Genomic DNA, 72,089 nt, shown 5'->3' with positions numbered 1-72,089 from the left:
TACAGAAAGCACTGAGAATACAGTTAATGACACAATTCTATTAAAAGCTCTAAGTTCATGGATTGATTTTCACATCCAAACAAGAGGTCTTTATTCATGCAGGAATTTAGCACTCCCTCCAGAAGTGACCACTACATAAATCCTTCTACTACTGATTCTCTAAGTGCAGATACTAACTTGATTGAAAAAAAAAACTACACACACTCATGCCTAATGTAATACTGCAGTAAGACAACAGACATCTCTTCATATTACACTAAGCTCATCAACAGCTTTTCTACTCGTTCAGCAGAGTGCCTAACAGCTTCAGTATCATGTCAAACTACAACTAAAACTCCTAAAAAGCATGCCCTAGATGTGACAAATATCTAAATTGTGAGCGCTTGGCCAGTTATGTTGTAATACTTAATTACCACTGACATTTTTCACTAATTGTCACAACTAAACCAAGCATACTTGAAGCCTGGAAGCTTCACAAGTTAAACATACATGTGTAAAACTAGTTTAAAGTTCTGCTTCCTGCAGGCATAAAAAGAGGGCAGGCCAAGGACTCTGTGCTCCCAAAGAAGTCACCTTGTTGCAGGGCGATGAGGAGCACAAGAGCACCAGTTTGCAGATGGCGATCTCAGACGTAAGTACAACCATGCAACACAGCACAGGGTCTGCTGGCTCCCTCATCCCAGTGACCAACTTCCACGCCACAAACCCCAGCACATTTACAGCTCAGCCGGCTTTAGTTCTCCTCCCCAGACCCGTCTCATTCTGCACATGATTACATTTGTCACAGATTGGAAACCTCACCTTTCCTCTAGTGTACAAAGAGGAACGTGGTGCTTTCTGTAGAAAAATATTAGCAAAGCTAATCACATAAGACAAGAATTCCAACCACTTATTTTGCCACCTTACAACCTTCCTAGTCTCTCCAGCCGAGGGCTCACAAACCCAGGTGTTCGTCATAGAATCATTGAACAGTTTGGGTTGGGAGGGACCTTAAAGATCTTCTAGTTCCAACCATAGGCAGGGACACCTTCCACGAGACCAGGCTGCTCAAAGCCTCATTCAACCTGGCCTTGAACACTGCCAGGAATTGGGCAGCCACAGCTTCTCTGGGCAAACTGTGCCAGTGCCTCACCCCCCTCACAGTGAAGAATCTACCCTCTGCCAGTCCTGTCACTACATGCTCTTGCAAAAAGTCCCTCTCCAGATTTCTTGTAGGCCCCCTTTAAGTAAAGGCTGGCTGCAATAAGGTCTCCCCATAGCCTTCTCCAGGCTGAACAACCCCAGCCCTCTCAGCCAGTCTTCAGGGGAGACATGCTCCAGCCCTCCAATCATCTTCATGACCTGCTCTGGACTCCCTCTAAGAGCTCCATGTCCTTCTGATGTTGGGGATCCCAGAGCTGAATGAAGTACTCCAGGTGGGGTCTCATGAAGAACAACAGAGGGGGATAGTCACCTTCCTCAGCTTGCTACCAAGGAGCTGCTGGGCTAGATTCTCATCTTAATCTCACCAGTCACTGGTTTTGGTTTTCCCAACTAAATAACCAGAACAACTGTCACCACTGTAACTGCATCCAGTGATCTCATAATTTTTGCATAAGGTATTTTCAATTTCTTCACAGGCAGCTGTAACACAAATACCCCTCATTAGGTAATGCAAGACCCACAAAAAAAAAAAAAAGAACAAAAAAAAAAAACAAACAAACAAACAAACCACAACAGTATTTAGTTTGAAATTGCCACTGCCAGGGATGGTCAGTAACTGCAGGAAGAAATTGTCCATGACTTCTGTGCAACATTATTCACAGTATAAACAAAAGTTGCAGCAGGCATTCTAACGGCTTCAGAAACTTGGCAGTGGCTAGCACGAAACATGAGTCACTACAACCTCCTTTTCTTTACAAAATCTACACTGACATCAAAACAGTTTTCCTTGATCATTTCCATATCCCCACTTCTTGTGAGGAACACAAATGTTTAGGAAAGCAAAAGTGAAAGCCACAGGAATAGCATGGGGCAGGAGGAAGAGCCATAACCCAGCTGGTGAACTGCACAACCCAGCAGTAAAGACCTCTCCCCATCTCTCAGTGCCCTTGGCTCGAAAGTCTGACTGCCAGTGCCCATCACCACGTCCCACTAAGAAGATCCTGTTTGCTAAGGGGAAGTGCTGTGCTGCTGATCAGAGACCCATGGAAAGGCAGCACTCGTGATACTCTGAGGCTGCCAGCAGGAAGTCTTACGGGCAGGAGTGATCCCAAACTGCCCTCAGTGGCGTGGCTAGGAGGAGAGAGGCTTCCGAACAGGCTCTCCAGGTTGGAAAGCATGGAGCTGAACCCAGCACAGGATCCAACTGAACCCCAACTCTGACCAGCCCATAGCGATTACCGTCACCCAAAGTACCAGCAGCCAATACTGGGGGAGGGAAGAAAAAAAATCCCAAACCAAACAATGGCACCCACAAGTAATTTCTGCCTGTGCCCACAGAAAGATTACAGCAAGCCACAGATCCAGCCCTACGCTTAACCTTATAAACTTGTGAGCCCCCAAATTCATTTTTAGAGCAAATCTAGAACAAAACAAGCGGGAGGTCACACTGAGATATCAGGAACTGAACTGTTTTGCAAGACGAATTCTCCACTAACACCTCAGCGTTTCCCTTCTGAAACATTCCTAATTAGCCTCCGAGCAAGTGCTCTCATTACACACTCAGCTCTGAAATCTGCTGCCTCCATTTCAGACCTGAAGCAGGGCTCGCTTGCCCGAAAAGGCACATCGCATCATTTAGCAACACTTAACCCGTATCTTCAGAGACAGAAGTTGGTACAGACGTCCGAGCCTCCTTACGGGAACCGGCCGACAAGTACAGCCCTGACGCAATGACCGCGGAGCATGACCGACAGAGAGATCAGAAGACACCCGAAAGCTCACCGCCAAGACGGCGGGGGAATGCGGACACGGGCACACAGGCGCTTACTTCGGCTGTTCTCTCTGGCCGCCGACGGAGGAGCCCCCCACCCGGCAACGTACTCCCTCCAGCCCTAATTTTCTCCCGATCGGCTCCGGGGAGGGGTCGCGCCGCAGGAGCACGACGCGGCTCCCGGCGGGAGCTAGGACAACGCTGCCCCCGCAAGAAGCCGGCTCGATACCGGCCCACCCTACCTCACCTTCCCGCTCCGGCAAGCTCGGACGCCGTGCTCTCAGCCCTCCTCCCCGTCCCTTTCCCCTCCCGCCGCTGAGGACGGGCCGCGGGCTCGCAGGGGAGGAAACCCTCACAGTAGGCCCCGACCACTCCTTTACCTCCGGCCCAGGCAGCGATGGCTTTCCGTCGGGACGCTCAGCGAGCAGACTTGCGGCAGCGGCTCCGCTCCAGTCCCGGCAGCGCCGCTATGAGGGGAGCAGGGGTGGCGGCGGAACCGGCCCAGCCCCGCGCATGCTCCGGCGACGGTGGCGGGAGGGGCTAGCCGGGAGGGAAGGGGCTGGGGGTGTGAGGTGAAGGGTCGGGAAGTCGGGTGGCGTAGGCTCGGGTGCCTTAGAAACTGCTTGCGCTGTCGCCCGCGGCCGGCAACGTTTTCCTCTGGCTGCTTCTTTTATTTACCCGATGACTCCCCACTGGCGTTCTTCAGTTTTACCCTGTATGTCACTCATTTGCCTTTATGGGCTCACAGCCGTTATCTTCATGAAAGAAAAGTATATTTTTTAATTCATTTTCCAGTCTCTTTGTCACCCCTTCCCTCTCCTGTAATAAAGCATGCTTTGATAGATTGTGGCCACCCCATTCCTGTTCAAGGCCAGGCTGGAGGGGGCTTTGAGCAATCTGGTGTAGTGGCAGGTGTCCCTGCCTGTGGCAGAGGGGTTGGAACTGGATGAGCATTAAGGTCTCTTCCAACCCAAACCGTTCTGTGATTTATGATTCTGTGAACTGCCATGTATCAGCTTTGCTTCCTGTGTTTGCTGGCCGGGTATCGGTGAGTTGCGACACTCCAGAGCTGAAGTGACTATGTCAGCTGGCCCATGATCCAGTGCCTGGGTGGGCCTTCTGCCACTGGAATGCCTCTGAAGCTGAGCACATCTCCTGGAGAAGCTCCCCCAGAGAAACCATGATGCAAATACGCCAGTGACAGAAAATCCCACAATGAGCTTGGAAAGAAGCTTTCGTACTCAATTACCATAATTATTCCATTTGCCATTTGCCTTATAGCATGAAGTTCTCTAGCTTCAATTTTCAGTCTTTAAAATCCTTCTTCACTAGGATTCTTTGCTTGCTTCTTTGACTGTTATCAAATCTAGTCTGTAATATAGGTAATTAAATGTGTTGAGCACCGTGAAGCTTCTCTTCAATAAGAAACCAGTGTTCTGTGAAGGCCTTTTATCAGTTTGCCAGCACTGATAAGCACAGGCTAGAGGTCTGCTCCCACTTCTAGTCTCTTTCTCCTGTCCTCAGCCAGTCCCAGCAGTTGTCAGGCTCTTGTGTGGCACAGCTTAAGTCACTGCTCCAGCAGAAATCAAATCCACAAAAAAAACCCCATGAATGTTTGTCCGCTGGGTTAGAGAGCCAAACCAGCAACAAAAGGATCTTGCAAGCACCAGCACCACCCAGAGCAAGGGAAGGGAGGATGTGGCTGAAACAGGAGAAAGAAGGGAGGCACAGGAAAGAGTGGGAAGGCTAATTCCCCTCCTACCGCCACTAAGAAGCTGTTTCACCATTTGAACAGCTTGCACAGTCGTAATCTTGGTCAAGCTAAACAGGGATTTTGTTGGAATTTATATTTTCCAGTCCTTGTCTCTTGATCTCCAGTTACCAGCATCTTTAGTGACCACTATAGGGGTGCAGAGGATTGGTGTAGCAGCCAACAGCAGTGCTGAATACCAAAAGAACAGCCTCTATCTATCTGCTCAGATGGCTCCTGTTTCTATATCCAGCCATCAACTAAGCCTGAAACCTTCCTGCACGCCAGTACCTGAACCATCAGCTACTGAGTCATGCAATTAAAGATCATTAAATTTATATGACGGGCAATTTTGGGCTGAGGGCATGGGTTCGCAGAAATCCTGTATTAGGTGCCTTCTGGGTAAGGAGGGAGGGGGGGAATCTAGCTCTGGTTTAATAATGACAGATGGCTACTGCATTTGAAGTGCTAAATTTTCTGCATGGCCAACAGTGATTTTGATATAAGTGCAGGCAAAGGTTTAAAACTTTGTGTGCTCAGTAACTATTCATTCTGCAGTGAGGTCAGTGTGGTGAAGCCCTGTACCCACCCTAGAGAATCAAGGAAACTGAAGCTTGGAAGGGGGTGGCACATGCCTCAATCACTCTGTGATGTGAACTGAAGACCCAGGGTCAAGGGAGGTATTTCTGAGGCTCAGAGTTTGAAGGGGTATTGGAAGGGCCTGGCTGTATCTAAGAACTTCACCAAGAATGGGGATCTCCAGGGAGTCAGAGGTGAATTGCCTGAACAAGTGGCTCTTGTTTAGTTTCTGAGGTATTTGCAGAAAGATTATGTATTGTTTAAGAAGTGGAACAAATGGCCAAGTTGCCAGATTTTAATGTTGAAATTAGAACACCCATGGGAGATAGTGTGGTATTTTTCCATTGTCAATATACTGTTTGTGGGGGTTTTACTAGTCTTGTGCCAACTTTCAAACAATAATAGAAACCACCTACTGATAGGTATCAGCCTCAGCTGTTGCAAAAATCATCATAAAATAATACATGGTTGTTACCCAAAAATGCACATTTCTGCTTTGAAGCTGGAAACATATTATGCTTTTGTTTGTTAGGAAGCTCTCCACCCTTTCAACAATAAGACATTACCAATGGTCACTCAAAGGATGTACAAACTGTGCAAGATAGCACCCTGTCAGTACGGGAAATGGAATATTTGTATTAAAGCAGCTCTGCACCTGGAATAGTTATGAGGGAGTTAACAGGTCCTGCTCCAACCCAGGTACAAGGAGTGTCCTGATGTAGACCTACTGTTTGCATTTCTAGAACAAACCCGCCCCAAACCAATTTAAGTAACTGTGCTGCATTGCACTGAACTGTGTCAATAAACCTCTGGGCTTCCCAAATAAGACTTTTTTGAGTTTGCCTATAGAAACAAGAATTTCAGCATAAACCCCAGTTAAACAGAATCAGTTACAGTACAGGAGCTTTGCTCCAATAAGGCACTTAACATGAGAAACTGCTGGAATTAAAATTGCTTGGGTCACTTTGTTTCCAACTTGCTGTTCATATAGGTTTGACCCTGCCTTTTAAGGGCAATATGACATATTACTTTCATTGTCCCCTCCTCAGCCCACAGGGTGGATGGTGCTCAGTGAGTGTATAGTATAATTTTCCACTGTTCAGTTGGCAGTTTTATGCCCGATTTCCTGTCTGCTATTCAGACTTTGCTCTAAAGATGGAAATACTAATGTTGTCACCATCTTTTCTAAGTAACACTCTAGTGGCTGAGTGCTGTGCAAACAATCACTCATTTATTTTCTATCATGATTCCCAGGATACAGACAGGGAATTCAGGCACTTAAGCTGGATATGCTCATAATACATTATTCTGAGCTCTCAGTTCTACAAACTTGTGTCTCATGTTTGTGAGAAAACAGATTTTTTTTTCGTAAATCATCACCTTTCTGATTTCACTTATGGTTGCGTGCACACAACACTTCTATAAATTAGACTCTAGGGCCTCTGTGGTCAACTGGAAAATGAAGAAAAGACAGAGACCGCTTGTGGAGAGCCTGGCGAGAGAACTTGTTTGTCACTGCAGGAGGACTCTACAGCAGAGGTGGGAACAGTACCTGCTTTTCAGCCTGCCCATCCAGGGCGTGAGCACAAAGATGTTCCTCTCTCCTCATTCATTAGATACCTTCCAACCATTAGGGCAGATGAAGCAAAGGTCCTGCAGACAGCAGGCTCCTTCATGCACAACCTTGGGTGAGTTCTAGGAGAGAGGAGGCAAGAAAGAGAGCCAACAAAGGGGTGGATTTGAGCAGGCAGGTGGGAGGGGTGACTGTGCTCTTCCTGCGCCTAATCCACAACTGGGACTTCAGTGGAAAGGACTTAAATAGCCAAACAGCCTTTTTTCCGATCTTTGATATACACGTTTCTGTATTTTAAAATCTGTATTCTTTGGTTTTATGTAGTAAAGCCTAGGTAGGCATAGTAGAAATGAGGCCTGTATTTCACAGTTACAGTATTTTTTACTGTTTAACTGCTTCCCCAGGGATTCAATGTTTTTTTCTTTCTCCCATTGTCTCTAAATCAACATTTTATTCATTCATGTTAGATACGGTCTGGGTCAAGCCAAGGTTATGGTGTCTGATTTAGGTGACATTCTGTGGTGCAGATGAAGCATGAAGCCAGGCTAGAAGACTACAGACAGATCCCTCTGCCCTCAAAATGAGTAAATAAAATAGCCTGTCTGAGCATTTTTCTGTGTTCTGCTTTAACTGAGTTACAGTCATACACTGGAGTCAGCTGAACGTGAAATGCAGCAGGAATTTAGATGGGCTTGAATATCACTGCCCAAGAAGCTACATTGAGACCACTCAAGAAAACATGGTGGCTGCTGGTGGGCCTGGGGAGGACACCCCAGCCACCTCTCCTCCACACTTTGCAAACGCAGGGCACAGGTGTTTGTGCCAAGCACAAGATGTGGAACATGAGAAAACATGAGCTCTGATGCCTCAGGGGAGCCTGGCACTTGGTCTTAAAATATCACTGAGGGTAAACTTGAGTAGATACTGGCCTCAGGGCTGAGGTGGTGGGATGGAGGTGGGCGCTTCTTTCACACTGCTCCGGCTGCCAGGGAGGTAGCCTCTGTCAGAAGAGAAGAGAGCTGGGGCAGATAGCAATGTCAACCACTTCAGCAGGGCTCACCAGCGGCATCTGCTGGAGAATTTTTATGGTACTATACACATGTGGAGCTTAAATATAAAAGGAAAAAAAAAAATGAACAATGCATTGGGTAGAATCTTACTGCAATATGCAGTTGTACATGGAATCTGCAAAGATGTGTCTCAAGCAGGCTCCTTATTTACAATTGCACCAGCACCAATCCCAAGAGTGGTGGCATGGAGCACCTCAGCCTGGCCATGGGTCCACCCCACAGCCCAGCTCTGCTGCCCAAAGGTGACCCATGGGCTTGAATCCCTGAGTGCTCCTATGCCAGTGTGGCTACAAGACAATGCTGAGGCTGTTTCTTATTACTGAGGGAAACCTCACTCCCTTGCAAGGAGTCTGTTCTGTCTCTGGCTTTCCTGCTTCCAACCAGTTTAACCTCTTCTTGCAGTTCAGTCTCCATGCCGTATCATTCCTTTGTCACAGATTACCACTGCAGTTATAATTAGAATTTCCCTTTTACATCTGTCACCACTGGAAGTCTTTGGACCAGCCCAAAAATTCTGGGGGAGACTGTTGTGGGAATTTGCATTGCCATGAGCTATCAAAAGGTGGCTCATCCAAAGGAATGTATTGGTGTTGGCAGAGTGCCCTCGCTCTTCTGGAGAGCTGTCTCCACACTGACTCAGCAAGTCAAATACTTTCTGTAGCTCAGGAGTGGTTTTTGGAAGGCTGCCACTACATTTCTGACCACACCAAACCTGTTTAACTTATGAGGTCAGTCTGGAGCTGTATGGCTACTGGAACACTGATTTTGTCAGTTTGTTAAGAAAAGCAGTAATTTGTTACCCTTTTAAAACTTTCCAGCTATTTCACTGCTTCTGTCTTTTACCTTGCTTTCCTTTATCTTCCTCAGCTCCTGTTCTCTGCAACACCCATCTGTCATCCTTTATTCATCAGGCTTTTCTTCCTATGTTGCCATGTTCTTTTTGTGTATTTCTTCTTTCATTTTTGTCTTTCTGCTTGTGGTTTAAGTCTTTTCATCTGAAAAGTAAAGCCATACGAGCTGAATCTCTTGTCTTTTCCTGTATTAAAAATAATATAAAAGCATATAGAAAGAAGTATGTAAAGCACAATATTACAGTAATTCTGGTAGTGGAAAATCAAGATTACTTGTTAAGAGTTGACACAGTTTTTCAATTAGCCATCTGCATTCAGTTGCAATTCCATTTTCTCAGGCCAGAAGGCCAATTCACATGTAAAGCTAGTGGGCTGTGCTTTGGGCAGCTTGTTTGTGTAGTCCCATATTCATCATTTTTTAATTTAATCTAGACAGTTGAGCAGCACTTTGAAGTTTCTTTCATACTTTCGTATTATGCCTGTTACAACACCAGGCCTTATTTTTGCTTCCTTCTGTACAGTGAGGACATTGTTCACTGACATAGTTCCCCTTGGCCAAAACAAAAAAAAAAAAGGAAAAAAGCTTTGGTGGCATAGAAATATGATCATGAAGAGGAATATATCACAGAAAAGGATATGACTTTGGATTGGGTATGGTTGTCTGCTATAAGTGGCAGATTTCTGCTGCAATATAGAGAGGAACTCACTCTTCAATTCTTTCACTCGTATTCTCCAATAAATGCTGTAATATAAAAAGTAGCACATAGCGTTGGGGAAAATACAGCAGTCAAGTTATTCTAGCAGTAGAAGGACACATGAGTTTTCCCTTGGAAGAATAAAATGTGTCTCAGTTGCATAGCTGTGTGTCCCACACTTCATCTAGCTCTTCACATTTTGCACAGTCCAGTGAAGCTTAGATCTACATTAAAAGACACATTTATGTACAGCTGTTCCAGGCAAAATTTCCGATACCTAGGCAACAGGTTAGGAGTGATCCACCAAGGATGTGCTCAGAGAACGATCCCTATATTCATAGATAGATCAAAGGGAAAAGTTATAGAGGATCATGAAACGAGGGAAATTCCCTAAATAAAACTGTGATGTAAGTTCTCTCTGCCCACCAGGCAGCCCGCAGTATTTCCAGGCTACAGATGTTTTCCAGCTGGCATCGTTAATCCCACTCCTCAATCTCCCTACTTCTGGATACTTCTTCAGTCCCAAAGTGGCCACAATAGCCACTGAAATCACCATCCGGGGGAACTTGCTGATGGTTTCCAGCTGATGGTTTCCATCTACTGGTTTCTTGTTGGCCTCTGTCTTCCCTTTAGATCTGCAGTGGCCATAGCCTGAAGGAAGTCTATTAAAGATAAAACCAGATTGATTTCATCTAGAATGGCTGCCTTGGAATGAAGAACAGCAAAACAACCCTTATCTCTTCCCGTTCTTTGGTCTCCATTTAAAGTGTCTGCTAAACCAAGAGCCAAGGTATCTGTGAAAGGATTTGGTACTTGCTTGGTGGTGGTGAAGCCGCTTTGCCACCTTGGAGCCTTTGTTTTGACTTCCTTGATCAGCTTTTCTGTTCTATTCAATTTCTGTACCCTGACAATTGTGAGGTTTAGATGTCATGCTATACTATCTTATTTGGAGATGTAAGTAAAAAGGGGAAAGGTCTTACATATGCTTGTAAAAATAAACTTGGGCATACATATTTTAGCATTTTAGTTTGGATCAGGAATGCAAAGCAAAACCTTTCAGATGTCCCCTCTTTCAATGCTTTGGTTTGCATTTTATGGGGCAGGCCTGGACTTTACAAAGCGCATTTTTTAATTTCAGATGAATGTAAACCTTTGCAATACAGGAGGACATCTAGTCTGTTCTGCTGGTGACCATTTAGCCCATTGAACCAGAGAGCTAGCGTGAAGAGAGAAGGAATAAACCTCCAAAATATGGATAGAGGGGACATCAGATCTTTGGCACCATTTCAGTCTACAGATCACTCTGGTTGTCTTACACCACTTGCTACTGCTGACATAAACTTGGAAGTATAGAGACCTTCCAACATCTCAGTCTATGTGGCTTCTAAATTGAGACGTGAGTTGTGAGTATGATGAAGTAGGACACATGAATTAAGAGGTACACTTAATGGACAGCTAACTCAGGCAGATGAATCATAGAATCATAGAATAGCTTAGGGTAGGAAAGGACCTCAAGATTATCTAGTTCCAACCCCCCTGCCATGGGTGGGGACACCTCACACTAAACCATATCACCCAAGGCCTCGTCCAACCTGGCTTTGAACACTGCCAGGGATGGAGCATTCACAACCTCCCTGGGCAACCCATTCCAGTGCCTCACCCCCCTAACAGGAAAGAATTTCCTCCTTATATCCAATCTAAACTTCCCCTGTTTAAGTTTTAACCCATTACCCCTTGTCCTATCACTACAGTCCCTAATGAAGAGTCCCTCCCCAGCATCCCTATAGGCCCCATTCAGATACTGGAAGGCTGCTGTGAGGTCTCCACGCAGCCTTCTCTTCTCCAGGCTGAACAGCCCCAACTTTCTCAGCCTGTCTTCATACAGGAGGTGCTCCAGTCACCTGATCACCCTCATGGCCTTCCTCTGGACTTGTTCCAACAGATCCATGTCCTTTTCATGTTGAGGACACCAGAAATGCACACAATACTCCAAGTGAGGTCTCACGAGAGCAGAATAAAGGGGCAGGATCACGTCTTTCGACCTGCTGGTCACGCTCATTTTGATGGAGCCCAGGATACGGTTGGCTTTCTGGGCTGCAAGCGCACACTGAAGCCGGCTCATGTTCATTTTCTCATAGATGAATGCATGCAACAAGGTGCAAAAGAGCAACTAGTATCCTACAGCGGTATGTGGGAAACAGCACGGTGCACTTCTTATTTAAAAAAAAAAAAAAAACGGCAAAAAAAAAAATAAATAAAAGGAGGCAGCATAAGCAAAGCGAAGAGAAGCAAAGGGAGGCAGAAGGTACCGTTACACTCCCTGCTCCATCTACTGGGGCAGCCCAGAATAGCTTGTCATTTTCATCCAGACAATTACACTGTAGTAATCTGCTACTGGCTCGTTACCTAACCACATTTCTCCAAATAATTATTTCGTAATAGTGAGCTGCATAATTTCTGTAATCACATCTAAGCTTTTATTTCTCCCAGTTCAATGTTTTGAGTACCTGCAATTAGGCTTTAGGTCTAATGGGATAATACAGAAACTGCTGTTTTGTTATCAAATCGTATGATTCAACTCCAGAGTAAAAAAAAAAAGAAACCAACAAAAGCTTTAAGAAGATGCCATTTGCTGCACTGAGTCTTAATGACTCCTGATGGTTCATTTTGCATCCAATTCCTTTCTTTGCTAGGGTTCCCATCTCAGTTCTCTTTCGTCTCTGCTTTCATAATTGCTCTCTTTCTTTACAGTTTCTTCTCTGCAATACCTAGAAAAAAGTAACTTAATTAAACCTTAATATTCTCAGTAGTTACTAGCTAGGTCGAACAGTTCTCTTTTCTACAGTTTTAAGGAAACCTGTCATGACAGAATGCCACATATTATTAAAATACTCTCGTTCTAATGAAGAGATGGTATTTGCTAACGATATTTAGTATATAATGCTTAAAGAAAAGATAGTGGCATTGTAAGCTCCAGGTTTTGAAAGAAAGGTTTTCAAGTGACATTGCAAAAGAACAAAGAAAATCCCAGAGAGAAAATGAACTGATACAGTGTAAACAAGCAATGTTCATTATTTGATACATGAGCACATTCAGAGGATACTGTAAGATATAGATGTAAATATTAACTTAGTCATTAAAGGAAATATCTGTACATATTATATAAATGCTCAGGAGCAATTGTCCTGAAACAGGATGCAAATAAACCCAGTTCCCAAACTTGTCCAACTTTATAACCCACCAATGTTGATTTAGTGTGAGGTGTCTTTGCCCATGGTAAGAGGGGGTGGAACTAGATAATCTTAAGGTCCTTTCCAACCCTAACTATTCTATGATTCTATGATTATCCTAATGCAGATACAAGTCATTGTATATATGCAGAGTGCGTCATGATGAAAAAACATGACAGGGTGAAAGATATCACAAAGATACCAGATTACAGAAAAGTTTTATTTCTACCGTACTACATTCAAACAATCTACTGAAAAGCAAGTAATAATTAAAACAAAAAAGAAATCTGAGCACACTATTTTCCTGGAGAGGGATGGCTCACAAATTTTGCAGAAGACTGAGTAAAAGGTAGATAAAATCTGCCCTTTGAACAACCACAACAGTTGCTAAAATAGAGCTGTAGAATGGTTAGCATGTATTTACTTCACATTTACATTAGCAGTATGAATTTACTGTCAACTGTGTAGGTCATTAAATAATTAAACTGATTGACATTATTCTCTGCAGCATCTTTAATACTGTTTTACTCATATTCTTTTAGATACTCCATTCTTCTTCAGGTATACAAGACTTCCACCTTTTCCAGTTACTCAAGAAAACCAGAGAAAAGGTGAATCCAGGTAGGGATCTGTTAGATTTTGTTTTGGGATTACAGTCTCTCTGACTGTAATCAAGGTGCTGGGTGGCAGCCAGCATGGCTTCACCAAGGGCAAATCCTGCCTGACCAATTTGGTGGTCTTCTATGATGGGGCTACAGAACTGACGGACAGCGGTAAAGCAGTTGATGTCATCTACCTGGATTTGTGTAAAGCATTCAACACTGTCCCACATGACATCCTTGCCTCTAAATTGGAGAGACATCAATTTGATGAATGGACCACTCGGTGGATAAAGAACTGGCTGGATGGCCGCACACAAAGAGTTGTGGTCAATGGCTCAATATCCGACTGGAGACCAGTAACAAGTGGTGTCCCTCAGGGATCTTTGTTGGGACCACTCTTGTTTAACATCTTCGTCGCTGACATGGACAGTGGGATGGAGTGCGCCCTCAAAAGTTTGCCGATGACACCAAGCTGTGTGGTTCGGTTGATACGCTGGAGGGAAGGAATGCCATCCAGAGGGACCTTGACACGCTTGTGAGGTGGGCTGATGGCAACCTCATGGAGTTTAATCATTCCAAGTGCAAGGTCCTACACCTGGGTCGCAGCAATCCCAAGTACAGCTACAGGCTGGGCAGAGAAGAGATTCAGAGCAGGCCTGCAGAGAAGGACTTGGGGGTGATAGTCAATGAGAAAATGAACATGAGACAGCTTCAGTGTGTGCTTGCAGCCCAGAAAGCCAACCGTATCCTGGGCTGCATCAAAAGGAGTGTGACCAGCAGGTCAAAGGAGGTGATCCTGCCCCTTTATTCTGCTCTTGTGAGACCTCACTTGGAGTATTGTGTACAGTTCTGGTGTCCTCAACATAAAAAGGACATGGAACTGTTGGAACAAGTCCAGAGGAGGGCCATGAGAATGATCAGGGGACTGGAGCACCTCCCATATGAAGATTGGCTGAGAAAGTTGGGACTGTTCAGCCTGGAGAAGAGAAGGCTGCGTGGAGACCTCATAGCAGCCTTCCAGTATCTGAAGGGGGCCTATAGGGATGCTGAGGATGGACTTTTCATTAGGGACTATAGTGATAGGACAAGGGGTAATGGGTTAAAACTTAAACAGGGGAAGTTCAGATTGGATATAAGGAGGAAATTCTTTCCTGTTAGGGTGGTGAGGCACTGGAATGGGTTGCCCAAGGGAGGTTGTGAATGCTCCATCCCTGGCAGTGTTCAAAGCCAGGTTGGACGAGGCCTTGGGTGATATGGTTTAGAGTGAGGTGCCCCTGCCCATGGCAGAGGGGTTGGAACTAGATAATCTTGAGGTCCTTTCCAACCCTAACTATTCTATGATTCTATTCTATGATTCAAAAACCTTTACCAGTAGGTGGTGGCATGTAGTTAGTTATTACCGTTTTCTGGCTGCAAAAGGTTCTAAGCTACAAGCAGCTATGCTGTGCAATTTCTTGTTTAAACTTTCATATTGCTCCACCTTTCTGAGGTATCTTTTACATGTTCCATAGCTGCAGATATGATTCATAGCTGGAATTATGCCTCCTGGCTGTGGCACATAAGGCTGTTCCTGCTTCGTTAACTGAAGGGCTGCCTCCACATTGCCAAGCTGTTTTTTTTTTTTTTTTTTGGTGTGGTTTTTGTCTGTTGATGAAATATATTGATATTAACACAGTTCTTGTAACACATGCAAAAGAAAAGGGTCAATAATTTACTTCCAGTGAATAAATGTTTTTTATAGTTAGCTGTGTACAAATTTGTTATTTACTGTCAAATATAATCAGCAGCCTTGCCTAGCTCCATCACAGCCTTCTGTGCCCCAGTGCTCCCAAATTATGACGACTGGAAAAAAACTATTCACCTCAGCTTGGGCTATCTATTATTGTCTCTTTAAATACCATGTATGGGTCATGACTGAAGAAAGCCTTATAGCTACAACACAGGAGGTGGAAGCTGGGGTTTGGATGGTTAGTGAGTTGCTTCTGTACAAAGCAAGCCAGAAGGCTTCTCTGAGGCTTCAGGAATCCCATGGATGTGAGCTGAGCCTGTTTGCTTTATGGGAGCAGTTGGGGCTCCTCAGAGACCATAACCAAACATACTCCCTGGGCTGGAGCAGAGGTGACAGATAAGAGCGCTCCTGGAAGCCTCTGCCCATAGCTAGTGGGCATAGCTAGGTGAAATGTCGTGGGGAAAGTGGTGCAATGTAACCAAGCATCAGTCTCAACACAAGTCATAGCCCTGAAGACACAAACAGAGCTGTATCTCTCCTGACTTTGCAGCTGGTGTGAGCAGCCAGGCTGAAGTGGAAGCAGGTACTAAACACATGATACTGGGTAAAATACCAGCACACTACCTTGTGTGCACCCACAATCTCTTGAGTTGACCTTTTTTTGGACTGACTCTAGTTCAGTATGCACTAGGGCTTAACCAAAAGGTCAAATGACAGTTATTTAAAGGTTTTGTGTTTTCTAACTACCGTCCAGTGCATTGCCAAGCTTCTCTACTATTCTTGAGGGATGAACACACACATTCAAACCTTCAATGACAAATGATTATACATTCAAAGATACATGCTTCTTTATTTCTCCTGGTGTCTTTGGCCTGAGATGAGCCTTGATGCCAAGTCATGTCAGTTCTTTGCACTAATAGTCTTACCTTTTATGCCAGGATTCTGCTTCACAAAGCCAGGGCAAAACAAGTCATTATGTTGTTTCTGACTGCATCCATAACTCTTGTGAGTTGCCCTTTTGGGATGGGGCAAGAGAGTCAACCTCATACACAACACATAACATGCTGCAGAAAATGTAATACCTGTCAGTAAGTGCAACAATATGGTGCTTTCAAGCCCTGCTGTACAGATAGGTGGCAACTGCCTGAGTTTTGGGAGTGTGAAATGGGACCCAGTATCCAGGCCAGATACCATGTCTTTGTCTGAAACTGAAGAACAGTGAAATACCATATCCAGAACATCAGGGCACTCTACTGGTGCTACTAAAAATCAGGAAAGTCTAATGCCCACTTGTGTAAATGAAAGGGGATTCACACTTTTCACCTGCTGGATTTGTGTCAGTATCTGTGGCAAACACCCCTGCTTACATTTATCACAAGGACACAGGCTGCAGCCTACTATGGTACTGGCTGGCTCTGGGGTTGTAGATTGGCCTATTTAAGAAACCAGTTGGGAGATGATCTAGAACTCCGAAACAGCTTTAAACTATGCAAAAGCAACTCCACTGACAATAGTAATTTATTAAGGGTACTGCCACATAAGGGACTCAAGGCTGAGACTTACACATGCAATAAGAATTAGACACAAATGTAATAAAAGTAACATACTTGTTTAAGATGAGAAAGTGATAGCATGTAGTCAAAGATAACACCCAGAACTGAAATTTCCCATAATGGAAACAAGCAGGAAATTGCTTTTATAAAGCAATTCTGTCATAACAAGCTAAATTCAGCCGATGAAAAACAGTTTTCCTGACTCGTCTCCATTGCATTCCATTTTTTTCATGCTTCCCCTTGAGGAAAAATTACTACTAGGAATAGAATAGCAGCACCTCTTGATCACTGCCACTTCTGATCCCATCTTATTTTCTCTGTCATTTTAGAGCTTTGTTGAAAGAGCATAAACAAAAGAAACACCTGTGCTTAAGTGAAAATGGAGTGAGAAAATGGATTTTGAGCTGGCACATAAAAGAAGTTGCCATTCAGATCAAGTGAGGGCAAACCTCAGTGCAAAGAGTTCCTTTTTTTCAGTATAGGAACTTAAAAATTGCCTCAGATGTAATGGCATGCGCACAGAGTTACCCTGTGCCTCTCTGCCTTCATTGCTTTGAAGCCAGGACAATATTCCCATCTGCCAGATTTGCAGCTCGGAGCCTTCAATGTAGTGTTCAATTTGGACAGCAAACAGGACTAAGTCATTAGTTTCATCACACAGCTGTTGGGATACCAGCAAATACTGATACAAAAGTAAGCCTACAAAAGTGAGCCTGAAAAAGTGACTTTGGAAACATATTAGGCCTTGAATGACTAATGAGGAATCATTATCTGCTGCCTGTGCTAAAGGCAAGACAGTGTTTGAATTCTCACTAGTCAGAAACAGAGAGGGAAAAAGATTTAATGGGAAAATAAAAGGTGCTTCAAGGGCGATGAAAAAAAAAAAATCAACCAACCAACCAAACCCACAAACAAAACCAAACCAAGCAAGCAAAACAAAATAAAAGAAATAGGATTGTCTCGTCTTGCTTTCTTCTCTCTCATGCTGCATTATATAAAGCCCATTTTGCACATCCCTGAAGCCATTCCTTTGCCCACAGCTGAACCCCTGCCATTCCCTCTTGCTGTGGCATTCCAGAGCCAGGGTAGTCAGTCCACGAGAAGGAGAGGATGAGGGGAGGAGGCTGGCAGCTGAAGGACAACCTGAACCCATCCTTTTAGCCCAATCTGACTCCTCTGGACACCTGTCAGTAACCATTTCATATATTGCTAAACTTGAACTATAAACTGCAATTGGTAAATCTGCAGAGCAAATCAAAACACACCTGACAGACCTTCAGATTATCAACTATTACAGCTGTTTGATTACTTTGGAACTGCTACTGATATGTGACATTAGCTCAAGGCCATGTCTGCAACTGTCTCCATCAATCCAGTGGAGCTCTCTGCAGAAAAATGTCAGAACAGAGACTAAACAGTCTCTCTCCAGAAATGGTTAATTAATAGCTTGCTAGGTTGGTGGAATGCCATTAGATACAGCAGTGCACCTACAGTATATAAATCATGGCCTGTCTTCTGTATCATTCTCAGTCACCACTCCTGCCATACTGGTAGTTACCAGTTTTCCACCTGGAAGGTTTTCGGCATTACCAGAAATGTTCATAGCATCATGGATCTGGGGAACAGTGCTAATACTCTGCTGTGGGTTTTTGTTTCTTCTAGGGAGGAGGAGGAGGTAAGAAATATCTTTGTAAATGCATCTCAGTGTACCTGGCCTTTGTTTCTGTCAGATATTCTTTGTACATTTGTTTGGTCTTCTGAGAGATTTATGTTACAATAGGATTTTTGTGTATGGTCTTTTTAATAATAGTGAGTTAATGCCTAGACATATCTGTAAATACAAATCTATGCATAAATGAGGTAATTAAAATATGAATATGCATGTCCCAATTTCCTAAAGTATTGGCGTATAGTTTTGCATGCACTGTAATCATAGATAATATCCACTTATATCTAATTGTAGTGTAATACCTACTTACAAGCATTTTCATATCATCAGTCTATCATACCTAGTAACACAGTTTAATAAAGGTAATATTTATGTACCTTACTATGTCGAATATATATTGTCTTTTCATACTTTTCAGGAGTTATTTTCTTGTTTTACTTTAAAAAGTTTAATAAAAAATACGAAAATAGTTGAATGCAGATAATAAACAGTCAATTCAGATAATAAATATAAGGACTTTACTGGTAAAGCTAAAGTATTATCTGAAAGTTATTTTAGCAGCTAGGGCATCCTTATGCAGGAAAGTAGTTTTCTGACTATATAAAATATATCATAGGAGCATATGCTTCACTCTAAACATATATTTCACTTAATGAGACTTTGCCAGAAGGACTTACTCTTATGCTTACTGAAGATCATGGCAAAATTCCCACTGTTTTCAGCAAGATCTGGTCCAAATGGGATATGCCAATAACAACTTTTCTATACGACAAGGCTGTTATCTTTGGTATTCAAATTGAATTGTGGATGCTGTTGCCCAAAAATATGAGACAATATTAGTGGGGTGCATTGTTCATCTATGGAACAATTTCATAACTGTGCATGTTAGCTAATGGCAACAATTCTGCATTTAAACGTGAAAAATATATTCCTGATCTAGGGAAAAGAAAGATGACATGATCAAGCTGTGGTTTATTATGTTTATTATAATAAAGGCTGTTAAGGTTATTCTCCCATAAAGTTATTCTACCATAGACCTAACAAAAGGCTTAGTCCTTGAAGGGGAGAAAAATTGTCAGTATACTATTTGTTTGGGGAAAAGTGGGGTGTAACATTTTTTTCACATTCAAAATTACCTCAGTATTTTGCTTACCTGGTAGTCCTTTAGAAGAGCTCTTTATACATACTTAAGATTCAGCTTTGTTTGTGTTTTGTAGGCGACAAGGTGAGCCACCACTTGAAAATGGGCTCCTTCCATACCTGGGCTGTGCCTTGCAGTTTGGTGCCAATCCCCTTGAATTCCTCAGAGAAAAGCAGAAGAAGCATGGCCACATTTTCACTTGCCAAGTAGCGGGGAAATACATTCATTTCCTCACCGACCCATTTTCATACCATGCATTGATCCGCCAGGGAAAACACTTGGACTGGAAAAAGTTCCATTTTGCTACTTCTGCCAAGGTGCCCCTTTAAAAATATTTTTTATATCTAAAATGCAAAGTATCTGTTGGCAGGACAGACATACCCAGTCAATCCTGATAGCATAACTGTGCCTTTGAAATAGAATCATTTTCACATTACTCCACTATTATTGTTTTAAAACATCTTTTTTTCCCTCTCCTTAATGAAAATGAAATATGCAGTGATTTAGATTATCCAAGAATGACATTGTTTAAACATGAAGTATCCCAAATTGCTAAAGCAGAAATACAATTAACACCATCTTCAAAATGATAATGTAGCTTGCTGAAGCTGATACTTTCCTCAGGGGGTTCTCACTACTATGGAAGAGTCAGACCTAAGGCCTTAAAAAATGATGCAATACAATAGCAGCTCAGTCAAACTCTTCCTGAAGTAAGCAGAAAGGCTCCTGTTGATGTCACTGGAATCTATTTGTAAGCATCTGTTGAAATATGTTTTCATTTGCCTACTTCACTGCTTTCACTGAGAAAGTATCAGCTCTAGTATTAATAGCCCGTATTATGCTTCCCTCTAGTAAGCTATAATATGTTTTTCATTTCTGATAGACTTTATCATCAAGGTTATGACAGGCCTTATTTATCATGTATATAATTTCTTTTGTGACAGGCTTTTGGGCATGGTAGCATTGACCCAGCAGAAGGAAACACCACCGAGAATTTTCACCAGACTTTCATTAGAACCCTTCAAGGTAATGCCTTAGATGCCCTCATTGAAGCAATGATGGAAAACCTGCAATACGCAATGCTGCAGTCAAGAACGTCTAAGCTTCAGTCTAATACCTGGGTGACAGAAGGACTTTATGTATTCTGTTGCCAGGTAATGTTTGAGTCTGGCTTTTTAACACTTTTTGGTAAAGAATTTAATTTCAATAATGACAAAAATCTGTCATCAAAGCAAGAAAATGAGAGAGCACATATCCTAAATGCCCTCGAAAACTTCAAGGAATTTGATAGGATTTTTCCAGCCCTTGTGGCGGGGCTGCCTATCCACCTCTTCAAGAGTGCCCATAGTGCACGTGAGAAGCTGGGAGAGGCACTCCTCCATGAGAACCTCCTGAAGAGGGATAACCTCTCTGAGCTTGTCACCCTCCGCATGTTCCTGAATGACACTCTATCAACTTTCGATGACATGGAAAAAGCGAAGACCCATGTGGCAGTGCTCTGGGCCTCTCAAGCGAACACCATTCCTGCCACGTTTTGGAGCTTGTTCTATCTCCTTAAGTAAGTCTTCTGTAGAAGCGTTTAAAAAAAACCTACAAACACTCCAGGGCAATGCTACACTTTGCCAAGAAAGCTTTGGGGTAAATCTATATGATATGATATTAAAAGTGCTGGTTGCAGTCAGAACGTTAATTGTATGGAAGGCTCCCAGTGTAACTGGACAATTTTAGACCACCTCATTAGAGCTGGCAAAATGAGCTGTAACTTCATTATTGTTTTCAAAGATACTCAGTAGAAAATAGTTTTTACATTGATAGATCCTGTTGATGTTGCAGTGTAGACTTGTTGAGCTTGTTACTCATGAAAGGATGCACAGTTCAGATAATACTATTACATGTCCATTTTAGAGTGGGTGTCTGTGCAGTATAATCCACCTCAGCATAGCTAACTCTTAAGTATGTATCTAAATTGCTAATGTTGTTATTTAGCCAGTGGCTTGCACACTTGTAGTGACCTGCCAGAGCTAATATCTGAGGTTCTCTAGTATTTTGCACTCCAAGAATCCATTGGATTTAGGTCTATCTGGCCTTGGAGTCTTTTAAAAGCCTCTTTTATTGTGCATTCATCAGGATTGTTAGTTCACCATAGCTCATATATTCTGTGTCTGTAAGAAAATCTGGACAGTGAAGGATACTATGTGGACTTTTCTTATTAGGAAGATTCTTTTCAGCTAGACAGAATACTGCCATCATGTCCTGGACATCATCCAGGATAAGTGAAGTTATGAAACTGATCTATTATCCTGTTCCTAAACTACCTACCCACAGTGGGGCTATTTCCTAATCTACAACTGATTGCTTTATTTCTTATGCTTGGCATTGCTTTTTAGTAACATTACTGTTTATTACCTGTTGCACACATCAGTTCTGTCCCACTTATCATTGGCGACAGAATCAAATACTTGAGGTTCTTTTCCTTTTTCTGAAGCTATCATACCTTTGCCAAGACATGAAAAAGTGTAATTGCAGGATTTTGCTGCGATATTTTATTTTTAAAAGGTGTTTGTCATCTGGCAAACTAAAGTTTAGTCAGGAAAAAAGTTAATGGCAACAGCCCCTTTTTAAAGCATCCTTAAGTGTAAAATTATGCTATAGTTTTGCTGGTTTTGTCTTAGGAACCCAGAAGCAATGACAGCTGCTACCAAGGAAGTGCAAAGTGTTTTGGATAGTGACGGAGAGATCAGCTCCTGTGGCAAACACATTTCCTTAAACCGAAAACAGCTGGATAATATGCCAGTACTAGGTATGATTATTTTATGCAGGAGTATCAGAAATGGCACCACATTTTGCAGAGTCTTCTATTTATTACCATATAAATGCTTGCTATGGAATTACTATGGAATTAGCTAACAAACGCTAGGGAAAAACCCTGTACATACAAAATCATTCTTCCCAATGTCCCAGGTGGTACTGACAGTATCAAAATTCATGTCAATAGCACTTTTTCTTGGCAATGGCATGTCTAAATACTGCTATACTGCTGCATAATACAGTATTGAAGACCCCTGGGTAATTCAAAACCATGGGGTTTTTATAATGACTTTAGATCAAATAAAAGTGTGTTGCCAAAACTTTTATCCTTGTTCTTATGATATGAAGCAGAATCTTCCAATAACTTTTATTTCTTCTTAACTTATTTCAAATTATAGGCACATTTTTTAAAAGTGTCCAAGTTACAGAGAGTTTTGAAAATGACACCTTTTAACTACTGTTGCTTTAAAAAAATAATATTTTTTATTATATTAAAAATGAAACAAACCCCCTACAAGTTACTTTTTCTGAGCATTGGTTTCCATGCATCACCTCTTAAAGCTTCAGAAAATCCTGATCACTGCATTGTTTTTTTTCCTCATTACGTTTCCAGTCTTGAGTGGTTTGTTCTTTATCTCAAGTAAAAATGTGTCTCACTTTCAAGTATTCTGTTACATCAACTATAAGACCTTGGTGTTATCTGCAGGTGGAATAATAATGCTAAAAGAAATGAGAAAGATACCTTCTTGAGCATTAGAAAGTTATGGTTAAAGTATTTATTCTATTAAATGCAGGGTTTGATCATGACTCTGAAATATTTCAAAATGCAGGACCTCTGCCAGGGACATACTATGTCCATAATAATCATTCCTTTTCTTCTCCTCACAGACAGCATCATCAAAGAGGCAATGAGGCTATCGAGTGCCTCCATGACGTTCCGAGTTGCCAAGGAGGATTTCACTTTGCACTTAGAGAATGATTGTTACAACATTCGCAGGGATGATATTGTAGCTCTTTATCCTCAACTGTTGCATTTTGATCCAGAAATATATGCTGATCCCTTGGTAAGTACTTATCAAAGTGCATTAAGCTCTGAGCTCTAGCAGAAGCTAATACACCTCTTAAATAGAGCAATTGTCAGGGGTGCCCCATGGCTGGTTTGCTGTTGAACTCCAGTCTGTTCTTACACCTGGATATGTAATGATAGACAAGAAAGAGAATAAAGTTGGTGCAAGCACTATATGCAAAACATATTTTAGAGTAACCAGAATGTGTGCTGCCAACCCCAGATAGCCTTGTACTTACTGCCTTCCTTGGTGAGGAAAAATCACCATTGGGGGGGGGTTGGAGGACAAGGATAAGGATAAGATTTTCCCAGAGGCACAGAATGAGAAATCTTTCAGTTCTGCTGCATGAACAAGAATGGAGGTTACAACTTTAAGATTGTCATAAAAGAAGAGTTTCCAGCAAAAAACCTGGGATCATGTCCCACATACCAGAGCTTCTCAGGGACTGTCCTCTCCAAAACACCACCATGGGTCTGGGTGCTACTATAATATGCTTACTGCTAGAGGCTCTTCTTTCCCAGCCTGCATTTTGTGTCTTAATGGAATTATCTCTCTTTGAAAGTATTCAAATATCAATTGACTCTTTTGTGGGTTTAATTACAGACATTCAAATATGATCGTTTTCTGAATGAGAATGGAAAAGAAAAGACTGACTTCTACCACAGTGGTCGCAAACTGAAGTATTACTATATGCCATTTGGGACTGGCACAGCAAAATGCCCTGGAAGGTTATTCGCTGTCCATGAAATTAAACAGTTTCTGGCTTTGATTTTTTCACATCTTGAGATAGAACTTGCGGACAATGATGTGCAATGTCTTTCTTTAGATCAGTCCCGTGCAGGACTGGGTATTTTGCAACCAGTCAATGATGTTGACTTCAGGTATAGACTGAAATGCCTATGAATATATGTATTATATTATACATGTAAACTATGTACTGTATAAGTGCACTATATAACATATACTACATGTATCTTTTATGTATATATGCAAATAAAACATTGCAAGTCTTGGGGGAAAATCTGTATGAGGGTAATTCATCTAATGGAAAATGCATAATATATACCATTATGGTACCAGCACAAAAGGGGTTTAATGCACTGTGTTGATGCAAATGTCTCCCCTTTTACCGACCATTTTGAAATGCAAGTTAAGACTTGAATTGTGTGTGTGTGCAGTAGTTCTTTTTTCTTTTTTTCTGTCAGCAAATACTTTCCCAGAGGTGGTGAGAATTTCATCGGGTAATTCAAAATAATTACCAAAATTCAATTACAGTTAAAACTTACTCTTTCTTGTAAGTGACATGGTGGGGGTAGTGGTTCTCTCTGCAGGTGAAATAAAGTCTTTTGTTGTATACAAAGGCAGATTCATAGCAGGGAGGGGAGAGTTTCCTGGGGAAGTGCCCTTATGGTTTTATGAAAACCTAGAAAAAGACTTGAAGAAAACATACAAAATTGTTCACGTTCTAGTGAAACTGCAAACTTGTATTATAGTCATTGTAATATACTTCTTTTCAGAAAGTTGTAACTGTATTAAAATAAAAGATACTGGCTGAACCAAATGCTTCTCTAGACTGTTTGTCATTTTAATGTCGTAACATTATCAAAGATTTATGCACTCATCCAAAGCCTCCTAACTCAGCTTTAGACTAGCCAGCTCAAATGCCAATATGGGGATAAATAGTCACCATGGGTTTTGCACCATTATCTGACCTCCGTATTTCCATCAGCCTCCATTGGTCACACTTCTTATGTTTTCCTAGTCTAATTCCATTAGAGTTATCATGCCCACACATACCATTTTTAGTGGTGGCATCTCCGTAAAAGCAATTGCTCCAGGGATAATATAATTTGGTTCTCTATAACATCACTGTCCTTTTTTGCTCCAAATGAGGGATGGATGCCACAGAGGTACATTCCTTAATGAAACATCTTCAGGCTAAAAGAGAGAGTTTTCTTCTCATCTGCCAATGAAAAGATCAAATGGACTTGAAATATTGTTGTTACCCTGTTTTTGTTCCTAAGGACTTATGGTCCAACCTTTTGTCCTTGACTCACAAGTAAGCCTCATCACAGAAGATAAGACACAGGACTATTAGATACTTTGAAATTTCACATTCTGGCTAGACATCCAGTCTAGCTGATAGAGGTTTTCTTAAACATGGAATTTCGGATTGAGTCCTAGAACTGCTTTGAATTATGTATCTGTGTCTGTTCTCACTATCCACTGTGTGAAGTACTCAGGTGTAAATAAAAGGATTCCGTAGTGTGCAATTATTTATTGCCTGTGTTGTCTTTGTAATTTTATTTCATCTTTTTTCATTTTCAAAGGAGAACAGAGAACTCCAATTTGCTACTATTTGCAACATGTATAATATTAAACTATTACATATAATGCAGATGGGTTTGAATTATAATTGTGGTTCTCTTGGTGAGGCAAGTATCCACTCTTTAGGTACAGCTTGTTTTCACACCTCTGTCAACTATATTTTGGTATTATTTATATGCATTTATAAATAGCACATTCATTGCAAGCTAGCACTAACGTAGAGAACACCTGAAAACCATAATTACATGTCCCTTGGCACATAGAATCATCGAAAAGTTAGGGTTGGAAAGGACCTTAAGATCATCAAGTTCCAACCCCCCTGCCATGGGCAGGGACACCTCATACTAAACCATCTCACCCAAGACTTTGTCCAACCTGACCTTGAACACTGCCAGGGATGGAGCATTCACAACCTCCCTGGGCAACCCCTTCCAGTGCCTCACCACCCTAATAGGAAAGAATTTCCTCCTTATATCCAATCTAAACTTCCCCTGTTTAAGATTTAACCCATTACCCCTTGTCCTGTCACTACAGTCCCTAATGAAGAGTCCCACCCCAGCATCCCTATAGGCCCCCTTCAGATACTGGAAGGCTGCTATGAGGTCATTAGAGTATCTACTCCCCCTTTCTTAAACAAATCCTGCTTAAAACACCCATTTTGGAGGGTAGCAAAGCTATGCAACAATCAAAGCAAAATACCCTTCCTTGATGAAAGCAAATTCAACACAGAACTAAAATACCATATAACAAAAGATAAGAAGAATACTTCTAAACTAATTCTGGGTTCCCTCAAAATTTAAGACTTCTTTTACATCCTCTTGTCTCTTTCAAACTGACTGCTCCAGGCTTTGGTTTAATGTCTTCTTTTGGCTCCCTTGGTCTATGAGAAATTCAAGTATTCAGTAGCTCCTAGACCTGATCTGACTTTCAGCTATCCAAGTGTAAGAAAAACATGGAAGATTGCTAGCAATTCTCCACGGATGGGTGGACTCATAACCTGTGGATTGATATTGAGTGTATAAAACAACAGAGGCAACCAGCTCTTTCTGCCCAGTTCTGAAATTGTTTAACAAGAGGGGTATACCAGCATGTCTTCAGGGAACTCTGCAGAGCAATGACACTTTTTAATGCTGACCTAGTGTTATGCAGCTGAAAAGATCCAGTATAACCCCCTGACTACATTTCCAGTTCATGGCAAAAGACATACAGATGAACAGTCTGAATGGCTTTGGGTAAGGATATCTTCTTTTCTTAAACTGGGCTATATATAAGCATTTTGGTTTGCTGCCATGGCTGCTACCTCAGTTAAACTCCTGTTACCAGGGCTCACACAGATGCAAGTAAGGGGAGAAAAGAGTACAAAGTCTGTGACTGCTATGCCTCAGTTAATGTTATCAAATACTTCAGCAATCAATAGTCATCTGCCTTGCCAGGGTCATGGACAACCACAAGGTTGTAACAGGGCAGTTCTCTGTAGTGCCTCTCCTAAGAGCAATGTTTTTCCTAAGACAGAAGACCAAAAAAAAGTAAAGCTAAAGACCGTAAGAGAAATTATAAAAATCCTGGGCAGATCCAGGTTTTGGGGAAGGCAGGCTGTGCAGTGGGTTGCATGAGTATTTCACATCACACTAACAAGGTAGAATGTGTAAAGATATATGGGCAGAAGGGGGGCAAAACCTCCACCCCCAGGTGAGAACCCTAACCATTAAGGTTAGCTCAGGGATTCATGCATTTTCTCAGGTATCTGTAGCCTGGATCAGAATCAACAGGACAATTTGCAAGACTCCCTGAGGGTGCCCTTACAGCTAAAGTGCTCTCCTAGATGAGAAAAGATTAACTTTTGATATGGGATTGGAGCCCCTGAGGTAGAGAAGGGTACTAAGTCTAGTCTCTCCTACACTGCAGGCAATGATTCTAACATTGTGGTTGTCCTGTAAAGGGTGAGTAAGAGCAAGAGGTACCACCTGAGGAAGATTACAAGCACATTATGGATTAGGCACACCAAGGAGTTTAAGCACTCAAGCTTTTTTGGACCCACATGAGCTCTGCTTGGGGCTATCCAGGTGCCTCTGCAAAGTGATCTTGGGATTAAGAGCAAGACACAGGCATCTGATTGAGAGCAGGTGGCTCATAACCCAGCAGAAGGAGGCATTTTGGCTGAGCAGATGGGATCTAGGCAGTGTAAATGCTTTGCAGTTTTCTGGCTAGAAGAAACCTTTACCTCGTCATGGAGCTGTTGGAGGTGGCATGATGACCTTGCTAATGAAACAAGACAGTTTATCACAATACAGTTTTACGTGTCTGAAATCACATTGGCCATAGCTGTTGTTCACCAGCTGGGGTTCATCCACAGAGAAACTACGTCAAGAGAAGCCTTTGCTGATTGTTAAGGGTCACGTAGAACTACCCCAGGCAGAGGAAGTTGCCATTGCACTATGTGGGGCTTGATCTGCAAGGCTTGCTTTGAGGAGCTACCCAGTGGCAGAGGGAGGGGACCTCCTGGTCTGTGGATTCTGATGGGCTGAGGGCCAAAGCTGTGTGCAAAGCATGGCTCTTCTCAGTCAAAACTGCAGCACTTCTGGACTCCAACAGAAGAAAAGCTGTAGGCTCCTAGCAGCAGAGCTGCCACTAATTCAGGCAGCCACTGTTCAGATTGTCAGCAGTGGGTTTGGTGACTGCAGGTTTGAGCAAAGATTTTGAGCCCTTACCTGAACTTCTTGAACAGTTTTTGTATTTTAATGTAGAAATATCAGGGTGAACTGGTGCAAGACCTTTCACACAAGTTTCTGAAGTGAAACGAAGAAGTAAAGAGGAAGGAAAAAGAGAAAAAGTCATGGGATATTTTTTTCTGAAAGCATGAAATAAATTTTAGTGATAACTGTAGCTCAGTTGTTGATGGAGTGCTTCAAAAAATATTATTCATGGTCTTGGTGTAAATGGATAGCTGTAGCAGCATAAATAGGAATTTACCACTTATGAACTGCACAGAGTGCTACAGTCTCATGTCAGCAGCCTGAGGATAGGGCCAAAATCTATTCTCATTTAGACCACCATAAAGTCAACACAGTTAAACAGCACACAGAGGGGGCTTGATCATAACTGTGCCTACATTCTGTCCCTTGTCAGCTAGCTGCACACAGTGGATTTGATGGTAAAAGCAATCAAAGCCTTATAGTAACCTTAGAATTAAACAATAAAAAGGTTACATACTGCTAAGTGGACTGCTGTCAATGTAAATACCCACCTTGCTAACTGTTGTTGACTTTGCTTTCTGCCAAGAAAAACAACTCTGTGGGACACACTTCAAATGATCTTCAGCGGTCCATGTGTCATGAAAGGAGTGAGAGGTCACTTCAGAGCAATGCACTGAAGAACCACAGATTTTAAAAGTTCATTTTACATAACTCCCCAATAATAAGATCCTGCAGACACTACTTACCTTGCTGAAGATGACAGTCACTTCTGAAAGCCACCTCATCAGGTAGCAGCATTCCATAGAGGGTCTGAAAGATTAAAACACCTTGGCTGACTGAATCACTCCTGAGAGCTCTTCAGTGTGAGGAGCCATGAGATCATTTCTTAGTGACATTTGTGTAATAGTCAATTGGAAAGGGTTTAAATGTCTCACTGTCTCCAGTAACGGCAGACTTGAGACACAGAAACATCCACAAGGACATCATTAAAGACCACAGAATGGAGAAGGTCAGACAGAGGTCCACTTCACCCAGTATGGCAAGAAGTCCGCTTTGTTCAGGAGTAAGGCAAGCATGCGTGGAGCTTCCTCGGGACTTCTGTAAGTCACCTGAGTAATGTATGTGCCCCCAGAGGTGCTCAGCCTATACATGCTCGGCATTTTTCAAGAAACAACTGGTTTTCTGTCAGGTTCTTCAGAGCTTTGGGAGGCATCTGTCCTGGCTTTAGGGGCTGGTGAATACCTGTGTGAAGCACTTGCTGGTTGGAGTGCAAGGCCCAATCCTTGCGCCCTTGTGATGTGCCGTGCCAGCTGGGCCACGGCCAGTGTCACCTTTTGCTCAGCTTATAGAGAGATCAGTGCCAGCTCCCCTGCTTCTTCTAAGCCATGCTCTGTACGGACATCTGGCCTATATCGCATGAGCGCCTCAAAGGTAAATCAGAACCTGCAAGAGGACTGCGGACAGATGCAAACATTTGATGCCTGTGAAAGCTCTGTCACTCCCACTATGAGCTTGCATGGCTGCCTTGAAGCACAGGATAAGGAGCATTGGCCAAAGAGTTGCATCCGTGGGCGAGAGAACTGGGCCTTCCTGAACTATGGTGACCTCAGCTTTGCTCTCTTTAATGGTAATTGCTCCTTACACTGAGGGAAAGACTTCCTATCTATCTGCTTTATGTGATGTTTAATCTCGACTGCTCTGCCCAAGGAAGTGAAGCCTCAGGAAAGGCAAAGAGTCAAGGGGGAGCTTTCTAAAAATAAATCTTCCACATTGAACGGACTCATTTCATGGCTATTTTATTTCCTAGATGTAAGAATTTGAAACAAGTAATATCCTTATGAGGATTAAAAGCTGATGTGAAAGAATGACAGGGGAAACTTAATGGTGCAAGAAGAGTCAATTACATGAGTTCTGTCAACTGTGCCTTAGACTCTTGGTACATTAGCTTCTTACAGATAACATTTAGACACAGCAAACCTGTGTAAACAGACCAAAACAAATGTCCATTGAAGTTGAATGTCTCGAATTAGAGAGATACACCTGTGTCTGTAAAGAGACCACAGTCAAAGGACTTGTCCTGAAATTTGGTGATATGAGAAAGCATTAGGAATTCTGCAGAATCTGCAGAAACCATAGCCAGATGCTAGGGGTATAAATACACATACACAGAGATACGCTCCATTGCAGAGCTTTCTGCATATGCTGACATTGGGTTCCTAGTGGAGGCATTGCAATGCCAGAAGGTAGACAACTGGTTACAGTTCAGAAGACCCAAGCTAACTGCTGAGGCTCCTGCACAGGCAGAGGCAAGGGCTGAAGGGACAGCCTCACCTTGTCCCACAAGTAGCTTCTAGAGGAGGGCAAGAAATGAACGAGGCAGTGTTGCCAGCACATGCTAGCTAGTGGTCTGAAGAGACCAACAGGTTGGTTAATGTCAACTTTATCTCTGACACTAAAGCATCTTGATATGGTCAGATCTAAAACATGAGAACTAGACACTTACATGAGGATTAAGCTATGAAGCTCCTTGAAAGCGGAAAAAAAGCAGTTCATCTTTGGTGCTATAAAGGATGCAGGAGAAGAAGGCAAGGGAGGAGGAATCCCAGTATAGATAAACAACCTTTGCACTGAAAGTATTAATGGAAGTAGCAGGACAGGACAGGACCGCACTGCAAAAGTGCAAGAAGGGAGCATTTGGATGACTGTTTTGTTAGGAAAATGGCTAGGGAAAGACTGACAAACAGGGTGACTCTCAGGAGATACAATAGCATGGAGTCACAAGGACAGGAGGAGAGTCCAGTAAGAGTGCTGGTTTAGAGGAAAGCATGAACCTCAGTTTCCAGAGTAGACCTCACAGACCATATTCCAAACAGTTACTGCTGTAAAAAAAATACAGCAGACTGAATCCAAATGCATGTTCTTACACAAATATTTGCTACCACTCTGATCAAAGCTATTAGGTGATAATGTTCAGCCTTGGAAACTGGCCTTGAACAGCTCCTATTAAGGTGTTTCACTACAAAGATCAGTACACCAAACTGCACCATCAAGCAGCCTTGAACCTTTGTGCAGAGGACTACCAGTAAACCATTGTCCTGGGTTCAGATGTAACAGGTAGTTTTCTCCCACTTAGTAGCTGGTGCAGTGCTGTGTTTCAGCTTTAGTCTGAGAACAACGCTGGTAACACACCAGTGTTTTAGTTGTTGCTAGGTAATGCTTACCCTGGTCAAGGACTTTTCAGTGTCTCATGCTGTGCCAGTGAGGAGGGGAGCAAGAAGCTGTGAGGGAGGAGGGACAGGATACCTGACCTGAAGAAGTATTCTGTACCAGAGCACATCATGCCAACTATACGAACTGCTCCAGCACCACAGAACCATTATTACAACTTCCGTATTGTCAGAAACATGCTGGGCAGCAAGAAGTAACTGAGGAACTACAGAGTTTTCACTGCCTGCTATGCTTATCTAGGGGACAAATTTAATTTCTTTGAGGCAGGTGTTTTTCTAAGTTAACAGCCTTTACTTCAAGTCCCTAGCTTCAGGGTAATGGGAAGTTTTGTAATTAATATATGAAGCATACAGGGAAGAGGGAAAAATTCGGTGCACATATATAGATGAAAATAATTTACAGTATGAAAAATAAAATACTAAATTGTTCTACCAAAGGATAGAGGAAAATACAATAAAGAAAAAAGTTTGAAGTCCCATTTTGAGAATGATAGAGTGAGAGTCAGCCCACAGATGAAGAAACCTACCTGTATCATGTCCATACATGAGCTAGGCTTCCAGACTCCCCATATAGCCAGCAGAGATCTGGTCAGCACATGCAGACAGCTGAACACAAGCAGCTGCCAAACTACGCCTGACTACTTTAGGGTAAACCAAATAAATCTCTAAACTGAAACAATGTCACTAAAGAGAGGGTTGACCCATTTGTTCTCACACAGGTATCTAGAGCCATTTGAAATGCTCTGTGCTATCCCACGTAGTCCACCTTCATACATCCATATGAGTCCGGTAAGTCAAGTGTCAAATCTGTCGACCTCATGATGTCTTCAGAGACCAAAAGGCTTCTGGGATCTGACTGTGGGATAGCAGCCTGATCAAGCCCTAAACTTCCACCACATAGGATGGGAGCTGGGCACCTTGCTCATATGCAAATGCATACAGGTATATACATAAATTTAAGTGTCTTAATATTTGAACTGAACCCATTCTAAGACTTTCAAGGCAATCAAAGATATTCAGGCTTTGAATTCAGTTTTGGTCATCAGCTTTTCAAGCAAAGTTTGATTCCTACAGAACAATAGCTACGAATCCTATATAATAATAAACCTGTCCTGAAGACTTTTGCTCTCAATTACAGTCTGAAATGGGAGACAGACAATGTTCTTGGTTTAGGCATCATACCATGTAATTTATGCATAACCTAAGGCAGTCAAGATTGCACAGATCTGGAAAAACACTTTGGCCAACAACTTTTGTGGAAAAAAAATGCAAACTGTAGTAAATTGAAACAGTTTTATGGTGTGTGTATTTCCTGAATCACTGGGATTAGAAATAAGCAAATTAATTCTTTCTTTTTGTTGTATAAAAAATGACAGATTTTTGTTTCCTTCCCATTTAAAAAGCTCTTTCATTTTAAAATTATTTCAAGTTAAAGGATTAAAAGATGGAAAGCATAGCACTTTGTTTCATCTGACCTGTACTGGCTGTCACAATGTTTTGGTTTGTTGAAGATCCTGACACATTTTACTTAGGTCACATCTGCCAAATGGCTGTTACACAACTCTTTCTGAATTTAATGATTTTCATAGCTTCCCTAGTAACTGAAACTTCTGCTTTTTCCATTTTAACTATAGGCTTGTTAACTTCCTCCTACCATGCATTCATATATTGAAATCTATGTAGACTCAGATAGCATTTTATTTTGAAAACATTTATGAGCCACTTCTTTGGAGTTCTTACACAGTGAACCTTCCCCAAGACACTTGGCATTGGTTTGCTTTGAGTCTCATCAACATCAGCAGGAACTTAATCTAAAACTTCCACCATAAGGAGAGAAACCAGTGTGTACTGCTCTTGAAAGCCTCCTTTACAACTTTTATTATAAGAGCAGGAAGTGCCTTTGTCAATTTCTATTAACTTGAAGTCACAGAAGAGAGGTAGTGGGGCAGAGACAAAGAATGAGTTCCTATCCATTGTTGCATGCACAACTATGGATGCATCAAAGGACAGAGATGCTCCTGTCTGCTGACGCTACATTTTGTTATGCAGTGTCTCATGACTATCACAGCCATAATGTTCAAACCAGTGGGTGAGATGCATGTTGTGCAACCCTTCTACAGTAAAAGGTCAGGCGCAAAGCTGCATCTTATTTGTTTAACATATAACAGAGAAGGCCTATCCAAATTTGTAATCATAAATAAAAGACACTGACTTTCATTTTATAATACTACTTGTTTTGTTTGCTGTTTATTCTGGCAAGCTGCTACATATTTATGTTTGATGCTGCAGATGTTTCGTATAAACATGAGAATTTTATTAATTAGCTTGCTTAATATAAAGCAATAGAGAATAATCTTTACCTACAGGAGGAAAAAAGAGCCTGTCTCTCTGGGCTCATTGGTGCAAGTAAAATCTGCCTCCACCATCACTCCCTCCCCCAAATCTCAGAAAGAAATTACATTCATCATTCAAAGGAAGAACTTTAAAGAAACCTGAAGTCACCTGAAAAGATCTTTTTATAAAATGTAGTCTCTAATTTTACCCTAAATGACAACCTCATTAATATAAAACTGAATCATAAACAGGCACTAGGTTGGTTAGGCAGGACTTGCCCTTGTGAAGCTTAATTTGCTCATATTCCATATTTCACACCTAAAACTCCACAGATATCCTGTACTATCATGAGTTTTAATGCAACCAGATTTGTTTGTCCCTTAGTAAGTCTGGAGAGTAGGTTGAAAGAGCCCTAGGGTACAGATGAACAAGGGGTTGCTTTCAACCTAAATTATTCCATGATTCATTCCTCCTCTTTTACCCCAATCTTGGTTCTGCAGCAGGGTGGTAGGGAAAGCTTCAAGGAACTGATGCAGCGCTCATAGGAGGAGGTTCATAAGCAGAATCACATCTTGCTGCTGGAGCTTTTTTTTGTTGTTTTCCTTTTAACTTCCTCATCTAGAAAACCCCATTAGCTCACAGGAAAAGGAACAAAGCCTTGCTGATTTCTGCAGGAATCCAGTCTCGCTGTTCTGCTTTAGGAAGCAGAGAAACAAAAGAAAAAAAGAGAAGAAAGAACGTAAAGGGGAAGTTCTCCCACAGCTAGGTTGCAGTATCTGGTCTTTGTCATGTTGTGGGTTGACAGATCAGATGCAATGACAGCTACAATCCCATTACTGGGATGAAACTATGGGAGTTGGCAATACTGCCAAAGTGCTCTCAACTTAGGTTAAAGGTGATAATCATTCACTTAGTCAAAAATGGCAAGGAAAGAGAGAGGAAAGTTCTAGTATGCGAAAGACAGAAAAGCAATGGGGACAAATTAAGTCCATAATAATATATTGCCATGAGAACCAGCCACCACCCCCTCTCCTGCTAACCAAGGTCCTTTGTGGTTACCATTCAGTTCTTATGTCCACTATGGTACCTCACTATAAAGATCCCCTGTGCTCACAGTATTTTAACTCATTGAGTAAGGGAATAGGCTCATGCTTTCAGTGCAAATCTTACCTTCATACAGATTAAAAGCTTTTATTCTGACCAGACTAGGGTTGAGAAACATCCAGACATCAACACCTTCAGAGCAGTGACAATGGAGAAGCAACACAAAAGAAATTTAATATGAAAAATTTAGCTTAGCTATGGCAAAAAAAAGGAAGTTCAAAGAGTGTGGAAAGCAGAATCCATTAGTGATTTTTGCATCAAATGTGATAACCTTCCACTACTGAGTCGAGGAAAAGTTTTTTTCCTTTCTTCCATTTCAATATGTCTTCCAAGTGATTTCTTAGATATGCACAAGAACCTGTCTCTCAGAAAGAAGGTGAATCTTCAGGATACAAACTCTTATGATCTAATCTCAAGAAGGTAATTTTTCAGCAGCAAGTAAACTGCTACATGATTGGCCTAATTAACCACCCAAGCAACTCATGAAGCTGCAGAAGACCAAATAAAATGGATGAGGTGTAACGTGACAGATGAGATCCTGAGAGTACAGAAGGAAAATATGTTGTCAGAAGACTTTCTCAGTTTCAGTGGGAGATGCTCAAGTAGGCAACAATACAAAACAAAAGCATGACATTAATGAAAGATTGGCAACCACCTGCATGGGAAATGTAGACCACAAGCTCTGTGGGTGCAATGACAGCTGGAGTGAAAAGGCAGCATCTTTGATGGTTGCATCTGTTGAAGCCTTTCTAGAAGAAATACCTGGTAGAGATTATAGTCCTAGAGATCACAATCTGTTCCCCCCTCAGAATGACAAAATAAAGAAAAAAGAAAAATATCTATCCCTAACGATTTACTGTGACCAATAATCAACTGCTCTGTGTAGGATCAAACCAGAAAGGAAAACTGGGCTCTACTGATATTAGCAGCTGCATATCAATTGCTTAACTAACTGTCAAGTCTGGCCTTCAGCTATGAAATATATTCAAGCTTCTCTTTAAAGCCTAACACTTTTGTTAAAAAGCACAAGTTACTGGTAGAATCTCCATGGACTGAACAAATAGTTCATTCTTGAAGATTAGTCTCATTTCATCAGACCAGCAACTTTGGCAATCCCTGCTTGGTTTCATCTGTAAAACCCTAATCCAAAGAAGTTTTTCCTATCTGATAGTACCGTTTAAGATTTTTTATCCTGTCTTGCAGAAATTAAAACACCCTTATAACTGTAGAGAAGCTCTCTATAATGCTACTGCTACTACACAAAATGTTCTGAATATATTAAAAAATACATATTATTATCACATTGTTACTCTACAGAAAAGAGGCTGGCTTATTCATCTAAGAGTAGACTTTAGGTTGTTATCAAAATGTTTTCTACATAGTAAACATATCTCATTGTTGTAGCAGCATTTTAACAACTACTCAGTTATTGTGCTTGTGCATAGACAGGAGCGCATCTGAGCTTGCACGTGCTACTATTCTAAGAAAGTTAATAAAATTACATGTGTGTTTGTTGGTGGCCTTGGCCACGAGTGAAGGCTATTTGGAAATCACTAACTGCAGGTCACCTCTACCTTCTCTGTTTGCGCAGTTGATTGGGTAATAAAGCCTATACAGACAACGAAGGCAAACAGACCTTGCCAGGCTGACATGTTCTGACTTTTTATGGGTTCAGTAAACTGCCACTGCAAAAGAGAAAATGTATTTTCCTCTTCCATACATTTTTTCTATGTCAAAACTACAGATTATGTCCACCAAGGCATCAACTTGGAGATCCATGGGACTGATACTGCAGTACCATTCAGGGCACCAGGAGCTAGAATTTGGTCAGATACTAGAAGCTGGAACTGGAGAAACCATTAACATAGTCATTACACTGACTTCTTATTGTTTCAATGTTTTACTGCAGTAGGGCTTGAAGATTGCCAACTAGAACTAGGCATCCACTAATTTTAAGAACTGCAGATGCACTGAGAGGCATGGAACAGGCACAAAAAGCTTAGGATTTGTGCATTAAACCTAAAGCTAATTATTCTCACATGCCTATAGGCAGGCCAGCAGGGTCCAGACAGTTGTTTAAGATAGACATTAGGCATTGCAGGCTCAAGGCTCTGATACAGAACTTTAAAAAGTCTTTCTGTACACATATGAGACATGTTGAGCTGAACAAATAACAAGTAAACACTGCGGTGTGGAAGAGATCAGTACAGGTTAGAGGAGAAACATGGAGAATCAAAGTTCTTCCAAAATCTTTTCCAGGTTCTAGCTTTATCACATTTCTCTGCTAACACTGTGACCGACTCCATGTCTTCATCATATGTGCAAACTAAGCTTTATTTCTTAATTTGGGCCATGAGATACTACAAAAAACTCCACAAAACTAGAGAGAACACTATTCCAAAGGCTGAGTTCTACAACAACAAGAATACAAAAGCACTAGCCAAGTAAACCTCACACGTTACTGAGGGTCCTTTGGAAGATTTAAATGTGAAATATAAAAACACTGGAGAAATCTGCACAGCATGGAATACACAATGACTAATCAAACTTTATTTGCTAATAAGCCAAGCAAATAATAATAATACTAATAAAATCCTGCCATAGTGAAGTGTGGCCCTGAAGAAGGAGAGCTGCCTGTGTGAGAAAGGCACAAGGCTGGAGTCCTTGGGAAGAAATTACGTGTCAGCATCATAAACTTACCAGAAGGGATACAGGGAAGACACACAAATTTTGAATGTATTTGTTTTGTTTGGGGCACATGTCTAAAAAACAACTGAATAGAAGCAAGGCAAGTGGAATATTTCCAAGTGACATGGTGAAAAGACAATCCAAACTAGGTTAATATCTGAGGGTCTCATGCTGAGGAAAGTAGATGAAGAATTGTGAATAATGGGAAGATCTGTGCCTTTTGCCACAGACTCCGGCTGGAGACCAGTAACAAGGGGTGTCACTCAGGGATCAGTGCTGGGACCGGTCTTGTTCAACATCTTTGTCGCTGACATGGACAGTGGGATTGAGTGTGCCCTCAGCAAGTTTGCCGATGACACCAAGCTGTGTGGTTCGGTTGATACGCTGGAGGGAAGGAATGCCATCCAGAGGGACCTTGACACGCTTGTGAGGTGGGCTGATGCCAACCTCATGAAGTTTAACCATGCCAAGTGCAAGGTCCTACACCTGGGTCGTAGCAATCCCAGGCACAGCTACAGGTTGGGCAGAGAAGAGATTCAGAGCAGGCCTGCGGAGAAGGACTTGGGGGTGATAGTCAATGAGAAAATGAACATGAGCTGGCTTCAGTGTGTGCTCACAGCCCAGAAAGCCAACTGTATCCTGGGCTGCATCAAAAGGAGTGTGACCAGCAGGTTGAAGGAGGTGATCCTGCCCCTTTATTCTACTCTCATGAGACCTCACTTGGAGTATTGTGTGCAGTTGTGGTGTCCTCAACATAAAAAGGACACAGAACTGGTGGAACAAGTCCAGAGGAGGGCCACGAGGATGATCAGGGCACTGGAGCACCTCCCATATGAAGGTAGGGTGAGAAAGTTGGGGCTGTTCAGCCTGGAGAAGAGAAGACTGTGTGGAGACCTCATAGGAGCCTTCCAGTATCTGAAGGGGGCCTATAGGGGTGCTGGGGAAGGACTCTTCATTAGGGACTGTAGTGGTAGGACAAGGGGTAATGGGTTAAAACTTAAACAGGGGAAGTTTAGATTGGATATAAGGAAAAAGTTCTTTACTGTGAGGGTGGTGAGGCACTGGAATGGGTATTCCAGGGAAGTTGTGAATGCTCCATACCTGGTGGCGTTCAAGGTCAGGTTGGACGAGGCCTTGGGTGATTGGTTTAGTGTGAGGTGTCCTGGCCCATGGCAGGGGGTTGGAACTAGGTGATCTTTAGGTCCCTTCCAACCCTAAGTGTTCTATTCTATGATTCTATAATTTAACTTGATTAGGAGCACTTTCAAGATAAGCAGAAATGAATTCTGTTCACTGAAATGGAACAGTTGTTCCGGATTTGCACACTGCAGGCACTAAAATTCTGAGGCATCCATTGGTCTGAAACACTGTAGACACCATTACCATGAAAAAGTTAACTAAAATTTCATTTGAAAATCAGATTTATTTTGCCCTCAAAGTGCAATTATTTGGTTATTTTTAGTGTAGAGCTAATAAACATCATGAATTCTTTTTTTTTTTCCCCAGAATAACCAATCAAAATTTTTGTGTCAGCAGCTAGTAAGACACTAAGAATTCTGTGAAATAAATACCAGCTTCTCAGCCCTGCATCAGTAACTCCTTCTATTCAAAACATCATATCTGAAAAATGATTCCTCTGTATTCCCATTTGGGAGTACTTGCTCATTAGTATTTTAATGGTTCAAGGGCTCACCAAATTAATTTGGACTGAAGTAGATTTAGAAATGTAAAATAGTAGCTCTTCTTTTTAATTCCACAGTTAAGAATGCCTCGCTCAGTTTACTTTAATGCGGTTTAGAATACCACATCTATCTTCTTGCACTCCAGACAAAGAGCCCAAAAAGCTCAGATTGCAAAATTTAACTCAAAAGCATACAGCTCCCAGCAAACCGAAAAGACCCAGATACCCTCCCACTTCTCAATTTGAGGTGGAAAACTATTAAAGGAGCACATTCAGATGTGCTTCCAGAGACCTCTTCAATTACTGGCAAAACAAGGCCATTACTAAAGGAAGAAAGTTGCAAGTAAGAAGTGTGGGAAGGTGACTTCTGGTCTGTACTCTGAGTTCTGTCAATCATCTCTCTGAAGTTCAGCACACATTTTTTTGAATGACTGTAATGAAAATACTGAAGATGTACAGTGAGGTACATACTGTTTCCAGCCTTTGAACAAGAAATACACAGCAGAATTTATTGTTAAGTATGACTGGACAAAAGACAAAGCTTTTCAAAAACTAAGCCATCTTATTTTAGCTTGTCTCAGTAGCAAAACCCAAGTAAATTTGGTTTAATTAAAACGGAGGTTACATGAAGCCAGCATAACAATGAGAATGAAACAAAAAAACCCAGAAGATAGAGTTGCTTTTCAAGATTGGTTCATTCCAGTAGTTCAACTATTGAAAGATCTGTTTTAATTTCACTTTAAAAATACCTGAACTGAGTTTCCAGTTTTGTACAAGCTTTTAATTCTTGTTATGCTTTTCTCTACCAGTCCTATACTTTATTTCCCTCTATTAAGTAACTGCTCATTTTAAGTCACCTCACCTCTCTGTTTTGAGTGCTTCTAAGATACATCATGATTTCCAGTGTTTTTTGGTCCCATCTCTGAGGCTGTTAAGAAGCAGGATCAGCACCATAAACTGTATTAAACTCACCAGTAATAAACACACGGATTAATCATCTCTGTTACAAAGTCACTCTAAACCTCAAAGGGGTGTAAATATTTCTGCTGCATTGTTTTCCTATTGTCATCCAACTCCTTTCCAGGGCCAGTGCTTTCCAGGCTATTAGCATCTTTCACAGTTGATTCCAGTCTCACCACTTGACATTCATAGAATCATAGAATTGTTTGGGTTGGAAAGGACTTTAAGATCATCTATGACCAAACTGCTGCCATAGGTACGGACACTTCACACTAGACCATGTTGCCCAAGGCTCTGTCTAAGCTGGCCTTAAGCACTGCCAGGGATGAAGCACTGACCACTTCTTTGGGCAACCTGCTCCAGTGCCTCACGCCTCTTCCTTGTATCCAACCTGAACTTCCCCATTTAAGGTTAAACCCATTGCCCCTTCCATATCACTACAGTCCTTAATGAAGAGCCCCTCCCCAGCGTCCCTATAGCCCCCTTCAGATACTGGAAGGCTGGTATGAGGTCTCCATGCAGCTTTGTCTTCTCCAGGCTGAACAGCCCCAACTTTCTCAGCCTGTCTTCATACAGGAGGTGCTCCAGTCCCCTGGGACTTGTTCCAACAGTTCCGTGTCCTTTTTATGTTAAGGACACCAGAACTGCACACAATACTCCAGGTGAGGTCTCACGAGAGCAGAGGGGCAGGATCACTTCCTTCTACCTGCTGGTCACACTCCTTTTGATGGAGCCCAGAACGCGGTTGGCCTTCTGGGCTGCAAAAACACTGAAGCCAGCTCATGTTCAGTTTCTCATTGACCAACACCCCCAAGTCCTTCTCTACAGGGCTGCTCTGAATCTCTTCTCTGCTCAACCTGCAGCTGTGCCTGGGATTGCCCTGACCCAGGTGCAGGACCTTGCACTTCGCATTGTTGGAACTTCATGAGGTTGGCTCTGGCCCACCTCTCAAGCATGTCAAGGTCCCTCAGGATGGCATAGTTCACTAAACATTCAACATAGTTGCTGCCTACTGTTGTTTATCATTGCACTGATCTTTGGGTTTTCAAAGTTTATTTTCAAATAATTGGTAAGCACCTAAATAATACCAGTCCTACTTTTAATCTCTTCAGGTACCCATTCCAACTATATCCATCCCAGAGAAACACCACAAGCTTACTGCTTTTGGTGTGCATGCCTACACTGAGGCCTGCAAGGCTTAATCAGCATGACCAAGGGGAAGGTGTATCTCTGCCTATTCTCCCTGCACAGAATAATACAATTTAAAAATCATGGGACCTTTAGCTTAGTGCAAGCAACTAAGCAGGGAGCTTGCATGCTCTTTCTTGGTTAATTTAATATTGGACAGATTTTCCCCAGAGCGCAAGAACAGCATAGGATAGCTGTTAATATACACTGATTGTACAAGTGTGACCAGTAGTTTCATTAAAGCAGAATGACTGCAAATGTCTCAATGTGGTCTCAAAACAAGCCTTATGCGTTTAATCAGAATAACTATGATTACAAAGATGGTAGTGTCCAAATGAAAACTTAAACAAACAAAAAAAAAACCCCAAAATCAAACAAGTACTTGGGTCCAGAGACATTTTCTTAAGAGAAAACATTGTTTTGCATTAATGAGTATTGTGTGATAAAGGATTTCTAGGAAAGACAAGCAGAGGTGAAGCCTGCATGTTTCATAAGCTGTCCACAAAAGCAAGTGACAGGATTACCTGTATTTCATGGAAGCTAAGAGGAGTTCCTAAGAAGCTCAGTAGCCTTGTTGTGAGGGAAAGATCATAATCCTCTAGCAAGGTTCCTTATCCCTTCTTTCAGTCCCTCAGCAACTTTCACCCTTGTAGTAAGTCTTAACTGTGTATCAATTTAGGTCTGTACTCAAATAACTGCTTTGTGCCAAAAATGCCAAGATGTTGGCTACGTGAGTGAGGATTTAATGTTAACAAAAGGTATGACATTCAATTATGAGACACAGATTCTATCAGGTTTAAAGTACAAAGGAGTACTGAAACATTTAAACACAAACATTGATACATTTTCTTAGTGCTTGACAAAATAATATATACTACTGGGACCCCAGTTACTCTCAGCTGCTACCGAACACTAAAATCTACCAGCTATGTGAAACAAACGGATGATGATAATATACAGTTGTGGGGTTTGGCATAATAATGGGGGTCGGGGGGGGGAGGGGAAACAATTGAGTTAACCACTGTCCTTCATAATTCAGTTTAATTAATAATAGTCTTCAGAAGTAATAAGCAATGTAACTTTACCTATATTCTAAACTGAAATATGCCCAAACCACAGACCGCCCAAGATTGGTACCACAATACTGACTTTGCCCTTGCATTCACAGAGAAGTGTTAGTGTATAAAATACAGGCAAAGTAAATGTCCATTCCATTTAGGCTAAATATTTGGCATGCAATACAATCATCACTTCAACACAACATAAAATGGGAAGAAAACAGTGTTGCCCATAGTATTTTTAGTTTAAAGCTTTAATTACTTAGCACATGAAAAGAATTATGATTAAAATCATGCAGATATTCAGATTACAAAACAAAATACTTCAAATACAATTACATGTTTAAAATTTACTCTTTCAAAGATCTACTTTGAGGTAAAAATGTAAATTAACCAAATATACTGAGCAATTATAAGCTTAGCATAAATAAATATTTTCAGAATAAAATAATCAGTGAAAACAGCATTTTTAACACATATATTGTACAAGAGATACAGCCCATTTACCCTCCTTCAGTGAGATCCACTCATCTGATATAAAGCCATGAATACTGTAAAACTGCATACTACTAAAGCACAGCAGCCAGCTTACCCACAGCGTAAGACTCCTACCTGCATATTGCAGTGCAGGGCCATGTTATTTGAAAAAATATAGGATTTCAAAGATTAAGGGGTTTAATTATGCAGCTTCCAAAAAAATACAGTGAAAGCCATACAACCAAACCCCCACTGAATAGTAAAAAAATGCCTCTGGCTAGAAGTCCAAATATAAAGACCTGAAATTCAGGTCAAAAATACACGACCAATTAACACATCTACTTTTGTGTATGCAAATGACAGCACAAACGAGTTCTGTGTGCACCTGGGTGGTTTTTTTCATTTGGGGTTATTTAAGTAACCGTTTATGTAGCTGCACAGGGTTCAACTGCATATTCAGGTTCAAAGTGACCGTAGGCCTACTCTCATGAAATCTAAATCACAGCATTTCTCCAGTGGTGAAATGGGAAACACCAGATGACAGTGGTGTATCCCACTTTCTAACCTCAAGAAGAAAAAAAAGTCATACCTATTCTCACCACAAGTAGAACAACTAGAATACAAATGCGAGCAATCTATGACAGTCTGCAATAGCTGAGGTTTGCATCTCCTGAACTGATTCACTCGTATGCTACAGAGAAAATTACATAAAAACTAGAATATAAATATTATACTGCACCACGAAACAATACAAACAGAATATACAAAAATTTATATTACAGCATTAATTATCTCTCCAGCTATTAAATAGAACACCTTAGTATTAATACAGCTTGGAAGGTAAACATCACCCACAGGCTAAGTCTTCAAATGGCTGTTTGTCAATGCAGCATAATACATTTCCATAGTGCAAATCTTACCAACTGTATTAATGTCCCCTTCAGAAAAATGCTTCTCCTCACCACCCAAAATAGTGGAAGAGTCATAAAGTCATCTCTCATTTCATATTTAGTACAAGATGTGGTTTGAAACATACTAACAAAGGGAAGCTTAATTTTAACACTAAAAAAAGGTTGAAAAATACTGAGAAATTAAAGTTAGATATGTTATCACTGGAAGACATGAAACCCTAAAAGCTGATCCATGGAAGAGGGGATAAGAAAACACTGATCTTTCCTTTTCTTTATCTGTTGGAAACATTGTATGACAATACAGCATGCTCCCCCACCTATTGCACCACCAACTGTACGATTACTTTAATTGCTGAAGAATCACAGTGTTAAGTATATCTGCTTCTTGTAGTGTCAGGCTTTCATCTGTTAGCTCTTTATTTGGAAAGGTAGTCACAAGAACAAAATCAGTTGTTGCAAAAGCTGGACGGGACTGGATAATGAAATCTCGAATATGCTTAATCCTGTGGAAAGGATATGGATATGAAAACTGGGTATGATTCCATTTTGGCAGACATTTCTGAATATTAAGATGATGACAGAACACAAAACCTTCTAACAGACTATTCAATAAGTCCTACCGATTTTACATTTCCATTTGATACAGGTTGTAGCCTAAAATTTTTTGCTTCTTGTATGAAAAAAAATGAAAAATGAATGTTGCTTTTTCTTAAATAACAAAACTTGTAACATAGAAGTATATTGCAAACTGATAGTTAACACAGAAAGTCAAGTAATTTCAACCCCAACTGTAAAAAATTCCACTCCCAATTAGTATCTTCCAAAAAGGCTAAATTATTAATGGGAGGGGAATCTTAAAACACATGGTGAGGGATGAGAAAGCAGAGAGAACCTATTAATGCACTTTAGTAGTAAGGAGTTTCCCCTACTTTAACTCTGCATCAAACTTCTGAACAATAGCTCATAAACCAATCACATCAACAGTATAACAAGAGTAATTTTTGTTTTATAAGACATGAATGATAAATAAGATTTTAGAGATAAATGGAAATTTAAGGGTTTTCTCCTAAACCAGTAAGCTGGTAATAAATCTTTGAAGATCTATTGTAACTAGTAAGTAGCGAGATATACTGTAGCCAAAGAAATAGGGACTTTAACTTTCTATCAGTCTTCAAGGCTTATGACACAAGCAATACACTTTAGTAGCTGATTTTGATCATGCACATGGCAAAGATAAAAAGATTCACATCCAAGCTTCTGTCAACACACTCTTGGTTACAGATGTTACTGAGAAGTTTGCCACTTCTACCCTTTCACGCAGACAGAAGAAAACATGTCAGTAAGCCCTACTGCTTATCTAAGTTGCTTCTCCAGCAGGTGCTATGAAGAAAGGGTCTGGGCCTGTACTATCAGCATACAGTATCAGGTATATATGTATATGTATGTGCCAAATACAAAAAACAATTGCAGTAGCTTCCTCCCTATTGGCATCTCCGCTAAAATGGCTTCATTTTAGGTGGTCTGTGTATATTGTCAGGTGAGGAAAGCTGCATATTGGCTCTGCCCTTATTGTGAGCCAGAAGGAAAAAAAGGAAACAGGTGAACTCTCCATGTATAAATATTAACATGGAATTGGGTCCATAAGACCACCTCCATTGCAGGATTCAAGCTGTATTATAACACAGTGGTGCAGGTGCAGATTTCAGATCAGGGCTGGCTTGAACCTGCTTGCTGTGAAGCATGGGTGGAACTACTGCCCAAATTTCTGCCCTCTGCCCAAAGTTCTCCCAACCATGCAGTGCAAAGCAGAGCTTTGCAGAACCTTGCTCTAACACAACCTTTGAGGCAAATAAATGGGGTTGGCCAACACCATTTGTGGCAATGTGTCAACAGTGTCAATAAAACTGATGGCACGCTCTAATCAACAACCTACTAACAGATCTAAAAATCCACCAGGTTCAAATGCTGCCAATTCCTATGAGATGACAATCCAAAAAACAATAGTTGGTTCTCAAGTGTTCTGTCCAGCCCACAAGCCAGACCTGCAAATGAGCACGTCATGTCCATATACACTTCTATCTATGGGCTGCAGCCTACACATGTAACTCATGGTATGTTTAGTCAGAGTCTTCAGTATAAAGAGGTAGAAAGCTGGAGCTCTTGATTATGGGCCACAGGATTTCTCTGCCTGTCTTGGACTATCTTTCAATTGAGACTACACTCCATACCTTGCAACAAAGTGCTTTCACAGTGTCATCTGAGTCAGCCACATGCTCCTCCCATGAAGAGCCCACAGCTGGGATGACATACATAGTGAGGATGTTCAGATTTTAGTCACCCTGAGAACACTTATGGCTGGTACCATGTCCTTACAGGTCAGAGGATGTAACTGTTCATAAAAGTCTGACTTTGCAATTATCAAATATCTTGTGTTTTCAAAGTACAGAATTTTGCTTTGACAGCAATTTCGCAGTACATTTATGTTATGAAAACAAACCAACCAGAGCTATACATTTCAGTGGAGCAGTATTTTCTTCTGTTTGATGTTTTGCAGATACTCATTTAACGACAAAACACAGACTTATGAAAATAGTTAGTTACCTGCACTGAAGCAGAATCAATTTACCTGTGTGTTTGGTTAAATCTTTGTATTAATCGGCTTCCATCTGCTAATCTAATCTGAATTTTAGTTGCTGGCATGGAATCATCAATCAGAACAGGTGCATCAAGAATGGATTTTTCCTCCTCCTCTGGAGAAGAAGGTGTGCTGACTATTTCAGGTGTAAGGCTAAATGATTGGGAAAAACAAAACAAAATACAACACAACAAACCAGATATTATTAATGGAGTCAAACCAGAACTGAGTAATGCTTCAGCTGTCTTTGTCACTGAAGGATTACTACACATAGCTAGTACAAATAAGCAATGAAAATCCTCTCAAAGTTATCTGAACCAAGTATAAAAAATGCTTTTCTAATAGACATACAGACAATGCTTTCATAGTTCCTTGTCAATGATTGCAAGATTTTATATTTATTTTTCTCATAACCGTGCATATCATTACATCTTCATTATTTTAAATAGGTAATCAAGTACAAACAAAACTACCTTTGTTTATGCTTACAGAGCCTGAAATGACAGTCTTTGACAGCAAGACTTCTATATTGCACCACCTGGCATACTAAAAAATAATTATGGACAATTACAGTGCACTTATCTGACCCAAACTGCTTTAATAATTGCTTTCAGGATCACTACTCTATGATTCCGGACATCCCCCACCCTTTCCAAGCACAAACGGTATTAACATGTAATTGGTATCACCACAAAGTTAAGTGTGGAATGTTTCTACATTTAGTATAAAACCAATATAAATCTGTTTGGACATAAGAGATTTGGCTACTGCTTTCATTGCTCGCATATCTGAGACTTTATCAGCTACCGAATCAAAAATGCCACAAAAGTGTGCACACTTTGTTACATGGAAGCCTCCTCTCTCCCTGTTTTCTTTAATAACCCAAGCAAGTGCTCAGGTGGAAGAACTTACCACATGCAACTAACTGTTCCCTACATCCTACATCCCTATCAGTGCTTACCACCTTCTCAGTTTTACTGATTATTTGCAGAAGTGCATGAGCAATACCCTTTTTTGGCAACCAAAACATATCACATGAATAAATGCAGGCAGTATTTACAATTCAACAGCTAGTATCAAGTCAGCTGAAAAAGCCATTTTAAAGCCTATAATCATTATGTGGAAAAAAACCTTACGATTGGCAGAGTTGAGGTTACATTACAGTTTACTCTTACTGGCCAATTTAAGATGAACAGAGATGCACCTCTGGACAAAGCAGCCTGAACTGTTCAGTCACAGGAATGACTTTTGGCACATTACATACCAGTTTAATTGAAGTAATACACATTAGGAGTTTTTGCAGCATCCTTTGAAATTTCAATCAAATCTTGGTAAAACTTGAGAGATTCTGATGCAATGTACTGCACGTTTATTTTCGATCAAGTTAAAGAAAAAAGTAGTTTATCAAATTGTTTCTTTCTTAAACCCAAGAGACTTACCTTGTATACTAATGAGTGACATTTATAAGGCTGTATTTCGGGACACTATTTCTGGTGCTTCATTCCAGGAAAAAAAAAAAGAAAAGGAGCTGCTCCCCTACAAAAATACTTTGTATCCACATTGTCAAGCCATCAGCCATTATTGCTGCAATGGCCTCTCCACATATATACAGGCAAAAATCATATGCAAGAACAGGCAGATAAATGCCACAGTCACAACAAAGTAGAAAGCATCTATCAACTCTATGAACAGTTTCAACAGAGGACTAAGATTTATATACAACTTCTATGATTACCGCGTGACTCTGAAATCAGGGCTGAGACTTGTGGCGCAAAATAATTTTGTATCACTTTTGTGATCTGATTAGTTTCTCTAACGGTCTTCTAATTGATTAAATCCAGCTTTTGAAATAGCATGCGAACACAGAACAGAAAACCTAGTGGTTTTTACCTTCCAAGCTTTTGCCCTTCGCCACTGAAAGCTTTAAATCGTAGTCTAGGCTTCACATATTCCTGTTCTTGGTGGTCTTCCATATCCAAATTAACCTGGCCACCATGAACAAGTCGCTGCAGTTCCACAGGAATTTCCCTTCATTACAAAAATAAAAGTTTTCCAATTACATTCCGAACTGAAATGACAAACTTTACGCAGTACAATGAGTTGATACTATTAGTATCTTTACTAGATACTAATAGTAACTTTACTTTGAAAATCATAGACCTCCAATTGGTTTATGAATTGATTTCATCCTAAGGGAAGAAAAAAAATATCAGCAAACTGACAGTCAAACCTAGACTGGCAAAATCTAAAATGTGCTAATTAAACATGTGAAACTAAAAGCTCTCTGTAATAAGTAACATTCAGAGTTAAACCACAAGAAGGAAGCAAAGACTGCTGAAATTTTAAATGCCCCATGCATCTGATGACACATACAGAATATATTTTATGAGTGCAAGCAGAAAAGAAGCTTGGAGCTTTTAATAATTATAAACACATGGAAAAGGCATTTTTCCTCACTTCATTTGGAAGACATGCCTAAAAAAAGTTGCCATTTTAGCTTACCCTCTTTTAACAGACTCAAGAAACTGAGCATTTGTTGGGTCTGAATAGGATCTCAATTCGCCATCATCTAAACTGAAGCCATTCCTCCATAGTTTCAGCAAAATTTGAACCTGTGAAGCAAAACCAGTGAAACAAAAGAAGTGGAGACAGACAAATACATTATTTTAATTTCATGCAGATCATTTATACATTATTTTATCTATACTTAACAGATTTTGTAGCAGACCACAAACAAGATGACAAAATAACAGAGCACTGCACTGTAACTATCATTGTTAGAATCCTTTTAAAAAAAGCAGACCACTTTTATACTTGGGGAAAAGAATCTCTGTTGCCCATGACATAACAGACCATGCAGTGACTGTGCAGTGATTTTCACAGGGTTCCAATTACTTTCAAAACAAGTGAAAATTTCTTGTTGATAAATTAATAAATCAAATCACAAAACTACAAATTACTGCTGATACATCAGTTACAGTGAAAATTACTCGTTCCTCAAATTGTTACATGGTAAGCTCCAATACAGTTGGTTCAAACACTAAGAATCCTGCAAACCAGCCTCCTTCGCTGCCTTCTTACTTCGCTGCATATCTGTATGTCCAGCCAGAGCCTTTCACCTTCAGAGCCTGCACCTCTGTTCCCTGCAACTGCCTTGCAGTCCAACACAACTAGGCCTTCCTAGCCAGTAAAACTGACCTTCCCAGCCAGTAAAACTGACCTTCCCTTAGAAAACTATCCCTGCCCCAGGTACTGTAACCCAACTGCAACAGGCTTCTGGCTTAGTACAGCTGGCTATTACTTAGAAGGATTAGTTAAACTCCTCCTGTGGCATGACAGCACCCCCCAGCCTGAACTACATCCTCTGGCCTTATTCATTTCTTGGTTTTGTTTCTAGGTAAGCTTAACATTTGTTCTAGCCGTTCATACAAATGGCAAAGTGTAGAGGACTTCATTTTTACCCACCCTCTCCCTCACTTCCTGCTTTTTATGGAAGAGTTAAGAAAGGCCAGGCAGTTTTCAAAAGGCTCTAACCTGCTGCTTCACCATTCCTAGAACCAAACTATGCCCTCCAGTTTGAGACTGGCTACTTCTTAAGCCAAAGAAAAAAATGTAAGCTAAGCAAATTAAAATGTTAGCATAGCTAAGAGAATGCAGAACAACAGCTGAAGGAAGTATCTGAAAGAAATGTCTGCTAAGAACTCCAAAGTAATTTGTGTCAGAAAATTCCATAATGGAGGCCTTAGGGATTTTAAATGAACATCTGTCCCCTGTGGACACTTTAACAATTTCCACTTAACACTTATCTAATATTTAGATATTCATTTTTCCTCATAGATGCGAGTTACAGTAATACTGGTATTTCAAGCTGTAAACATGATTAAGCAGACATCTGTTGGAGATTGTTTCCTGCTATTCAGAATTTTACTTACATCTTGATTTTCTCCATATATGTATTCGGAGTGCTTTTGTGATGAGTCACCCAATCTATATCCACCACCAGAAAACGACTGGAAAAATATACAAAAAAGCTTACTGAAATAAATATGTGAAAGAGTTTATTAAAATTCTTACTTAGGCACTAAAAAAAAAAAAAAAGCTTGCTTTTGTGATAAAAAGCACTGTTCTAATCTATGTATCTTCTGTGTGGAAAATTGTATCTAGTAACCATAATCAAGCTAAGCAGGTTGTGTGTGTGATGTGTTTCAGTTTTTAATCTACACGCTTTTTCAAACATCAGAATCACAGAATAGCTTGGGATGGAAGGGGCCTTTAAAGTCAGCTAATCCAACCTCCCTGCAATGATCAGGGACATCTTCAACTACATTACATTGCTCAGAGCTTGTTCAACCAGACTGAATGTTTCCATTCAGACTGAATGCTCTCTAAGCACCTTGTTCCAGTGTTCCACCACCCCCATCATAAAATATTCTTTCCTTATATCTAGTCTGAATATACACTGGACCTTGTACTTGGCCTTGTTAAACCTCAGGAGGTTCACGTGGGCCCGCTTCTTCAGCTTGTCCATATCCCTCTGCATAGCATTCTGTCCCTCAGGCGTGTCAACCACACCACTCAGTTTGGTGTCATCTGCAAACCTGCTGAGGTGCACTCCATCCCACTATGCTGCTGATGAGGATATTACACAGTACTGGTGCCAGTATGGACCCCTGCGGGACACCACTCCTCACAGATCTCCATCTGAACACTGAGCCGCTGACCACTACCTTTAGTGGTAGTTCAGCAAATAAGAGATACAGAAATTTTGATTTGGGATGCAGTTGCAGTTTTGGGCTTTTATTGAATCAATTTTACTTAAAAATAAAGCAAATCATTGCAGTTTAGGTCAACTTCTAATGATTTCCCCTGGAATTGTATGGTTTCTCCCCACTTTATTTTCTAGAGAAAGCTATTTGAGCTCAGATAATACACAACTGTGTTGATCAAATCCTCTGCTATTTGCAGGCCACAAAAAGGTGTATTTGCTCTCATGTGGTTAAATGAGATTGAGACTAATGTAAGAAGAGATCAAATATGTTTTAACTTTTACCTTAGCTTTACTTAAATCACCAGATGCTCTTGAGGCTTCATCTAATGGGACGGCTCCATGTTCTTTTGCTTCCTTGAAGAGTTCAGCAACAATTTTACTTGGATTATTAGAAGCCCCAGAAATATGTAATCCTCTATAGTCTGAGTCACCTGAATAAAATCTTTAGAATAGTGATATTCATAAGCAACAATAAATGACAAGCACAATTTTCCTCTTCCCACCAAAAGAAAATAATAAATGAACAAAGACCCAAATTTGGCCCAAAGCCTTTTCATTCTGATAACAGAAATGTTCCACTTGGTTCCATCCTTCCCAGCAAGCCAAGCAACACTACTCCAAAAATATTTCAGTAACTACCATGGTGCCTTCTGGAGCACATCTCCAGAAGTCAGGGGCCGCGTGAACACAGTCCTGATGCAGCTGTGACTTTATACACCTCATGTATGTTGGTATCACCTGTTCCCAGAAAGACCAGTTCCCTCAGGGGTGTCCCTGTGCATGGAACTGTGCCTGGGCTGGTTAGAATACAGATTAACAACTTGGCAGAACAAGCATGAAACTGTTGAAAAACTTGAACAGTGCCACAATTCGATCTTTTTATTTAAAGATATAGTAGACTTCCATTCCTGCCAGTATCAGAAATAGGAAGGTTTTAATAAATTTAATTAACCTTTCAAGGCATCTTATAATCTGCAGAAACTGCTGCAAAAGCTAATTTGTGTTCTTCTCTTCAACACAGCCCCAACTCTAGCTCTTGAAGATGAAAGGTTAAGCTAAAAATAATGGTGTTCGAAACTGTACCTGTGTGATTACAAAAATCAAGATATTCCTTCAGGATTACCTTGAGAAAGTCACTATAAATTTATTAATACCAATGGAACAGATGCTGTAAAAAATCTGCCTATAAATTCAAAACCTGGGAAACCTGAGTGCTTTGTCTTTGATTAGAAGAAACATTAATAACTAATACAGTAAGTGCCTGCTACTTTCCTTAACTTTGAAACTGTCGTGGTTTAAACCCAGCTACACAGCTCGTTCACTCCCTCCCTCCCCCTCTTGCCCTCCCCCTACTCCCAGAGGGACGGAGAGGAGAATCAAAAAGAATGCAACCCCCACAGGTTGAGATAAGAACAGTTTAGTAACTAAGGTATAACACAAACCACTATTGCTACTACCAATAATAATAATGATAAAGGAAATAACAAGGGAAGAGAATACAACACCTCAGCACCAGCTGACCGATAACTCACCCCACCCCACCCGACTGAGCACTGACCGATACCTCATCCAACCCTGCAGTCCCCTAGCCCTTCCGGGTAACTCTCAGTTCCCTCCTTGGCATGACATGCTGTGGTATGGAATACCTCTTTGGTCAGCTTGGGTCAGGTGTCCTGTCTCTGCTTCCTCCCGGCTTCCCCTCCTCCCTCACAGAGCATGAGGCTCAGAAAGTCTTTGGCCAGACCAAACATCTGAGCAGTAACTGAAAACACTGGTGCTATCAGCACCCTTCCCAGGCCGAAAGTCAAAAACATAGCACTGCACCAGCTACCAAGAAGGAGAAAAACTGAGTGCTACTGCTGAACCCAGGACATTCACTTAACCACTTGGGACAAGGCAAATCAACAATCTATGTAAAACTGTCTCTCAGGCAAACAACTTCAAAATGCTGTTGATTCCACCGTATTTTAAAATTACCCAAAACCAGTAGTGGGTATGAAGGTGCTATATAACCATACTGCTCTTACGATCAAACATAACTGCCAACCCCTTAGTATCATCTCTCCTTCAAACATAAATCACTATTTATTATCCAACTGCTATTTATATAGAAAATAATTATTAGATTTAAAAGAATTATAGTGGTAAGATAATGAAACAATTAGAATTTGTACTCAAGAAAGGAAGTACGCAAATATTTGAGTAATGGATACATAGAACAATTCAGATATTTGAAAAAACGCAAAAAAACTTTTGAGTTCAAGTGCAAGTTACAATCTTCACATCCATACAGTCGTGTGTTAAGACACCTACAGGTCCTAGATCACTACAGATGGATTCTGCTAAACACAGTTTCACTACAGCAGTGCACCTAACACTCCAATAAGCCACATAACATGTCTGTAGTTACTAGCTCTTTGCAGGACAGACTTAGCTCACTTGTGTTTTGAAAAACAGGAGGGAGCAAAGTGTGAATGTCACAAAAAAAACCCAGTTACATTCACAGCTGTTAAATTATTTGTTGTTTGAAAAATACCTTTGGTTTTCTTTGTCATCGCTCATGCTTCTTTCTGGTTTTCTCAGCCTTCTGAGAGAATCAATTTTAAGACTGCCAAGAGAATGAAAGAAAACATTTGAAGATGGCTGGTACATGCATCTCACCAGTACTTCATATTTAACTTCTGAAATTTCTTTTTCAAAAAAACCCTAATAATATCAAGTTGCTGGGGCTTTTTTTTTGTCCTCACCATACTTTTTCTCCAAAGTACATAGCCATGAATGCTTCTCAGTGAATAAGCAGGAAAGGGCAGATGTATGGCAGAGTACTTTTGCAGTAACAGTTGAATTAGATGATCATTGTAGGTCCCTTCTAACCGAACTATTCTCTTCTAGCATAGGTTATGCTGAATTCTACATTACAACACAGGTGGTCCCACAGATAACACAGGTGATACGTAAGCCCAACGCCTGTTTCAGAATCCAGCTTACCAGAAATAACTACACTTCAAATTGTTTCCACATTTTAGCTTTTTTTGTCAAGAGTTCAGTTGCCTAGTGAAGTTAACACTGGCTTTCCTTGAGGTACTGGAGTCTCTGTCTATGAGGATCCTAAAAAACTAAGAAGCAGTCATTCTTACTTCTATTTTATACAATTTAAAAAATACCTTCAGTGGCAACATCACAAAGACTTTCAGAAGATGATCAAAATGCAGAATCACATTCTGTTTTATGATAGGAACAGATCAATAAGCTATCATAGGATAAGCTAGGGTTGTTAGCCTGCAAAATTCCAGCAACAGTTGCACAGATATTTGCTCTTATCCTGCAGTACTCGATTCATTAATGCAAGATGTGTATGTGGTAGCTGACTACCCAGGGATAAGAACACACATACAATCTGCTACATAAGTAATGGCAGATCACCAGTTCACATTTAGTCAATCAGTCTGATTACCATTCCTTTGATTTCAAAGTGTAGCAGAGCAGTCCATTGCTTTTTTAAGTATCAGTGTTAATAAAACAATGTAATTCTATAGCCAAGTGAAAGATCTGCTTCTTATGAATTTCTCAGAAAAAAAATGTATTGCTGTTGACTTGGGTCACGGGCACTAGAAATGCTTTCATCTATTTTCTTCCTTTGTTGCATTGTAGGTTTTGTGGAGAAAATACTGTATTTTGTGCCAATGGTCTCAAGTTTCTCAAAGGAGATTATACAACATGACAGTACGTATAATATAGCATTTGTTTCAGTAGGGCCCAGAGACATTCTTTTACACCTGCAATTGTGGAAGTAGATCAAGAGCAGCACTATGTTTCCTTGCAATTAATACACTGCTCATCTGAGAGCAAACTGAAGTCTATTAAAAAAAATACGTATCTCAGTTTGGATACCATGCAAATAGCAGCCATCTCTTCTTTCACAGTCGCGTTCCAGCATGACTGCCAATAAAGACCTGTTTGCCAACAGCTATCACACTGAAATATCTAAGATACTGTAGTGCAACTTTTCCTTCAGCTGGAGTAGGAGGTTGTAACTTCATGCTATGTATGGGTAAAGGGAGCCCTTGGCTTTATTTGTTTATAAACTGTGCTCAATGTAGCTGAGTAGTCAATGTAGGTGCTTTCACCAAAACAAAAAAACTCCCCCCAAAAATACTATTTTCCAAGTGTCACATGATGTACTAAAATCCCTCTTCCTGAGGATTTGCATTTGTAAATGCACTTGAAGCATGGCTCTGGTGACTAAGATCTTTTCTGCTGATTAACCTCCTTTAAAACAGAGATCCACCTTGGCAGCAGTGACTGAAAGACAAGCCAAATACAAGACTTGTTATAGCATCACTGACATTTATGATGTAAAAACTTGTCTTCTTTAGAACTATTTAAATAGAAACCAAACGGTGGCAAGATTTCTTTAAAAAAAATTAAAGCTACATTAAATCTTCAAATGCTATGTGAACTGCAAACACTGCAGGCCGGAAAAAGTTGGATTTATACATAAAAACATGTCTTACCTTACACCTGCCAAACTCAGAAAAATTCATTTCTCTCACCCCACAGAAGCCTACTAATATTTTTTCAAGTATTTGTCTCATCAGGTACTTATATAGTTACAACACTCAAAGCAGCTGCCTTGTCAGGTTTCACACAAGCTGCGGATTTGCCGAGTTTTGAAGCAGCGAAGAACTGCAGTATTTTTTCTGAGATAACAAATTTCCAAATTCTATCTGTGTAAAAAAAGACCAACACTGCATTTCACTTATATCATCTTATCTTACCTGAAGTAGGTTTAAAGTAGTTTTGAAAACCATATAGCACAAAGGCTCATAGATAAATACAATTTAAAAACCAGTCTGAGAAGACCCAGACTATGCATTATTAAAGGACTTCATAATTCTGGATTATGAACTACCGTAGGTGGCTTTTTATACAATGAGGAGATCAAGTAAGTATGACAAAGTTTTGTGAGCTAAAACGGTACCTATTAAACATATTTCTGAAGTACAAAGCACATCTTACCTTTGTGATGCTTTTGTGTTACTGATCTTTGTAGATGTTGGTTTGTCAGGACACAATGCCTGCCTTTTAGCTTCATCTTCATATAACTCTGCCAAAGCCAACTGTAGGAAACAAAACTCTTTATAGAAGTCTAACTGTAGAACTACACAAGGCAGAAATAAGACAAAAACTAACACAAAATATGCACAGCAGCAGCAAATTAGGAACACCAACATAAGAAATCCCAACTACTTCTCTAAATTGACTTTCCAACCCTAACTATTCTATGATTCCCTTTTGCTTTATGAAAAAACCCCCACACAATGCTTAATGTACTTGTGACTTGGAACTTGTACTCTGCTGTCAGTCAGTTCACACTGCTTCACTAGTTACATTCCACCTTTATTAGATTCAAAATTGCAAGAGTATATGCACACATATATTAAGCATCATCTCATTATTATTAATAAATTTAAAACTGTACTGGAATTAAGAACCAATTGTGGTTTGCTGGCTTGAAGAGAGGTGTTCCAGCCCTCTGACCATCTTCACTGCCTCCTCTGGATTCACTTGAGCAGGTCCATGACCTCTGGGAAGCCCTAGAGCTGAAAACCACATCCATCTTTCCCTGTTAATTACATACAATTAAATAAAATAGGTGCAGTTTCAGTTACTAAAACTTTCACCTATTTTCCAAATTGTTGCTAAAGTATTTTGAACCTTCATACACTCTGAAAATCACACACAAAATAAGAATACTGCTAAAAGTATCTGCAATTAAGTATTTAAGTACCAATGCAGAGTTATGCTGAACTCCTGAAACTTTACCCACGTAAACCTGGGAAGAGATCACATCCATAGCCTTACACCACGTCTGTGGAGACTGGCATTTTCATGTAGGAAAAGACACTCCTACCAAACAGTCAGGAAATATAACAGCACCAAACCAACTTCGAACACAGTTAAAACCTAACTACTTAAGCGCCGGGAGAGCCTTTCCAGCGTCCTGAAGAGCTGACTACTACACACGCTGACAAGCCACCGTTCCCTAAAGCGCCTAGTCCTCTTTCAGAGACATTCTTCCCTTCCCAGCCTCAGAAAGGGAAAGAGAGAGCGACTAAGGGGCCCAGCCATGCCGGGCTGTGTCGGGACAGCCCCGACTGGCAACGAGAAGAACGACCGCACCACACACTCCCCGGAGGGGCGGCCTGAGAGAAGGCCAGGGGCGCCCCCCAGGGGACACGGAAGCGGGACACCCGTCTCCACCCGCCTACCTGCAAATCCCGTGCGCTGGGCGGGCGGCCGCTGCTCCGGGGCTGCCGATCCCTCCGGACGCCACGGCCCACAGAGGACACATCCTCTTCCTCCTGCACATGACCTGTCCCCCCGTCCGCCATCTTCAGAGGGAGGTGGCTGGCGAGGGGCGGGGCGGGGCCAACGCCGCCAGGCACTTCCGCTGTCCGGGGGCGGTGGTGTAGCTCCGCCCACCGCGCTGTTTCTATGGGGACGGCGGACACTGCCGCCACCGAGAGCGCAGATCTTACCGGCCACGTGTGGGTGTCGGTTCGTCCGTCTGTTTGCCCCAGCACAGAGGGAAGGTGTGTGTGCACGTCCCCTGATCTAACTGATGAAGAGCAAGTTACGTTTAAAAGTAGGTATTTTCAGTTTCCCAAAAATAAATGTAAGACAAAGAAAAAAAGAAGACAATTAAAGAAATCCTAAAAATAAATTCTCAGCAAACATTATATTTACCGTTTGGATTATAGAGCAAGACATTAAGACAATCAGGCTGACTGCAAACATTATGTTTTCTGATATAAAACAAGGGTCTTTATATTTTTAATGGAAAAGAAATATTGATAATACTACAAAGAGGAATCAATAAATCAGTTTCCAATTTGATATTTCATCACAACATGGATTTGTAATATCTACACACAAATAAATTGCTGCCCTAAGAGAGCTGACTGGCACAACGTTTTGCAATGTGAACTGGTGAATATGCAAGTGATTACAGCCATCAGTTGGCTGGCTGTGATTTCATCTGGAATTGCGACTGATAGCTAAAATCAGTAATTGTTGGACATTCACATATAATGCTCAATTGCCCCCAGCTGAACCAGGCAGGGAACTGCTGGCTGTGACCTGACTGCTGAGCTGAAATACTGTGAAGCTGCAGCTGGAAGTACCAGCTGACTGTCCTCACTAGTGCCATTCAGCTCAAACACACACCACTTTCTAATTCATCCTTCTAGACCCTGTTGACAGTACCATACAGTTCAGAAATGCTGGGAATGGTGGCTAATGGAGCTGGGGTCACACAGGACCTTTTAAGCCACAGTATTAAACTGTGGGCTTACGTTTGTGCCTTCATAGTCAGACCAATCCTCATCAAGCACATGGACAGGATGACCTGTTCTAGCCCGTAAACAACAGGGAAAAAAGTGTGGTGTGATACCCAAATCCATCTCAAGGGTCAGCACTATCTGCACAGATGGCAGTATTTTTCAGATAGAGAGTATAGATACAAATGACTGGGTTTTCTTGCATAACTTCGGTGTTTGACAAAGATGAATGGCATCAGTGAGGAGATATATATATGTATGTATAACATATATAGTACATTTCACGTAGGCCTCACATTCTGAACTTTATATGCTGATCATGTACGCTTGCAAAGAACTCTCACTTTTATGAAAAAACCCAAAAAACCAAAACAACCCCAACCGTGAGTAAAAATAAGATCCCCCTTGAAATGGCTGCTGTGCTTGAAGCTTTTGTATGATGTCTCTGTCAAGAATAAAATGTATTTGTATGATGACTCTGTCAAGAATAAAATGTAGTCACATGTTGTTTCATTATGCCTTCCATGGACTGATACGTGGTACACAGCTATTGTCTAAGTGAAAATGTCCTGTGGTGATGCAAACTGAATTAGGAGAGAGGATGACTAAACTGTAATCACTTTAAAAGCCAAATAACTTTATTGTGATATCACTTAGGTGTCCCATATTTTGACAGGCATATCTTCCCTAAACACTGGCATAATTCCAGCCAGTCTTTCTCTGTGGTTCCTTCCTTTTTGGTTAAGGCTGCCAACAACGTTTCAGGAGATCACCTGAGTACAGATTAGCACATAATCTTTTTCTCAGTGAAATTTATATAGGCACAGACATCGGGAAATTTAAATCTGTCTGTCCCAGGCAGCCATTTTAATTTGCATAGCATTATTATTCTGACCAATGTTTTATCACACAGCTACAGATTTAAAACAGTTAATTATTATCTGTCAGCTCTAGTTCCTCTATTAAAATTGGTCCTGTATTTTTATTTTTTTTAATGTCTGAAATAATCTTCATTTATCCTAGATTTTTCCTCCTAGAGATTAAAACTATCAACATTTACAGTCTTCTAGCTGGGGGTGACACAGGTAACAGCCAAGTCTTTTATTTGCAAAATTCCACTGCAGTTGGTGCTGTCTAGAATCAAATATATCTAATTAAAATGCAAGTAAATATAACAAGAAACAGATATTAAAACTCAACCCACCAAACATCCCAAAGTTTGGATGTAACTTAAGAGAGAAGAAGGAAAGAAGAATGAAGCTGAACAAAGGTAAAATTAATAGTAACATTCTTAGAAAGACATTTTAAATAGAAGAATTTTAGAGCGTTTTAAAAAGAGTGATCAGGGTAGGGATAGACAATAAAACGCATATTTTTAGGTTTATAAATGTTAAGGAACAACCAGTATAAAGGGCTTGGGTCTGAGACAGAGCCCTGAACTTGATGTGATTAAATGCTCATTGGACTGAAATTGGACTAAAACAGGCAATAGGATCCCAGGTCTTTGAACTTCAAGGACTGGTAGTGCTACACTAAATTTACTGTGTAAACAAAAACAAGAGGAAAAATAGTTAAGATACAAACCAATTACATCAATGGGATTACCCCAAACCCACAATGCATGGGAGACCTTTTTATCTATTTTGTAGCACATAAATTTGAAAGATAATCTTCAGTAACCTCCAAATCAGGATTGCAAGTATCTTCAAAGAAATAAAAGTACGTATTTAAAGTGACAAAAGTCTTGGGGTTGAGAGAGGGACAGAGAGAGGACACAGAGGGTTTAATTAATTTCCTTAGTTACACTACATTGCTTAGCTAAACATGGCTTAACTGGCAGCATGTAATCTGTGTGCAGTCTATGGGATCATCTGTCCAATTTGCTGCCTTTTTCTTGGAGGAAATAGAGAATAACTGTTTGGATTGCACTTATTTGTTAAGCACCTATCTCTGGTCTTCAAGGAAAAGCCTCCTGTCTTCGGTATTCTGACAGAGTATTCAGAAAGGTCTGAATTTATGCACAGATAAAAAGGGTTCAAAGGAAGATGTCTTCTGGCAGAACCAGGACAGCTGTTGATACTTCAATGTGGTTTTTATGGGAGTTCCCGAAACTGGAAACTGGCTCTGTGTTTTGCTGAGTTTTATTACAATAAAGATAAGCCTTACATAGAATCATAGAATCATAGAATAGTTAGGGTTGGAAAGGACCTTAAGATCATCAGGTTCCAACCCCCCTGCCATGGGCAGGGACACCTCACACTAAACCATATCACCCAAGGCCTCATCCAACCTGGCCTTGAATGCTGCCAGGGATGGAGCATTCACAACTTCCCTGGGCAGCCCATTCCAGTGCCTCACCACCTTAACAGGAAAGAATTTATTCCTTATATCCAATCTAAAACATTCCATCTCCATTCTTGAGAAATCCTTGCTAGAGCTGCTTTGACAATTTGCTCTGCCTCTCCACCCTTTAGACTTTGAATGCTTAATGTACAACTGACTTGGCTTCATATAGCATTTCTATGGTAAATTTCCAGGCTGAAAAAATAATGTTGTTTGGATATTTTTTTTCCTAGCTAAAAAAAAAATCTGCACTAGAGTTTGGAAATTTAAGATATGCAAGATAAAAACTTTTAGAGGCACTTCTGAATCACAGTGAAGTATAATATCTTCTTGATTAGAAGACTTGTTTCTTTCCTTCTCACTCAAACACCAAATGAGTGTGTGCTGACTTAACATTTTTATTTAAACCCATTTGCTTGTTTTGTGCCAAAAATGTATAGTTCTATAAGACTGGGTTTGTGAGTAGTGCTCAGGATGTAATTCCCTGGTTTTATTGCTTCTCCAGGAGCTGCAGTCTCATGGAGCTTGTCCTGGAAAGGGAGGAGTGCATTAGGGAGGAGGACCTCTGTGCTTTGTGGTCGTGAACTGTGTTAAAGTGAAATTTCCCATAGAAAATAATGTAGGAACAAGAAAAGGGTTGGGGTGAACAAAACATGTTGCCATAGCCCCTGGTCACAATGTACCAGCTGTTTTGCAGCTGATAACATTGTGTGGTAAATCAAAGGAAACTTTTTGGGGCTGACAGATTCACATTTGTATTTTAAAAAGAAAAATTGCCACCAAAGCAAACAGAACACAGTCCATTAAAAATATATCAGTACTACTAATTTCTGAAGCTCTATGCTTCTGAAACTGTATGTGTTTAAATACTTCAACAGGCTTTTTGTCATTCAGGTCTACTGTTTTGCTAGTTCATCATCACTTTAATCTGGAATTTCATCGGGTTAAATCTGCAATGTGCATTGGATTTTGTTACAGACATTATATTAAAGTAACTGCATAATTGAAACAGCTTTTTCATTTTCCCACTTCTGCTTCATTGTGTCCAAATATGTTCCCACTAGCAACAGGGCTTTTTTTTCTGGTTATATTTACCAGTGATATTGAAAAGATAATAATGTGCCTTTCAGTTATAGGATCTACAAATGATAGGTATTTGGTTTTTATTTGACACGAATTGCACATCTGCAAAGTTTTCTACCAAGACAGAAACAGTAGAATAAAATGAAAGATAAAGAGAGAAAAGAAATGGGGGACGGGGGACGGGGGGCGACAAACAAAAAAAAACAAACCCAGAACTACAACTCCAGTTGTAGCATACAAGAGCAGAACTGAACTGCTTCCAGTTGCAGTGAACAAAATGAGACCAGCCACTTTAATAACTTTGAAAGGAACACACAAGTCATTTGGATCCCTGACAACTTTAACTTTGCAGCTGACATTATGCGACCAACGGGTTCAAGAACAGACAGGAAAGAACAGAGGGATTTAAGGATATCAGACAAAGCTTCTATATCATTTTTAAGGGTATTTTTTAAATAAAGTCTCTATTCTTCTTGCAGATGCTCTGAAAACTAGGATATTTAAATTAATCCTGCCGGTGCTAGTGCATGTTTACTTAATTTTGGTGCTTTAGTAGCCCTTGCCTCCTTTGTGGCAACTAGTGGGTACAAAGGGAAAGTACTGAAAAAGACAAAGGTTTCAGAGGTTTGGCAGTTGGTCTGTAGTGTAGCAGATGCTGCAAAACAGATTTATGAGATTGAGGTAGGAAAGCATCTTGATGAGGAAAAGCAGTGAGGGCATATTTGCATTGATGTGAGAGCAAGTCTACAGGCAGTGAGTCTGCAACAGACCTTCCACTGCTTCTGCCAGAGGGGAAGCTGCAATAATAAAAACATTAAACAAACTGTTCCACAGAACTAAGGAAGCCAAATTCCCACAAATCTATATTCTGCGTTCCCTATTTCAGTTTCTCCCTTTATACCTCCCCCATTATATCCCTCTCGAAATATCAGATTCTTCTTCCATTCTCCCTATGATCATTTCAGTACCTCCAGCCCCTTCTGTAAGTACCATTAGTGGTTTTGTGTCCCCGGCACTCTCTGAATGCAGTGTACCATCTTCCCTGCAGTGTCTCTTAGCTCCTTATTTTGACCTTGCATGGCTAGCTGGCTGGCTCTCAGAAGAATGAAAAGGCTTCATTATCCCAACCTTTCCTTCTCCTGATGCATGAGTAACTTCTTTCTGCTTCACTTGGGCATTTATTTGGCAGTGTGGCTATCTAGCAAAAAAGAAAGTAAAATTCAATTTCAGTTTAGTAAAAAAGTTGGTATATTGTATCAGCTAATAATAGAAGTGGATCTGATGACCTTTAAAATAGCTCCTGATCTTGAATTTCTGTATTCCTAATGTTTTTAACAGTAGTACAATCTCAATCTCATGCCACTCCCCTGGCAGTTGCCTTTGGGAAAATAACATACAACTATCAGTAACTGAATGTGTCTAAATTATAGAGATATATAGGCTTTCTGAAGATACATCTGGTAGTGTGAGTTCCATGTGAACTTTGGCTTGCATTTGCATTAAATGCTAGCTGTCAGCTTGGTACAGCATCTACTGCAATCAATGGAGAGACCTCAGAAGGGTTGCTGACCTCTTTTTCAGCATGGGTGCCCCCTCTTAATACCTTCTGATTTCACTCTGGAGTTGCTGAGATGCCTCAATTCAGCTTAACATGTACTGTGCTTTTGCAAGAATAGCAAGGGGAATTTCTGGGACAAATTGTGGCATTTATATGTGGTCAGACCCACTCAGCTGACTGGGGACATGCTCCTGGATGTGACTGTGTTGAGCGAGATGAATCCTCTCTTTGAAATGCTGGGACTGTTCACAGTCACAACATGTGAAATGAACTGTGTGTACAAATCTGTTCAGAATCATTCACTGTGATGATGAATCCAATTTTGTTTCAGTTTCAAAAAATATGATGAACTAGATTGTATTAAAAAAAAAAATTATGCAGATCAGAAGTCAGATCCCCAGATGCCAATAGTACCAAACTGTGTGAGGAAGTGGACATTGCAGAAGGGAGAGCCATGCTGCAGGATGACCTGGAAAGGCTGGAAGAGTGAGCTAACTAGAACCTTAGGAAGTTCAACAAGGACAAGTGCAAAGTCTTGCACCTGGGTAAACAGAATCCAAGAGTGCAGCACATGCTGGGATCTACCTGGCTAGGGAGCCGCTCTGTGGAAAGGGACCTGGAGGTCCTGGTGGACCACAGGCTTAATATGAATGAACAGTAGCGTGCAGCTGCAGCAAAGAAAGCCACCAGAATGCTGGATTTTATCAGCAAGGGCATCACCAGCAGAGACAGAGATGTCATTATCCCACTCTACACAGTATTTGTCAGGCCACACCTGGAATACTGTGTTCAGTTTTGGTCCCTGATATACAAAAAGATGTGGAACGGCTGGAAAGGGTCTAGAGAAGGGCAATAAACATGATCAAGGAACTAGGAAGCTGTGTAAAGAAAGGCTGAGAGAGCTGGTCTTGTTCATCTTTGAGAAAAGAAGGCACAAGGGAGACTGTATCACCATGTTACCATATTTAAAGGGTAGATACAGAGAAGATGGGCACTCCCTTTTTATAAGGAGTCACATAGAAAAAACAATGGGTAATGAGCACAAGTTACTCCTGGGGAGATTCTGGCTTCAGAGCATTTAAGAGATTTGGATAAGTCTCTTATTCTGCTCTTTCTAAACCAGATAACATCAGCATGAATTGTTCTGTATGGTCTCAAAAGAGTTTAGGAGACAACAAACGTTCTTTCTAATGTCCCCCAAGTATTTTTAGAGCTTAAATGAAAGGGAAATGAAAGGGAAAACCTCCCTGACAGCAATACAAAGGAGAAGGCTGTGAGGTACCAGTAGGTGGTGCTGGTACAACAGCAAGAAGGATGTGAGCACTTGACATTGAAGCCAACACTTCAAAACTTTTCCTCCCAGCCGATATCATTACTACATCACTTTCTAATTTTAAATATTGTTGTTTTATTGATGTGGGAGCTAAGAGCTGTACCTATAAAGGAAGAAGTTCTTTACTGTGAAGTTGGTGATGCACTGGAACAGGTTGCTCAAAGAAGTGGTAAATGCTACATCCCTAGCAGTGTTCAAGGCCAGGTTGCTCAGAGCCTTGACTCTTTCATGTCTAGTGTGAGGCATCTCTGCCCATGGCAGGGGAGTTGGAACTAGATGGTCTTAAGGTCCTTTCCAACCCAAACTATTCTATGATTATGTGATTCAATTTACCAATGTGACACAGCACTAGATTCTATAGAGAACAAAAAGGCAATGTATAGCATTTTGTTCCTCCACTGGTTCAAGCAAACAGGTTAACAACGTGTTATGTAGCAGTCATGGGAATTCTTGAAAGTGACAAAAAAAAAAAAAGGAAAGGTCAAGTTGAGGTGATTTCTTTACCTTTAGTTCACACCTATGGGAATAGTTCTGTATTACCACAAACATAGACACATACTTGAAATCATACAGTTGCATTGTACGGCAGGCACTTGAGAAAGAATTTGTAGAGAAATAGGCTCTGCATATAATAGCATCCCTGCCACTTTGAATCGTAATCTGAAATTGAATCAATTTACCTTGTAAAGTATTCAAAGAAAAATTAATCTTCCACAAAGTACTCTTAACAGAAATGTCTCATGGTTACACCATTGTGTAAAGCATCAGATTTCCTTGAGCTTTTATTCTTCCTCCTGTCAGTGCACAGCTCTACCTTAAGTTAAGCTAAGATATTTGTTAGGAAATATCACTTTAACTACAGGGAAGACATTATAAGGAATTTAATCCCAGGATATACTAATTTATTCTTTAATTTGCTAGTGGTAATTACAATGAATGGATTTGTTAAATTTCTGTCTCTCATAAGCAGAATTATACACACTTCTCATGCTTACTTTCACATTATTTGCACTGGGTATTATAAAATTTCATTCAGTTCCCAGTTCTTTTGGAAGCAACAATATTTTCTTTTTTAAAATAAAGATTCTAGTTGCAGAGTAATGCTCAGAAAGACTAGAAAAAAAAATATCATCTAGAAAAAAAAAACACCCCACATTTCAGCTGTGTTCTAGACCCCAAAGGATGATTATTCCTTTTGGTCTTTGTTTCTTTTATCATCTTATTACTTCTTCCTTCTTGGAACACAGTTTGGCCTGACCTTTTTGTTTGTTTGTTTTTCTTTTGGAGAGTGAAATTAGAGTCTATCAGGGAATACGGGCAATACTTCATCCACATCCACCTAAGCTTTTGACCTTTAACTCAGCACAAGCTCTACAAAGTCATCTACAGACATCCTGTCCATGCAGCTTTTCCTTTCATTTCTGCATTTTGCATTTTTTTTTTGGCAATTCTTTAATCTTCCATCATTACTGAAACAGTAAATGGAAGCAAAGAGAAGGGAAAGAAGAATTAAAGGTGGTGAATAATAAGAGGCAGCTGTTAGTTGCTACTCAGAAGCCACAACAGTATATTCTAGGTACTTACAGACAAATGATAGAAATCTGGGCCTACAAATCACCCTTCCATTAATCTGCATTAGCAGGGGCAGCTCACAGTGGAGTCCTAGAACCTACCATACCTTGCAAGCTGAGAGATGATGAAAACCACCTGTGCTATTTCAGGGTATGTGAACTCTGGAAAAAGACATCACCTGAAAAATGTCTATAAAGAAAGAAGCCTGGAAAAGAGATGTCTCCAGTGAGTCTTTGAAGTGCTCTGTACAACGCAAAAGCACGGGAATGCCAAGTGAGGTCACTTGGTGTGGTATAAAGTTGGTAGGTTGATGCTTGCAGGTTTCTGCAAACTAGAGCAGCTGGGAATCAACTGCAACTTATTTTTTGGAAGTAAAATGTTTTTCTTCCACTCATTTCCTTTTCAAAAATAGCAGTTTTTGTCCCTTGCTCAACACAGGATGAAAAATTAAAGTCTTAAAAAATATTCATGAGCAAAATTAAATAGGTCATTTATTTTTAATGATTTCTTGATTGTTTAGTTTAGATAGCTTGAAGTAGCTTGAATTTTAAAATAAGTAACTTAGAAGGGGAGAGTCGGAATCTCCCAATTAATAAAGATACTAATAGATATTTTGACAGGTTGAAAGTATGTTGTTTTATTCCACAAAATATTATCAGGAATAAATATTTTTTGAAACCAAAACCCTTTCCTCACTAACATGTCAGTTCTGACAATCTGGCATTTTGCAGTCAAAAAATCACTCGAGTGGGAAATTTCTTCCCAACTGCATTTAATAGGAGAGGGTTAGGCAGTTCTGCGGTCCTTATTGTTCTTGTGTTCTTCTTAGTCTTGAGGTTCTCCAAATTCCCCAAGTAATCTAGTAACTCACCTCTGAGTATCTTGCCTTGCTGTGGTAGTACATCTCAGATTGTCTGACATGAAATTATATTCTTGTCAAATATGTTAACAAGTTGTGGTCTCTCTTAGTGAAAGGATGGACAGTGAGGGAGATTTGCATGGTGATGCAAGAAGCTGGACATCCTCTCATTCGCCACTGATCGGTGAAGAGGTGCTGGTTGCTGCAGCACTGACAAGGAACATTAGCAGGATCTATATTATTAAAAGAATCACTGAAGCATTTACTCATGTTTTTATACTGATTTGCCATTTAGGTGTTCATGGGTCAGTCTGCCTTCAAAAAGCAGGTTGCTGGGAATTTGTGTTAGTGTGTTTATATCAGCTTCAATTCCTCTCTCTGACTTGTTTTGGATTTATGTGAAAAATACTTAAAAAAGAGGTCTTGAACCTTCATAATTTCCCAGTTTACTGCGTAATGCTACATGATGAGCACAGGCAAAACCTTCCCAAGATGGATATTTAGAGGCAGGGCAGTTATGATGGAGCCAAACTCCCTGGGAAGACTCTTCCTACTGGGTTATTTTGCATAGTCCAAATCTCACCTGTGGCTGCACAAGTAGTCAGTGACTATAAGTCATTTTTATCCTTGTTAGAAATTACTTGGTATTACATGGTGTGAGCTGCTTATTCTATTGGATTCTTTATTCAACTTAATGTCAAGACTTTGCAAGTTTGGACACTATTAGAAACTGAATGCTACCTTCACTGAGTAGCCAGCTTTGGCCCAGGAATGGAAGACATTAGAAAGCCATAGCACCTTCAGATACATTGACATTGGCCTCACAGAGCCAGAGCAGAAGTCGGGGGTGAGCTCTATAGGCATACCACTTCCAGACAAGAAACAACAACAAACTAGAGATCTTTGATCAACTGAGAGATTTATTCTGAAGTGACACCACTGGCACAGCATGTCCATGAAGCAGTGAGACGCTACATTTGTATTAGGAAACAAATGAACTGATTTTTATTGTGAAAGAAAAGAGAAATCATGGTGACTTACCCAACAGAATATTGCTGTATTAAGTAATTCAAAATGAGCATATTTTTGGCTGTTGACCGACCTTTCTGCATTTCTTTTATTAGTAATGGCATTAAGGTCTATTTGCTTGTCTAAATATGACCTTAATTTTCAAAACTCCTGCACTTTTGTCTGAATGGGAGTAGAATATTGGATTGCATAGCTGAACTGCTGGATTATTTCACTCATCAGAATCTGCTTTCTATGCTAACCGAGGAGGCTACTATGTAGAATTTGTATTGGAGTCTAGATGCTTGATCATGTGAAATTTGTATGCTGGTTTAAGGTGAAGTATGTATTACAGGATTCAGGAATGTGATTTGTGATTTGATGAGTTGTTACTCATCAACTGCATAGTGATAAGTATTCATGTGTGTTCTTAGTGTGTGACAAAAATGAAATATCACGATTTACATTACCCATCTTTAAGTGAATATTGTAACCCTACAGAAAATTCAAGTAAGAAAACTGGGGATTTTGATTTAGGTTACTATACCTTTGAAGGGGTTAAAAATAAGAGTGTTGAAAGAGGAATAATGTAAGTGGAGCGGTTCAGTCATCAGAATAATTATGCTGGTAGCACAGTCCACAACTTTTCCACATGTAGACAAACTTTAAGAACTTTCAGGCTGTAATGTGATCTGTGCAGGTTAGCTGTTCCAACCTAGTTAATAAATATACCTTTTGTTACAACTTAAGGAAAAGTTTGCTTGAAATCAACAATCAAAGACTGTACAAAGCACAATTAAAAATCTGAGTTCTGTGAATGTTGGAAAGTTGAGATTTACAAGTAAACTTTCTTTCTTTGTATTTTAATTTGCTAAAGCTATCAGTTACCCCAGTATTTAATGTACTTCCACCACATCTCTGAGCATGTCTGTCCTCCCTGTAATAGAAATTAACTTTATAACAGGGAGACTAATTTTTTTTCAAAGTTACGTAAGTGGCTACAGACACAGAGAAATGTCTAGTGGGATTTGGTGTCTAAATACTTTGAAAAATCTTGTCCTAAGTGATTTGCTTAGGATTACAGTGCAAACCTGTGATGGAACCTTGAACTGAGATTTTAGGTAAGATCTATCTGAAAAAGTTCAGTTCCAGAACTTTTGGCAGGTTTTTGCAATGAATTTGTTTCCATCAAATTCTGACATAGTAAAGATTCTCTTTTCTTTTGCTTTTAACTTTGCTAAAATTGAAGAAGAATCAGCTTCCTTCCTGTTCTAACGAGCTACCTCATTGCATGGTGGAAACTTACGTCTAATATAGCTTTCTAACTTTGTTCATTTTCTGAATATACATTTAATTCATTTGTTCTTTGACTTTGAGAGACCATGGCATGAGGTCAACACTAAGAAGTGGTCAGAATTTTAAACAGAGACTAGAGACAGGGTCCCTGTTGACATTTGAAAAACCTGAGCTCTTCCATTAGCTCTATGCAGCAGTACAGGTCAGTTAAAAATTAAGGCAGGATGGAAGGAAATTACTTCCTTCTTCATGGTTTAAGAAAAGGAAAATGAATCTGAAATTGAAGGGTTTTTTAACAAACCAGTCTAATAGGGCTGAATAAATTAAACTGTCAGACTTTAGTCATTACACTTCTTCCTGTGTGAAGCATGGAAATTGGAAGCACAGACTGTGCATATTATGTTAATACTATTTACTCAGTATCCATGACGTATCCTGGTGAGTCTAAGCTACAACAGAATTATGCCTTCCAGAAAAGAAAGAGAAATAAGGTTAATGAAACGGCATCTTGGCACTATGGCTAAGTAAAATACACCTCTGACTAGAGTGCTGAACAGTATTGGCGGTATTCATGAGCTATTCTGCAGATGCTATGGCTCACATTAGCATGTATAACACCGAATCATCCTGTCAAAGAACCCTTTTTCCGTTCAACGGCATAACAAGGCATTGATTGTGATTGTTGGATTATAGAGTCTGTCTACTGAGATTTGTACAAGATGTTAAAATGACACAAAGGGACATATTCTTCACTAGAATCCAGAAGTGTAACTTTCATAAAATATGTTGTCTCCATGATATAAGGAAAGACTATGCATTGAGAGCTGACTTTCTGTTTCATCATGCTTTAGTATTCTGGAGTGCTTTATATGGTATTTCAGCTTCACAGTGAACAAACCTTTCAGTTTCACTGAAGAGATGTTTATCTCAAAATGATGTACAGAAAGCGTGTTGATTTTCGCCAGGGAAGAGTCTCATTTTGTCATATTGAGTGACATCCTGAAACCTATGTGATTATTTGAGAGTAAGTGACTTCTTTTCACGTAAAGGTGAGACAAACTTAATGAGTATTTTCATCTGCTGTTGCATAGCATAGACTTCAACAGAACAAACACCAAAGCACTACTTGGATATCACACAATCATTCTTCTATGCTATGTAATATAGATCTGATAGAGCTGATACTGCAGGAGTTAGTGACTATGTCTAGGGCTATGGCTACCCTCTCATCCCCTATGATGATGTTATCAACTAGTTGTACTTTGAAAAATCTTAACAGTTATTATAGGTGCCTAGAAAACGGCTTTAGCATTAGTTCACTGATACAACATATGTTCAAGCAGTGGTATGAATGTACAGGTAATGTCCGTGCCCTGGTCTTATTGCCACAGTGCCGTTTCCAGACCAAGGCTGTGGCGGTGATGCTCTGCAGCATGGCTGGACAGGATCAGCAATGCTTTTTTTCTGCTACAGGAAGAATTTTTTGACTCTGTAAATATCAACACTTACAAGGAGAATTTGTTTTCAGACCCTGAGCAAAGTATAGCATTGTTCTGGCAAAAGTGAAATGGTGAAAAAATGTCACTTCAGAAACATTAAACTGTTTTCATTGTATTTTTTCTTCCAAAATAAGGCACAACAACCATTTTTCTTGTAGTTCAGAACCCAGACACATAGGAAGACAAGTCTGTTACCTATTAAATAAGAGAGTCCTTAGCCAGTCTTGCTGACTGTGAGAGTTCCAGATAGGTTAATGCACTGGCCCAGAGATGTGCAAAAATACAGAGAAGGATAAAAAATGTATATTTAGTAACAGTAAGTGTGGTGAAAGGGAAATGGGGAGAGGTGGGTAGATATTACTGGGGCTATAAACAGACCAATATGACCCTAAGAGAGGCTCAAAATTCAAGAATTCAATCTAAGAGCAACCGAAGCCATGCTCATTTCTGCAAATAGCATATCTGATGCCAAAGAAATTTCTGAAGGAAGTTATGAAGCTGAGTACATTACCAATTTTCTTGCCCTTGGTGGGAATCTTGAAGGTTGTACTATGATACAATTTGAAGGCAGATATTTCTGCTGAAAGAAAGTAGAATTTTCTAAACCATTGGTCACAGACACAAAATGACCTAAAGTGAAAGTGGAATGATGGCTCTGTTGCAAAGTAATGCATAAGAAAGCCAGTTAAAAGGGCATATAACACTATCTTGAGAAAATTCTAAAATATATTTGTTTTAATTAGACAAAAACTGGCAAATGCAATTATTTGCATTTAGCACTGTGGAATGCAGTGCATGAATATACACATGACATTAATATTTCTGTTTAAATCAGCATAACCTATTTGTATTTTGTATATTGTATATTGCTGATTAAATATACTGCTGTAATAAATTTGGGGATGAGAAGAA

The 72,089-nt window shown here is 40.5% G+C and overlaps 3 protein-coding genes across 4 annotated transcripts in view; 1 reads left to right on the top strand and 2 right to left on the bottom strand.

Annotated features, from left to right (window-relative positions):
- Window positions 1-3,363, bottom strand: part of SDCBP (syndecan binding protein) — a 15,554-nt gene extending 12,191 nt beyond the window's left edge. Inside the window, exon 1 of the mRNA XM_061342958.1 lies at window positions 3,295-3,363. The gene's annotated coding sequence lies outside the window, so the exon portion shown is untranslated. The remainder of the gene's footprint in view (window positions 1-3,294) is intronic.
- Window positions 3,364-17,987: 14,624 nt separating this feature from the next.
- Window positions 17,988-24,808, top strand: LOC133206665 (cytochrome P450 7A1). The gene is made up of 6 exons (XM_061342809.1): window positions 17,988-18,221; window positions 19,433-19,673; window positions 20,301-20,914; window positions 22,029-22,156; window positions 23,053-23,228; window positions 23,835-24,808. The coding sequence occupies exons 1-6, from the start codon at window positions 18,010-18,012 to the stop codon at window positions 24,132-24,134; spliced, it is 1,671 nt and encodes a 556-aa protein (XP_061198793.1). The 5' UTR covers window positions 17,988-18,009; the 3' UTR covers window positions 24,135-24,808.
- Window positions 24,809-42,728: 17,920 nt separating this feature from the next.
- Window positions 42,729-57,727, bottom strand: UBXN2B (UBX domain protein 2B). Of its 2 annotated transcripts, none has more exons than XM_061342977.1 (9): window positions 57,556-57,721; window positions 56,303-56,403; window positions 53,820-53,891; window positions 51,566-51,725; window positions 50,448-50,525; window positions 49,018-49,127; window positions 48,406-48,543; window positions 46,507-46,668; window positions 42,729-44,383 (listed from the first exon to the last, which is right to left on the bottom strand). In XM_061342977.1, the coding sequence occupies exons 1-9, from the start codon at window positions 57,676-57,678 to the stop codon at window positions 44,221-44,223; spliced, it is 1,107 nt and encodes a 368-aa protein (XP_061198961.1). In that variant the 5' UTR covers window positions 57,679-57,721; the 3' UTR covers window positions 42,729-44,220. The 2 variants fall into 2 exon arrangements, with proteins under 2 accessions (XP_061198961.1, XP_061198962.1); XM_061342978.1 differs by having other exon boundaries at window positions 44,313-44,439; window positions 57,556-57,727.
- Between the last annotated feature and the right edge of the window lie 14,362 nt (window positions 57,728-72,089).

Source organism: Neopsephotus bourkii, unplaced genomic scaffold (genome assembly GCF_033783945.1).
Source record: "Neopsephotus bourkii isolate Nb327-2 ecotype Australia unplaced genomic scaffold, CSIRO-AGI_Nbou_v1 NB_1820, whole genome shotgun sequence".
NCBI lineage: Eukaryota > Metazoa > Chordata > Aves > Psittaciformes > Psittacidae > Neopsephotus > Neopsephotus bourkii.
Note: the sequence above shows the minus strand (reverse complement) of the source record. Positions and strands in the feature narration are given on the sequence as shown.

Coding starts and splice junctions, on each gene's coding strand:
- UBXN2B (XM_061342977.1), bottom strand. CDS start 57,678: ATGGCGGACGGGGGGACAGGTCATGTGCAGGAGGAAGAGGATGTGTCC. Junction 56,404..57,555: donor CCAGCGCACGGGATTTGCAG/GTAGGCGGGTGG, acceptor TGTTTCCTACAG/TTGGCTTTGGCAGAGTTATA. Junction 48,544..49,017: donor CTTGAGTCTGTTAAAAGAGG/GTAAGCTAAAAT, acceptor TTTGTAATGAAG/GGAAATTCCTGTGGAACTGC.
- LOC133206665 (XM_061342809.1), top strand. CDS start 18,010: ATGCCATTAGATACAGCAGTGCACCTACAGTATATAAATCATGGCCTG. Junction 18,222..19,432: donor CTTCTAGGGAGGAGGAGGAG/GTAAGAAATATC, acceptor TGTGTTTTGTAG/GCGACAAGGTGAGCCACCAC. Junction 23,229..23,834: donor AAATATATGCTGATCCCTTG/GTAAGTACTTAT, acceptor GTTTAATTACAG/ACATTCAAATATGATCGTTT.